At 36.8% G+C, this 67,264-nt stretch overlaps 3 long non-coding RNA genes across 5 annotated transcripts; 1 reads left to right on the top strand and 2 right to left on the bottom strand.

Annotated features, from left to right (window-relative positions):
• The first annotated feature begins 2,458 nt into the window (after positions 1-2,458).
• LOC118480384 lies at positions 2,459-3,208 on the top strand. The gene is made up of 3 exons (XR_004862349.1): positions 2,459-2,538; positions 2,706-2,770; positions 2,871-3,208. It is a non-coding gene; the product is annotated as an uncharacterized LOC118480384 (long non-coding RNA).
• A 27,936-nt stretch (positions 3,209-31,144) lies between these two features.
• Positions 31,145-33,223, bottom strand: LOC110891655. Its single transcript, XR_002565456.2, has 4 exons — positions 33,070-33,223; positions 32,783-32,830; positions 32,277-32,323; positions 31,145-31,355 (listed from the first exon to the last, which is right to left on the bottom strand). It is a non-coding gene; the product is annotated as an uncharacterized LOC110891655 (long non-coding RNA).
• A 356-nt stretch (positions 33,224-33,579) lies between these two features.
• On the bottom strand, positions 33,580-35,225 carry LOC110891654. 3 transcript variants are annotated; one of them, XR_004862351.1, is made up of 5 exons: positions 35,167-35,225; positions 34,956-35,002; positions 34,202-34,286; positions 33,782-33,968; positions 33,580-33,692 (listed from the first exon to the last, which is right to left on the bottom strand). It is a non-coding gene; the product is annotated as an uncharacterized LOC110891654 (long non-coding RNA). The 3 variants fall into 3 exon arrangements; XR_002565452.2 differs by lacking the exon at positions 34,956-35,002; XR_004862350.1 differs by lacking the exon at positions 35,167-35,225 and having other exon boundaries at positions 34,956-35,156.
• Positions 35,226-67,264: the final 32,039 nt, after the last annotated feature.

A 67,264-nucleotide genomic window follows, 5' to 3' on the forward strand; every position in this document is an offset into this window, starting at 1 on the left:
TGATGTCTCATTACTTTAAATAACATTAGATATGGGCGTTGAGTTGTCTCCAGTTTAACACACTTGACCTACAAACAAATACATAAGTATAGTTTAAAAGACAATGGTAATTAAAACTATATAAAAAAACTAAAAAACATTTGATATAACCTTAGAAAATTCAGGAGGATTAGATTGAAATTCCGACATAGAAACACCAAATGATTATGATATGGTTTGAGATTCCTTCTAGAATTGAACACCTATAATATATGAGTAAAATATGAATACATAAGATAACGAAATAGTTTAATGATAAAGTTGTAAATAAAATTTACCTCACCTTGTGCTGCTAAGAATTCTTTTACGGATTTCTTGAGAATCATATAGGCTTCATAATCAAACAGGGTCAAAGTCACAGTACCAGTACAATATTGCACGCGAATGGGTGTCTTGAATTTGTTTACGTTACAAAGAAATAAATCGAGAATGATTTAATTTTTTTTGTTTATCTAATAAAGTATAAAATGAGTAAAATCGTAACCGAGGAATTGAGAAGATATCAATGCCTTCACAGTCACGATTAGTACAAACCAAAGCCTTCTTATCTTCCACATCACCTGAACCATTCTCCTTTTCAATTGTCTCAAATGTTTTCTCGACATGGGATTTACAATGTTGTCTCAAATCTTATCATTGCAAATGGCAGAAATTGTCCCAATAACTTAGACCATCTTTTATAGTAAAACATAACAAACCAAATACTAACTAAAAGGCATCATAAATAAAAAAGTGTATATGAAAAAAAAAGTATACCACTAAAATGGTACCGAGAAAAACTAAAGAGTAAAATCAGTGATGTTAAGAAATTCATCCACAACGCTTGAAATAACATATGACCCAACTTGGTCACTTGATGCTGATGTTGAAGATAGTTTCTCAATATACTTATATATTTATTAATGTGTTTTATCTTATACAAAATAAAATTGTATACATGTTCATAATGATTGATAATGTCATTTCTTAATCTGAAACAATTTTAGTATACATTGTCTTAAATAAATTAATTTATTCAAGATCATAGTTGATGAACAATCTACTAATATCAAATGTGTAACAAACACCACGTTACCTACATTAAAAATGTAATCAGTTTAAATATTACTGAAATACAAAATGGTATTTAGAATCTATTATAATAAAAATTGTTTTTTGACATTTAAATTACTTAATAAAATATCGTATGTTTTACATTTGATTTGATTAAAAGATAACGTGTTCAAATATTTAATTGAGGAAAAAGAAGTTAAATTCGAATTTGAAATCGTAATATACCAAGTAATTATGTATTTCATCTAAAAAGATTTTCCTACCATACAAAATAGAAAATACTTACCAAATTGAAATTGAAAATTATTCAACCAAAATGAATTTCATATAATATAAGTTAGCAAAATTCAAATTTAAAAATAAAAGTTAGCAAAATAATAATTTGATTGATCTTAATTTGCTCCATAATTATATTACCATAATAATTAAATATTTTATATTCGACAATAAAAAAATAATGTTAAATTAGGAAGTTAATAAATGATAGTTACAAATTAAAGAATGATTGAAATTCTTAATAAATGATGGCTACAAATTAAAAAATGATTGAAATCTATTTAGAAATCTGTCAAAAATAAACATATTTCGAATTTCAAAATTTCAAAAATATATATAACTGAATATTCAATAAATGAGTTTCATATAATATAAAATCTATGTTTAAAATTATAAGTTAGTAAAATAATAACTTAAAAAGTCTTAAAGTTGCTAATTTAGGAAGTTACTAAATGATAATTGCAAATTAAAAAATGATTGAAATTGATTTAGAAATATGCCATAAATAAACATATTTCAAATTTTAAAATTTCAAAAATATAACTGAATATTTAATTAAAATGAGTTTCACATAGTACAACATCTATTCTTTAAAAATAAAAGTTAGTAAAATAATAACTTGATTGATCTTAATTCGCTCTATAATTATATTAACACCATAATAAAATCTTTGACGAAGTAATGAAATAATAATTACAAATTAAAGAATGATTGAAATTGATTTAGAAATATGCCATAAATAAACATATTCAGAATTTTAAAATTTCAAAAATATATATCTGAATATTCAATAAAATGAGTTTCATATATTATAAAATCTATGTTTTAAAATTATCTATACAACCTAATAAAAGCCTTAATTAGGGGACACATGTCACCCATCTAGAGCCTCTATTCCTCATTTTCCCGCCAAAAGTTGCATCCCTTTATTTTCCCTGTGGTGCATGAGTCATACGGACCCGTTTTGTAATATGGGTCATAATCACGCGTGCCTATATATTGTTATAACCCGTATAGAAACTTCACTTCACATATCGCACTAGGGTTTCAGCTTCTTCACCACGCTTCCACCTCCCTCATTCACATTCTGCCTCCATGAAGAAACCCTAGCCGTCTCTCTGTGAAGCAACCCTATGTATCTTCATCCCCAATTGCGATTGTAAGCAACATGTAAGTTTTTTTTTCTGAATCTTTAATGCTCTAAACCTAACTTTCTTTGATTGAAGCTTCTTCTAATCAAGAACCTTAAATCTCTAAATCTCTGTCGTATTCTACATGGCGATTCCAAATGTACGTTTTCACTATTCGATTTCATCTAATCTTCAACAATGATCTAGGGTTTCTGCATCTTCAATCTTACATCTCCCTCTCATTCGTCTCAAAATTGAATCCCTTCACCAAGGTACGATTCCCTTTTCTATTAGTCAATTCTTGATTCTTGATTATATTTCTTCTTATTTTCTTACAAACTTTCTAATTAAACCCTAATCATTCTCCAATAGGTTCCACTCTGATTGATGTTGCAGCTGTTTGTTGCCATTGCTGGTGATTCACAACCGTCGTTGCCGCTCTTCTGGTGTTTAATGGTGGTATTAATGTGGATTTTGTGTTATTAGTTTGTTCGATTTGATTCTGTTACCCTTGATTAATCTAGGGTTTTCGAGATTTGTGATCATTATCTTATTTTACTGTAAATTCGTTTATTATTAATTCCATACAATTTAACATATTTGTTCGTTATATATATAGTTATTAAAGAAATATAGGTATCATTGTGTTTTAGATCAATAGGTATGATTGTGTTAAAAAAATGTCGTTTTAGATTATATTGTGTATAGATTTTTTTTCCAGATTAGTTTTTTTGCTACTGTTTCAAAAAAAATTATTGTTTTCATATTTTATCTTTTATTATGCCTTAATCAATTGTTGTATCTGTTTAATGTTATTATTTTGTTATTTAGTTTGAATGAAGTAATAGGATGCACGAACAATGAAGGTCTCTGATCCAAACCACTCAACCACTCATATGTTTGATGTTGCTTCTGTACATTATATCATTTACATTTTATGAGTTTATTTGATGCAGAGCATCCAAGATATATTTTATTAATTCAAATTTATTTTCCTAATCTTTTTTATTTTGTTTCCTATTTGATAAGTCTCGTGGTTGAACTATAAATAAGGGATTTATGGTTTATTGTTAGTTAGTTTTTTTATTGAATTTGTTTGAAAGAACTTTATTTTTGAACCTTTTGGTTCGTATTTATCGTCATTGATTACTAATCGTTCTTGAGCCATTTGATCGCATGCGAAACTGCATCATTATTACTTTATTCTTCTCATTATTTTGTTATGTCAAATCTTGAAAATAATGGAATTTTGTTAAAGGCTTTCAAGAAGAGAGATAATGAGCTACAAGTTCGGGAAGCTGACCTATGAAAAAGAGAAATGTAAAATTATTTTTAATGTGTGTAGTTTTATAATTTTGATTTGTCTTCTGTATGTTCTATCCTTCTCTTTTAGTTTTGTGGTATTTTTCAAGTTTCTTTTGATTATTTTTACATAACTGTAAATGATACCATTGGGGCATTTTTGTCACACCCCCAAATAACCACCTAGGGCGTGTCCCTATTGGAGATGTAACGATCCAACAAAGAGCCACCAATCATATCAAACGCAAGTTATAAAGTATTGAAATTCCCAATTGAAATAATGTAACGTTGAAAAGTTAAACCAAAACCTAGGTGATGAGCGGAAGCATAAAAGTATAAATGTGTCTAAACCCAAGCAATATAAATGTTTATCATGACCATAACCACTCCAGCAGCATCAGACAGCAAGTTCCCAAGTTCCTTCCGTGATTACCTACAAGCATGTAAACAAGTGTGTCAGACTACGCTGGTGAGTTCAAGGTTTCGTTAACGTGTTGTGTTACCAGATATATGTTAATGCGATTCAATGTTGTGTTACGATGTTGCTCATGTTAGATACCCTAGGGAGTGTGCCCATAAGTATCCGGGGAGTGGGTACCCCTTAACGACCGATTGCTATGTTGCCTTCGTTAGATACCCTAGGGAGTGTGCCCATATGTATCCGAGGAGTGTGCCTCTAACAACCATAGCCATACCCAGATAATTAGTTCACGCCCGTCCTTACGGCCCGGTGTGAGGTTTCCCACCTAATAGCGCTATCAACTAATCACCCCCATTGCCCTCCAGGCAATAACCAAAACCGATTAAGTTATTTACCCAATGTTTCCCTTCCAAATGTTTACCAGTTGTCCCAAACCACCGGGACGCATGCTTGAGAAAATGCAATGAACTCACCTTTGGTTTGCTCGGTTAGATTAGTTTCTTGTTTAGCAGTTAATCAAACACGTCCTAACATAATTATCGATAACCATCAGTCTCAGGTGCACATAAACTACATCTTTCATGTACAATTAATCCACGTATTTTGTGTTCAAATAATGCACATTTATTACACACGTAGCAAACACATGTAATTCAAGTCATGAAAGTTAATCCGTTCACCATGTGCCATCGAATCGTTACTTAACATGTAACAGCCTGCCAAGGATTCGGTCCACACATTGTAACCGTACTAGTTTACCAATTCAAACCAATTCAGAAGCCTAACTCAATTGTTACTACCTGTTTACAATTTAAACTAGCAACAGTCCATTCATGTTACGTGCACACTTAATTTATTCGCATACCCCTCAAAGTCCATTAGTGCTACTGTGTCCATTACGTGATCTGCCCACCTCTCAGCCGAGGGTGCGGCCCAACAACCAATCAAGATCCATTGGAATGTTATGCGGCCCAGTGTAGTTGATCTAATATAAATGTAAACGTGCAGCCCAGTCACTTACAAAAATCAATCCACAACTCACACCAATCAAGGCCACCGTCTTTACTTAGCATATATTTAAGGAGTTGGCTAGCCCAACTGGTTATTTAACTAAGTCAGTCTTTCATGTAAATGTTTACCAGATCAAGCCCCTTTTGTCGGCCCATTATTGTTGTTTTACCCCCATCCCTAATATTGTTTACAATAATAAAAAAAAAACCAACAGTATGTTTGAATCCCTTTTTTTTTTTTTGATCAGTAGCATGTGCCGACTAGTTCTACCAGACAGGTTCTGAGTTCTGACACTATGACTAATTCATGTTATATCCTTATTCACATACAAACATCCATTTAACCGATAACAACAACATTAAATCAATTCCATCGATGATTCATGCATAACTAATCAATACACTTTTTAATTAACACCTACTCGAGCAGCTAATAGCAACCAAAGAACGATGATAACAAGAGAATGATTTACTCACCGCACACTTGATCCAAAACAACGATGTCTCGCGAAGGGGGGGGGGTTCTCTGCTGCGTACGTAGGTTAGAGAGAGAGAAAGGTTGAGTTTGTTGTAGTTTTAAACTAGGTTGACTTTGATTTCGATTACAATTCGTCTGGGATATGGGCCGGTTAATCAAATTATAAAGGAAGCTATTAAACAAGTATGTTGGGCCGGTTATATACTCTTAGACAATAGACAACATTTGGGCTTATTACTGGAACTAAACAAACAATGCAAGAGTTGGGCCGATGTGATTGGGCTTTGACAACTCAATGGTTTATGCTCAGGAAAGTCCCCGGGTTCATAACCGCCGCAGAGATGCGGGCCTGGAAACGGGTTATGCTTCGGAGCAAATGAATCATGTTGGGCCGGTTGTAGGACATGGGCTCAAGCCCAAGTAAACGACCTAATTAAACAGTGGTCAAGGTTAATGCGCGATCCATTACGTCATACTTTAACTATTAGTGTACTGTTTTAACGAATTAGCGGAAAACAACGAAGAGTAAGGATCAAAAGATGGAGCGTTACTTGCCTCGAAAGTTCGGGTTGTCACATCATCCCCAACTTGAAGGAAATTTCGTCCCGAAATTGGCAAGCGTCAAGTGTGAGAGAAACGAAGTAAGAAATCAGAGTTGTTGCGGGTTTTGCTCAGTTGTGGCATCATCCCCAATTGAAGAGGAATCTCGCCCCGAAATTTAGCAAACAGTCACTGAGGAAGCTAGTTTCGTTAAGCGTTTTCGTGGGGTGTCACATCATCCCCTACTTGAAAGAATTTTCGTCCCGAAAATTGATCTAAAACAATGGCTTGAAGTGAGTTCCGACGAACTCGATCTATAGATACTTTACAACGCCTGGGGGGCTAATCTTGTGATCGGTGGAGATCATGGTATGGTGGTTAGCGTGTTGTTCTATCAGTTGCCAATCAAAGAAACAGGGAATTAATGAGGTTCGTACAAGGAATCGAGCGAAACAGGGTCCATTAAACATCCGAAGGATTTGGCCAGCAAATTTGTTGTCTAGAAGTAATTTCCAGTAGTGGTGCATGGCGGCATGGCACAACAGGGAGGTTCGTCACATTGCGGTCGCGCGAGTGTATCATTTGTCCAAAACAGAGTTTGGTGGGTAAAGGTTAGTGTTGCAAAACGACATACGCGTGTAACTGTGACTGCTTCACTTCTAGCGGCGATGACAAGTGAAAGTGATAAGGTTCGCCTACAGGGATGCGTGGGTATAGTTCTCCTAATCCCGTGTTCGTTCGGAAGTTCCATCTAGCGATGCCTTCGGTACCGTCCAAGAAATGCCTCCCACTTAAATCCAATGACCACGGTTCCCACCGGAGGTTGTAGGTCGTGCAGTTCCTCTCCGTAACACCATCATGGTACATCGCTGGATCATCGGTACCCTCGGATAGAGCGATGCTTCGCGTGTTGTAGGGTTGGGTTTCAAAAGCTGTAAGGACGTTCTCCGATTTTATTTATCAGGAATTCACAACTCCCCGCTATGCTAAGGAGGTTGAAGTTGCGAAACCTTCGAAAATCCTATGATGAAGCTGTGATAGTATCTAGCGAACCTAAGGGATTGCTGTATCCCAGAAGGAAATCAAGATTAGCATAAGGTCTATTCTGAAATTCCACCTAACGATGTGGAAGTAAACCAGGTAACTCTTCAGAAGACACGTCAGGAAATTCACGAACAACTGGAAGATACTCGATCTTCCTTTCTTAAAGTGGCGAATCGGTGACAAGAGCTAGTATAGCAGAGTAGCCCTTCCGTAGACACTTCCGGGCTTTCACGATTGAGATGATGCCAACAATGGCACCACTATGATGATCTCAAACTGATAAGGACTCCCCACTGGGAGAGGGAACGCACGATTTTCTTTTGCAGAGAATTTGCTGCTTGATACATAGATAACCAAGTCCATGTCAACGACCATGTCAAAACTTACAAGAGTATTGGGAAGTAGGTCAATGTCGAACAGTTGACCCACGAGATCAAGTTTGCATCCCAACGAACATATAAGGTTTCAATTAACTTGCCGTCAGTCGATTCGTTATCAAGAACGTGCAGGCCACCATGCTGTTGTATTCCTGGCGTCGCTCACGCCAATCCTAAATGCCCCTCCACGAGCATCATTTCCAATGTTGTTGCTATTGTTACGAGGATTTCTAGTACTTCTGTCGTTCCCTTGGTTGTTGTCTTCTTGATTTAACAATGGGCTATCCATGCCGTAGGCACCTTCATTTCCCTACTATAGACTACGATTACGAGTGCCTTGATGTTGCCGTGACTGTTGCCTCCACTATTGTTGCTCGAAACAGAGCCCTACGATCTTTCACCAACATGGTCCATCATAACACATTCCGTGCCGCGTCCTAAGGCGCCGCTCGTTGCACTGGCAGTTATCCATTCCTTTCTACAGTCCATTGTCATCGTGTATGTCCCGTTTGGTTTGTAAGAGTTGACTCCCATAAGTCGCTAACTAGGGTGAATGATCCGTTTGAAGCCAATTCGCTGGTGTTCGTTGCCGGTAATCAGGGTTGTCCAAATACTGAGGTCGGTAAAATACTACGCTCACCCTTTTGTCTATCGATCTAGTAAGTCGATTGAGTAATACACGGTATGCTGCGAGAGTGTTGCCGAAGTGATCACACTTCGGAGTCTAAGACGTCAATACATAGAGTCCCAGCAAACGAAGAGAAGCGAGAAAGGTATAGACCAGCTCAAGGACGTTCGTTCAAGCACCTAACATTCTACACGTTTCGCTAGGCGTTCAGATGTGTGTTCAGATAATACTTGATAGCATCGAGATTTGTAAGGATTCAGAAAGGAGTGAAAAGATCATGTTCGAGTAGGAGACAATCACTGCTATGACTCCCATGGACTGTGGTGTTCTAACATAACGTCAATTAACAGAGCGGAACCCCTCTCACACTCGTTAAACCTCACTGGGACTCACATGCACCCCACATTATTATTATGTGTGCACCCATAATAATAAGGCAATTTGCATGCTTATCTCAGTGCCTTTTAACTCGCGCTAAAAGGTTCCCCTCATCCAAACAGCAAACGTAAGGTATCACAGGGTTAAGAATTACAATAATCAATGGATAGTGTCACACTAACAGATCACATAACAAGGGTTGGTAATATAAGGGCTCATGCTGCTGTGCCAAGTGTGAATTCACGTGTAATGTTATACATATGTGTACACTAGATATACTATGCATTAGTAGATGAGAAACGAACCTTGCAGTCTGGAGCTGAGTGTCATGGTCATCGTTTGGATCAATTCGGTTATAGTCTGGTTTTATGAAAACATTTTTAAAACCGAGTTCTCTATAACCAGTGGCTCTGATACCAAACTGTCACACCCCCAAATAACCACCTAGGGCGTGTCCCTATTGGAGATGTAACGATCCAACAAAGAGCCACCAATCATATCAAACGCAAGTTATAAAGTATTGAAATTCCCAATTGAAATAATGTAACGTTGAAAAGTTAAACCAAAACCTAGGTGATGAGCGGAAGCATAAAAGTATAAATGTGTCTAAACCCAAGCAATATAAATGTTTATCATGACCATAACCACTCCAGCAGCATCAGACAGCAAGTTCCCAAGTTCCTTCCGTGATTACCTACAAGCATGTAAACAAGTGTGTCAGACTACGCTGGTGAGTTCAAGGTTTCGTTAACGTGTTGTGTTACCAGATATATGTTAATGCGATTCAATGTTGTGTTACGATGTTGCTCATGTTAGATACCCTAGGGAGTGTGCCCATAAGTATCCGGGGAGTGGGTACCCCTTAACGACCGATTGCTATGTTGCCTTCGTTAGATACCCTAGGGAGTGTGCCCATATGTATCCGAGGAGTGTGCCTCTAACAACCATAGCCATACCCAGATAATTAGTTCACGCCCGTCCTTACGGCCCGGTGTGAGGTTTCCCACCTAATAGCGCTATCAACTAATCACCCCCATTGCCCTCCAGGCAATAACCAAAACCGATTAAGTTATTTACCCAATGTTTCCCTTCCAAATGTTTACCAGTTGTCCCAAACCACCGGGACGCATGCTTGAGAAAATGCAATGAACTCACCTTTGGTTTGCTCGGTTAGATTAGTTTCTTGTTTAGCAGTTAATCAAACACGTCCTAACATAATTATCGATAACCATCAGTCTCAGGTGCACATAAACTACATCTTTCATGTACAATTAATCCACGTATTTTGTGTTCAAATAATGCACATTTATTACACACGTAGCAAACACATGTAATTCAAGTCATGAAAGTTAATCCGTTCACCATGTGCCATCGAATCGTTACTTAACATGTAACAGCCTGCCAAGGATTCGGTCCACACATTGTAACCGTACTAGTTTACCAATTCAAACCAATTCAGAAGCCTAACTCAATTGTTACTACCTGTTTACAATTTAAACTAGCAACAGTCCATTCATGTTACGTGCACACTTAATTTATTCGCATACCCCTCAAAGTCCATTAGTGCTACTGTGTCCATTACGTGATCTGCCCACCTCTCAGCCGAGGGTGCGGCCCAACAACCAATCAAGATCCATTGGAATGTTATGCGGCCCAGTGTAGTTGATCTAATATAAATGTAAACGTGCAGCCCAGTCACTTACAAAAATCAATCCACAACTCACACCAATCAAGGCCACCGTCTTTACTTAGCATATATTTAAGGAGTTGGCTAGCCCAACTGGTTATTTAACTAAGTCAGTCTTTCATGTAAATGTTTACCAGATCAAGCCCCTTTTGTCGGCCCATTATTGTTGTTTTACCCCCATCCCCAATATTGTTTACAATAATAAAAAAAAAAACCAACAGTATGTTTGAATCCCTTTTTTTTTTTTTGATCAGTAGCATGTGCCGACTAGTTCTACCAGACAGGTTCTGAGTTCTGACACTATGACTAATTCATGTTATATCCTTATTCACATACAAACATCCATTTAACCGATAACAACAACATTAAATCAATTCCATCGATGATTCATGCATAACTAATCAATACACTTTTTAATTAACACCTACTCGAGCAGCTAATAGCAACCAAAGAACGATGATAACAAGAGAATGATTTACTCACCGCACACTTGATCCAAAACAACGATGTCTCGCGAAGGGGGGGGGGGGTTCTCTGCTGCGTACGTAGGTTAGAGAGAGAGAAAGGTTGAGTTTGTTGTAGTTTTAAACTAGGTTGACTTTGATTTCGATTACAATTCGTCTGGGATATGGGCCGGTTAATCAAATTATAAAGGAAGCTATTAAACAAGTATGTTGGGCCGGTTATATACTCTTAGACAATAGACAACATTTGGGCTTATTACTGGAACTAAACAAACAATGCAAGAGTTGGGCCGATGTGATTGGGCTTTGACAACTCAATGGTTTATGCTCAGGAAAGTCCCCGGGTTCATAACCGCCGCAGAGATGCGGGCCTGGAAACGGGTTATGCTTCGGAGCAAATGAATCATGTTGGGCCGGTTGTAGGACATGGGCTCAAGCCCAAGTAAACGACCTAATTAAACAGTGGTCAAGGTTAATGCGCGATCCATTACGTCATACTTTAACTATTAGTGTACTGTTTTAACGAATTAGCGGAAAACAACGAAGAGTAAGGATCAAAAGATGGAGCGTTACTTGCCTCGAAAGTTCGGGTTGTCACAATTTTCTTCGTTCCACACCATTGTATATGTGTGAATGTGTCTGTGTTTTAGGGTTTACTTTTTTTTCCTAATAATTCCATTTACTTGGTTGTAGAGATGTGAGCGATAACTTTAATGGTGGTAGCCTTCCAACTAATTTGTTTTATGATGAAAATCTCAGTTTAACAAATTTTGTGTTGAAGTGTTGAGCTCAAGCTTTGGATATAAGATGACAACGAATTGGATTATGATTCTGATAACAGTTTCACCGCTGCTTGTGGATTTTCAAGTTACGATCACGACCTTCCTGATTCGTACTCTAATTCGCATTCAACCACCTCATGGCCTCCTGCCATTCTACTCAGGTGCGTTCAGCCTCTCTAGCCATAGATAAGTTAGGATGAAGCTTCCTCTGGTGGTGTCGGGTATGGTGTACAATCGATGGTAGTGGGATGTTGTGTTGATATCAGTGCAAAACAAAATGAAACGTGACACGGGTTTCTATTAGAAATTTGGCGACCCCTACGAGCTGCGTGTTTCATTTCAAAGTTAGTTGGTGAACGAAAGGTACATGTTTGTGTGTTAACTTGAGTATATGTACATTTTATCTCATATAATTATTATATAATATTCAGTTGGTGCAATCTTTTTCATATTGGTTCTTAATTGCGTTTTCTGCGTTGATTTTGACCAAAATATCACGAATTATGTGTTGGTGGATGATATATATATTTTTGATTATGAATTGAATTGTTTGTTAATGTGAGATTGATTTTGTTTACATTTTCAGTATACTCCTGAGCATTTAGTAAGGAGCAAATTATTGTAGATGGAAATTGTGATTTGGCAATGAGGCAGCTTGCCAGTATTGGTTTTAAGAATTTTATAGCTATAAAGTGGACACTTCATGATCCAGGTACTTGCCCCCTCTCAAATAAACTTTGAGCTGAACCTACGTAACTTCATTGAAACAGAACGATGCCATACAATCTCCTGAATATACACATTTGCTTTAGCTGTTGTTTCTATTGCCTATTGTCTTTCTCAATATGCTGTATTTGTATGATAAAGCATCAATTCTATAGCTATAAATTGTATACAAGTTACATACAAAGATTTGGTGTTGCCAGACCATCAATTAAAAGTAATTTTTGGCGTCATGTTTATGCTTACAGGAGATGAATATTAAGACATGGGAAGCGGAAATGATGGACGTAGGATAAGAGTGAGTCCACGTGTCTCCACTGGTCGGAGAGTGGTGGTGAAGAAGCGACCACATGGGGATGCTGATGCGTTTTTTGAATAGTGTTAAGAAGCTTCAGAAAAAGGGAGAAGATTTGGAAGAAGAGAATTCAGTTCTTTTAGTATGTGTGATGCTCAAGAGAGATTCAGAAACATATGCTTACATGTTGTTTATGCTTTTATGCTTTATTTGAAGCTAACTGGTCGTTTAGTTTGCTTATGGATAGTTATGTAAAGGGATTTGTTTATGTTTAGAATAGTGGCATTATTGGATAAAAATTAAGAAGCAGATTCAGTTGCATTTGCAGTTGATTGAAAGTTCGGTTCTTTTCAAGGGTATGATCACATCTTAATTGTACTTTTCAACGGTATGATCAACATCTTAATTGTACTGAACTTATTTTTTAATGTCTGTTGCAGGCCAATTCACATTATTTCGCTATCATTTCACAGGTATTTTTTCATTCTAATATCAGTTTGTTATTTTTAGGTGATGAAAGCTTTTTATATGATAATTACAGCTCCTTTTTATCATCGCTTAAAAATGTAGTATACTTTAACAACTGGAAATAAGATTACATGTTATGGAAGTTTGGTGATATTGAAGGTGATCTTCTATCATCTAAACGACTAATAAGATCTTTCTCTGATGCTTTTCAAGATATGGCAAAAGATGAACTTTCATTGTATACTTCAGATCCCAACAATGCACAGTCATCCCATGTCTGTCCTTTCCAATATGCTCGGTAGTTAATTTGGTTTTCGGTCATAAATACCATAATTTATTAAATATTTTCTAGGAAGATCCATTAATCAAATGATTATTATTATCTTCTCTCTTTCTGTTCTGAATGATTCAGAAAAGATTCTCATTTACTTTGAAGGACTCTTTCATTAATGTATCATAGTTATCGACAACGAGCATAGCGCCCGCTATAGTGAATAGCGTAGCGATGCGATGCTATGCCGCTATCTGATTGTTAGCACATAAAAAGCGAGGAAATAGCGGGAAATTAGTTTTTTCTCTTTAGAAAATACATGTAGCGACTGAAAAAATAAGCGTATTCATAGGGTTTTTTGTTATAAGATTGAAAATAGAAGTATATATCTTCCATCTTTATCGGAGTTTTCAAAAAATATACATGTGAAATATTTATAAAAAATTAATCTATTGTATCGCTAAACTTGAACTTATTCCCAATTTGAAACTGTAAAATTGTCTACGTCGTCGTTGTTATATATTATTTAGGCCATTAGAAAAGCTATAATTAACTTTTATCGTTTTGGTTTTTAGGAGAAGGTGGTTTCTCTCGGGTAGCCTTAGTCTAGCAAGGAGTTATAAGGTAGATCTAAAGGATTTTTTATTATTTATAATAATGCAGTACATATGTTCATCAGTTTAGGGGTGTGCAAAAAACCGAATTAACCGACAAAACCGAACCGAAAGAACCGAATGAAATCAAAAGTCGGTGGGTCGGTTAATGGTTTTTTCTAAAAACCGAAAGTAGCGAGTCGGTTATGGTTATTAAGATTTCTATACCCACCATAACCGAACCGACATGGTTAAATCTTAGTTAGATTTAGGACTTTTCACCATTTTTTAATATTTGATATTTTTGGTTCAACATTTTTAGTATTTAGTGATTATTTCATATGGTTTCTGTTAAGATGTTTATATGAATTTATATGAAGATATCATATCACTTTGTTAGAAGATTCGGTAATAATCGGTATTAATATCATTGATTATATGTATTTTTAATACTATTCAATAACTAACGCATAGTAATATGTAATAACAATTTATTCCATGTTAAAAAAAAATAACTATTTTTAGGTAGGTCTAAATTATTCCATGTTCAAAAAAAATAAGCTATTTTTAGGTAGGCCTAAATTGACGGTTAACCATCCATAACCGACCCGCTATGACCTTCAAAACCGATTAACCATAACCGCCATAACCAATCGGTTTTGGTTATGGTTGTCCATTAACCAATATTGCGGTTATGGTTATGGTTTTGAACGAAAACCGACCCAAACCGACCCATGCACACCCCTAAATCAGTTTATATTTTTACTACTTAAATTAAAATGAGCTGGTTTATTGTTTGTAATGTTTAGACACCATCATCACGGCAGATGGCAAGGTTGGATTGGCCGCATAGCCGGGAACAAGGATCTTTACTTGGGGAAATTCAGTAAGTTAATTTATAAAATTATGTCAATAACCAATAGACAAATATGAATCCTTTTAAATAAACAGTCTCATGGCAGGCCCTAAAATCTATGAAAATCTTGACCTTTAAGATGAACAAAGGTAATGATTTTGTCAACAAAAGAAGCCATTTAAAAGTTTTAAGTCATTTATCTTTTGTAGTATTTTCTATCCGCTTGGCCGGCACCATGACTGCCGTTGTTGAGGACTTCCTAGGGGCGTGTGCAGGTACTTTCATCTTGGTTTAATGATTCGCTTCAGGCCAGATGTCATCAGTTTTGTTTCTCCAAGTATGTAAAATTTGAAATGTTGATGATACATGCAAATGCGAGTGGTAACCGGTAACTGTTGGACCTTATGAAATATTGTATCTGAGATGAACAAGATAGATGTTTTCTTAGAATTGTTGTAATGCAAATATTTGATGACATGCCTTATTAGTTATTGATGTTACGATTTATTAATTATTGATATTGTCCATTGATGGTTGTGTTATGTGTGAATCATATGTTGAATGTTATTGTTTTGATAGTAATTAACATGTAGGTTATTGTTTGGATGGTAACAAGTGTTACAAGTAGGCAACCTGGACATTCCAGCATCAGTGAATGTTTGTATAGCCCGTTGTTAAGATTTGCTTCTATAGCTGCAAAATAGTTGTGAATTTGAGTTTGTAGTTGCATATCTCTTTTTCAACAAATCTTTGTTATTTTGCCAAATATTTGAGGTTTTCATTTATGAATTTAACTTTATAAATCTCCAGTCATTTTACGCTCATCTTATTTCAGAGATAGGGTTGCTTCATATTTAAAACTCAAACCAACAAGACGTATTATTTTGTCTAGCCCATGAAGTTCGCGGGTATTAGCTCTATTTGTTAATAAGAGTAGGAAATTAAATAAATATGTATAGAGAATGTGATGAAATGATTAGTTATTGGTATTAAAAAATGAATGTACACAAGAAAAAAAAATTGGCATGTAAAAGATTAATGGCTGGAGATGTAGTTGCCTGGGGCTCAAGTCTCACAAGTCAAAACTCAAATATAATCTTAATGTAAATCTTATGTTTTGGTGTGGAATATTAGTTGTGTTTGACTAATAAAAAGAGTAAAATTTTGGCAGACAAATAAGAAACACTGCAACGATGGTCATTCATGGGAGTTTTTGTTTATTTTTTATCTATCATATTTATGTTAAAGACCGTCTTTTAAAGTTATAGGTAGCATGAATGTTGGAAAATAGGTGGTACTCATGGTATTTTTAAAGTACACTACAAGGGAGAAGGTGGAGAGTGATATGTAACTGTATGTCGCTAACTTTTTTTTGCATCTATATAAAAAGATTATAACCATTTGTTGGTCATATATTCATCTAGCTCAATTACGTAAATTGGGTTTTATCATATATTGATCATATATTCATCTAACTTGATTTCGTAAATTGGGGTTTATTAAACTATTTTTTTATGTGGCGTTTATAAGAGTTAAAAGTATGAAAGGTTAAAACTGTTACCAAAAGTACAAACATATCATTTCTCAACACCGCGAAATTCGCGGGTATTAGCACTAGTAAGTTAGTAAAATAATAACTTGATTGGTCATAAAGTTGCTAATTTAGGAAGTTAATAAATAATGATTGCAAATTAAAGAATGATTGAAATTGATTTAGAAATATATCATAAATAAATATATTTCACATTTAAAAATAATATTGAATATTTAATAAAAATGAGTTTTATATAATACAACATCTATGCTTTAAAAATAAAAGTTTGTAAAATAATAACTTAATTGATCTTAATTTGCTCTATAATTATATTAACACCATAATAAAATCTATGTTTTAAAAATAAAAGTTAGTAAAATAATGACTTGATTGATCTTAATTTGCTCTATAATTATATTAACACCATAACAAAATCTTTCACGAAGTTAATAAATGATAATTAAAATTTAAAAAATGATTGAAATTAATTTAGAAATCTGCCATCAATAAACACATTTCAAATTTCAAAATTAAAAAAATATATATTAATATTCAATAGGGAGAGGATCATGAGAAAACTACATCTAAATGAGAAAACTAGAAAACAAACTAAAAAAGCCTAAAAAAAGCTAAAAAACATACTAATTTTTTTTTACAATTTTTTATTAAAAAATCGTTATTTTTTATATCTAAAAAAAAATTGTTGTACTGCACATGTGCGTTATATGTGTACTACATATTTGCACTATATCTGTAATAGTGCACATGTGCAATACAACAATTTTTTTTATTTTGTTTTTGAAATTTTTTTTCCATGCATAAAAACTAGCGATTTTTTTATAAAAATTTGTATAAAAAATTGGTATATTTTTTAGGCTTTTTTAGTTTGTTTTTTGGTTTTCTCATTTAAACTAGTTTTCTCATGATCCATCCCCTATTCAAATAAATGAATCTTTTCTTTCTATACTAATAAATAAAAATTCTTTTTGGACACGTGTCATTCTCGATTCTCTGGCAATTTCTCATCCTTATTTTTCTATTTATCTTATTTATTAAATAATAATAATATTAAACATCAGTTTAACTAAATCTATTTATCTCTTTTGTTTTTATAATCTAAATTTGATTTCTTTTTAACTCTAAAGTTTCAATCTTTGGCAATTTATGTCTAAAGTTTCAATCTTTGATATTTTAACCCCTTTGATTAATTTGATTTTTCACTTCTAATTCAAAAGTTTTCATCTTTTGCAATTTAACCCCTTTATTTTTTTTACTTTCAACCCAAAACTTTTCATCTTTTGCAATTTAATCTCAACAATTTTTTTGCTTTCAACTTTGGTCCCTTATATACTTTTCATCTTTCATAAGTTCTCCATTTAACGTGTCGTTCTAAATTTCTGAGTTAACAAGCCGCAACGTGCGTGTGGGGTTTAACGTTATTTGTCTATCGCAACGTGCGAGTCAGAGATCGACTTAGTTATTTTTTTCTCGGTTTTGCACATAGACTCGTGGTCATGTGAGAAACATTTGTCTTTCATCTAACATGATATATAACTAATGAATCCTCCGTCGCATTGCTAAAATCTATGCTTTAAAATTATAAGTCAGTAAAATAATAACTTAATTGGTATTAAAGTTGCTAATTTAGAAAGTTAATAAATAATAATTGCAAATTAAAAAATGATTGAAATTGATTTAGAAATATGTCATAAATAAACATATTTCAAATTTCAAAAATATAACTGAATATTTAATAAAAATGAGTTTCATATAATACAATATCTATGCTTTAAAAATAAAAGTTAGTAAAATAATAACTTGATTGATCTTAATTTGCTCTATCATTATATTAACACCATAATAAAATATATGTTTTAAAAATAAAAGTTAGTAAATTATAACTTGATTGATCTTAATTTGCTCTATAGTTATACTAACACCGTAATAAAATCTTTCATGAAGTTAATAAATGATAATTACAAATTAAAGAATGGTTGAACTTGATTAAGATATCTCCCATAAATAAACATATTTCAAAATTCAAATTTTCGAAAATATACATAACTGAATATTCAATAACAATGAGTTTCATATAATATAACATTTATGGTTTAAAATTAAAAGTTAGTAATATAATAACTTGATTGGTCTTAATTTGCTCTATAAACAAACAAAATAAGTTTAAGTTATAGGGTTGTTAAGTTAGGAAGTTAATAAATGATAATTACAACTTAAAGAATGATGAAAATTGATTTAGAAATCGACCATAAATAAACATATTTCAAATTTAAAAAATTTCAAAAATATACATAACCGAATATGGTAATTATTTAGACAATACAATAAATATAGTAAAAAAAAAGAATTGTTAACATTCACTAAGTATAAATCATTAAACATGTAAAATAACAAAATCCGTTTTATAAAATTTCAAATATTTTTGAATACATGTATGTTGGATATACTTATAATTGGTTATACCATGATAGATTAATGCATGAATTATATAGGTGGGAGTTGGCTACAAAGTCTAGTTTTCCTACAAAGTGTAGGAAGTGTTCTAAGAGTGACATGTGGCATCTAGGGATTTTGTACTAAATGGTATAAAGGTAATTTAATAAATAATTTTATTTTTGGAAAATATATCTATTAAACAATAAAAGACTATTTTTATGGAAATTATATATCTCTTAACTATTTAAAATCGACAGTTACATCATTCATGTGGTACCCGGCGAAAATCCACAGTCATCCTGATCTGACACTTTGCCGTTTTTGGACTACTTATCAAATTTCGGGACGAAATTTCTTTCAAGTTGGGGATGATGTGACAACTCGAAATTCTAAGGTTAGCCTCGTAATTTTGATTCGCATCCTTCTTCGTTCATGCTCTTGACTGTGTTGAATTTGATTTACGTAAGCATGCTCGTGTATGTTGGGCTATTCTAAGGGTGTAGTTATTATGTTGGGCCATAGTTGGGCCGCACGTAACTCATTAGACCTAACGGTAATGTTTGGGCCGCACACGCACACTTTCTCTAGTTGCACCTCACCCTTTTGTGTTACCATTTAACCAACCCGACCCGCAATAATATTTAGCACCGGCCCACTCTTATGCTTGGTCCACAACTCATGAGCCCGCACTGTGTTTTGAGTTTGCAAGATTGTACATAAGGGAGTTAGGGGTTACGTAAATTAGAATGGGAGAATATAAGAAAACCCTAGCAACCTCTCTTCTCAACCCGACGACAGTAGGCACCCCTCGAAGTCTCTTCTCCCTTGGAACTTATCTCTTGTGCTTAGTACATCGTAGGGTAAGTATAATCTTAATGGTTACAACCTTGTTCGATTAGTATCCATTGCATGTGAAGTGTTAATGATATGTATGCATGATTGTAATGTTTGGGTTATGTTATGAAAACTTTGTGATATGGATGATAGATGCATTCTTTAAATCGATATAATATTGATAACCTGTTTGCAAATGTTTTGATAATGTTGATAATGATGGTTAAATATTACTCGAAGAACTGAGGAATTAAATATGAAGAATCGTTGTGCAAATTGTTCGAATAAAATGTTGTCGAATAAGTGATGATTAAGTGTTAGAGCTGTAACTGTTAATGGCGATTAGGGTTTTAAGGAGTACCATAACTGTCTGTTGAAGACAGCGACAAAGAACCCAGGGGCGGCGAATGATAGGTTTCGTCGACCAAGCCTCTCCCTCACAAAAGACTTAGCTCGACGAAACACCAATAGGGTGTCTCGCCAATAGGGTGTTTCGCCATAACAGGGGGTTTCATCGTATATAATTGAATATAATTGAATATTGCAAGGCCAATGTTTTCAAGCAATGTCTATGTATATCCAGATAATATCACGTGATACTATCACATTGTTCAACTTTTATCAAAATAGAAATAGAAATTGAAGGTGTAAGTTGTTTAGTGGACCTCAAATGATCGAATCTCAATGGAAATTATTAAAAATGGATCGACATCATCATAACAGTGGACAATTATTAACTCACATGGCCAACACTTTAAATGATGTTAGAAAATGGGCTGTTGTCAGTATAGATTTTTGATATTTGGGCCGTGATCTTTCATTGGACTCGTGATTAAGGGCCGCACAATGCCTTAGATTAACAGAATATATATATATATGAGCCACACACATTTATATCAGAATAATACATTGGGTCACATCCTTTATACAGTTTCGATACAGGATTTTTGTAACCAAATGACTATTGCGTGTCATGAGTGATTGTTATTACATGCAGGTTCATTTGAATGAGGTTTGAGCTGTTAATGTGTGTCATTGTGATATATGAACTTGTAATGTGAAAACACATATGGCCTGAATACTCGTTACAACTTGTGTGATAATACGTGCCATACTTGCTTACCACTTTTGGAATATATATATAAAGAATATGTGATCAATGTGCATATAAAACTGACTGCCTTTGGTAACCACGGTAGGGTTTGGTTGACCGACTTGGAACGGGTAAAGTAACTTAACAATCCGAGCAATCTAAGGTGAGTTCACTGCACTTTTCTAAGCATTCGTCCCGGTGGTTTGGGACATCTGGTAAACGTTCCTGTAGGGAATGCTGGGTAAACGGTTTAACTGGGATGTTGGTTATTAAACTCAGTATCTATCTTATAAGACCCCTTACATCTACCGTGTTGCCGGGAAGGCAACGAGGTATTTAGTTGATAGCGCTATTAGGTTTGGCACCCTCACACCGTGCCGGAATGGACGGGCGTGAACTATTTACCTTGATAACATGACCAATGCTTTGATAGAGGCATTGGGGTTGGGCAAACACATCTAGTCGCCACATACGGTAATCGAGTTAATAACAACATCAAAACTAAGCATTGACAGTTGTAAACACACATCTGGTAACTAAACGCGTTAACAAAACTTTGAACTCACCAGCGTCGTCTGACACACTTGTCTGCATGCTTGCAGGTTTATAGGGTTATATCTTGTGGAACTTGCTGTCTGGAAGGCTGGAGTGGTCATGGGTCGAGAAACAAAGAATCGTCATACAAGCTTAATGGTTTATGTACACATGGGTTACGAAATACTTAACAAATTAATAATGCTTCCGCTGCATACAATGAATGACATGTAACATTTGTAATACCTTATGTTAATGAATGAAAGTTTATTTAAATACATTTATGAGTTCAATGTGATTGGTGGCTTGGATCCTGGTACGTCACACGCCTCGCGGGGGTTTACGCAGGTGGTATTTTGGGGGTGTGACAGTTTGGTATCAGAGCCACTGGTTATAGTGAACTTGGTTTTAAAACGTTTTTATAAAACCAGACTATAACCGAACAGTTTTGACAACAAAGAATTCGACTATGACACTCAGCTCCAGATTGCAAGGTTCGTCTCTCGTATACTCATCGTACTGCGTAACTAGTAAACACTTACATATGATATTGCTTGCTATTGCACGTTTAACACAACAGTATGAACTTACGTATTACTTGCACGTGTTATATGACTAATAGGGTGGTATTTCCCTAAATATTCGCGACTTACGTTTTGTGATGCTCTTTGTTTGCTACTCGAGTTTGGGGAACCATTTGACATGAGTTAGGAGGAACTGAGATGAGCATGCAAATCACAATATTATTGTGGGTTCACACATAATAATAATGTGGGGTGCATGTGAGTCCCAGTGAGGCTTAACAAGTGAAGAAGGGGTTCCACTCTGTTATTTGATTAGCGTGAAACGTAACAAATTTATAGGAGTCGTAACAGTGATCGTCTCCTACTCGAATGTGACCTTCTCACCTCTCTCGGAATCCTTTTCGAATCTCTATGCTATCAAGTAACACCTGAACGCCCCTCTGAACGCCTAGCGAACCGTGTAGAATGTTAGGTGCTAGTACAAACGTCCCTGAGTCGGATGTGGCAACGTCAATGATTAACCTTTCTCACTTCTCATCGTATGGTGGAACTCAGAGATTTGGTGCATTAGATCCAGAAGTGCGACCACTTCTGCAACACTTCCGCAGTAAACCGTGTAGTATCTGCTCAACTCGGAAGAACGATGGACAAGAGGGTAAATGTAGTATTTTACCGACTTCAGCATTTGAACGACTCACGTGGTTGACAACGAACATCAGCGATTTGACTCCAAATGAACCCTTAACCCTAGTAAAAAACTTATGGGAGCCGACTTTTGTGAATGAATCAGGACATAAACGATGACAATCGACCATGATGTGGACTGTGTAACTTCCAGCACAACGAGTAGCACCTTGGAACTTGGCACGAAATGTGAAGAGATGGACATCGTTGGTAAAAGATCGCAGGGTTCTGTTTCAAGCAACAACATTAGAGGCAAAAGATATTGTGACACCAAGGTACTTGTAATAGTAGCCTACAGTATGGAAGTGAAGGTGCCTATGGCATGTGTTGGCCGTTGATAATTCGAGACGACAACAACCAAGGGAACGATGACCGTAAGGGGGAAACCGCGCGATTGTAACAATAACACCGGCAGTGGTGCTCGCGGAAGGACATTTAGGATTGATGTGAACGACAACCGGACGATAGCAACATAGTAAGTTTGTAGGGGTAGCCAATCGCTTCGTCTCAATTCCGTTTAACCCTGATGCTTCACGAAACCAAACCTGTTATGGGACCAGCTGATGGCAAGTCAACTGAAGCCACATATGTTCATTGGGCAGCAAGCTCAACCTTGTGAGACCAGAGTTCGACATCGACCTTCTTTTCGCTATCTTTGATGGTTTCGACGCAGCAGTTAGTGCTGGTTGGTTATCTGGATATATCGCGCAGACGTACCTTGTGAGAAGAAATTTAGCGTCACTATATACTCTAAAGTACCAGAGTGGTGTGAAGATTAGCATCATGTCAGTAATGACAGCCCCAAAAGTGTCTATGGAGGGATGATCCCGCTGTATTAGCGACTATTTCTGATGATAAGACTAAGTAAAATGGGATCGAGGATCCACCAATTCTTGTGACTCATCTCAATGCGCAAATTCGAGGAACTTTCAGGTCCACTACCACAACTGTTAGTTGGAATCTCAGTTGATCTCACGATTTGAGGGAGCTCCGAATACTCATACTCTTACCGTCTTGCACTAGGAGGGTTGCAAGAACTGTATAAGTTACTACGAGAGCTGCTGGACGAGAGTTTTGTCGAACCTAACTTTCGCTTTGGGAAGCCCCAGTTATATCCGTGAGGATAAGCCTTTTTGTGTGTATGTACTGATTATCGAGAACTCATCGAGACAACAGTTGAGGACCGTTTGCCTCGACCATGTATCGACAACCAGTCGACTAGTTACAAGAGATGAGCTTTCATTCGAGGATTAATTTACGAGCGAATTATTATCAGATGGAAGACCAAGGGGAGAAAGTTCTTAAAGAAGCTTACCAGACGCAATTCGGCCATACAACTTTGTATTCCATGACCTTTAGGGTGATTATCACACCAGCAGCTTTATGGATCATGTGAACCGACCATGCTATTGGGTGACATTTTGAATCCTTTCCAAGAGGAAGGAACATCATGGGCAACATTTATCCTATTTGAGAAGTCCGGAGGGAGGAGCCACGTCGCGCGAAGTCTTGATAAATGTAACCTCTGAATTTGAGAGGTACCTTCTGGGTAATGTAATCAACGAAGTGGGGATGCGCGTGGATCTCGCTAAGACCCGTTTGGTTGGAAACTGATCCACACTAAAAAGTCCTTCGAGGATGCAACGATTACTTGGTCCCGCTTGATATTATCGCAGATTAATCATAGGAATTTCGAAGGTCGTGTAGCTTAAATCTCTTTAGCACAGCCGGGTGCGGTGTTCGTGAAGGGCAGAACAGGAGGATGTCTTTTCAGCTTTCAAATCCTAACTCTGCAATGCACGGAGCATCGTTTTTAACCGAGGGCGCGGGTGACGCAGTGGTATGTCATTATGGTTTGAATCAGAGTCCCAGTTACACGTCGACGCAACATGAGAGAGTGATGACTTACATAATGGTGTTACGAAGAGGAACTGCACGACATACAATCTGCAATGGAAACCGTGGTCGTTGGATTTAAGTGGGAGGCATTACTTGGACGGTACCTAATGCACTACCTAGACCGATCACAAGGGCCTCCCGTGTACCTTGGTTACGAGAGAGTTAAAATCAGTTAATGGCATCGCTAGATGGAACTTTTGAATGAATACGACCGTGGAACCTAGACGTGCACGACCTTTGCGGCTCGCTATCCCCTCTAACATACCTGATCAGATTCATCTTGTTCAAACTGAAGAACTGAAGGAAGAGAGTTCACAAGATTGACCCATGCGGGGCATGGGAAAGCAACCTTTGGCAGGTCGGACGATATGTGCTACTTCATGGAACGAATATGGACCGGGCCTGAAGGCCCACATAGCAACACATGAGAACGATGTCTGACTTGTGGGAAAGTTAAGGTGGGACATTAGCAACCAGAAACGCATATATGGAAATAGGAACAGACTGCCATGGATCTTATCACTGGTCTACTTACAACTCGAAACGGAAACATTACCACCTGGATGATTGTTGATGGACTCACGTTACCAGCACACTTTCTTGCAACCAAGGAAACCGATGAGTCTTCGCAGCTGCGAACGTTCCTCTGAGAGAGGCGGCTTTTAGGCACCAGGTGCCAACTCCCGTTACTTATGATTTTGAGATATACCTAATTTATGACAGGCAATATACGATACCATGGGCTCACGTCTAGACATGAGTATTACTTATCATTATAGGACAACGATTTGAGTAAATGAACCCCCCTGACACTCGAAGACATGCTGCGAGCATGTGTGTGATTGACTTAGTGAAAACTGGAAAGACACATACCTTTGGCTGAGTTCTGCCGCAGTAGTTATTATTCTAGTATTCAGACAACTCTCTTTGGGGCATTGTCTGGATGATAATGCCAATCTTTTGTCGGATTAAGGTGGGTGACAACCTAATCACGGGTCCAGGATTTGTACTCGAAACTCTTGGGAAGATTGCTTGGATCGGAAATAGTTGGGCGACAACGTGCGATTGTCAAAAAAAAAGTTGATAGGGTTGGAAAGCACTGGGAGTTCGCTGTAAATGATCGTATCATGTTGAAAGTCTCACCCTAGGAGGGCGTAGTATGTTTGGGAAGCCTGGAAAGTATAATTTACGTTACGATGAGTCAATCGGAATTCTGGAAAGAATTGGGCACGCCGCCTACAAACTCGAGTTACCCGACGAATTGGATAATGTGTATGATATCATCCATGTCTCGAATCTAAGGCAGTCTTTGTTTGATGAAACACTTGTGATGCCCTTGTTGGGGAACCCATTGTTAACACAGTCGAATTCAAAATCATAGGAGTTCGTTGGAACTCAAGACGTGGACTGGAGTTCACGTGGGAACGCAAAGGTTTGATAAAGCTCTAGTATCCTCAATTGTTCAACGGTTTGAGCACCTCCTGATGTCACTAGCGAATTTTGGGACAAAATTCTCTTTCAAGTTGGGGATGATGTGGTACCCGGCGAAAATCCACAGTCATCCTGATCTGACACTTTGCCGTTTTTGGACTACTTATCAAATTTCGGGACGAAATTTCTTTCAAGTTGGGGATGATGTGACAACTCGAACTTCTAAGGTTAGCCTCGTAATTTTGATTCGCATCCTTCTTCGTTCATGCTCTTGACAGTGTTGAATTTGATTTACGTAAGCATGCTCGTGTATGTTGGGCTATTCTAAGGGTGTAGTTATTATGTTGGGCCATAGTTGGGCCGCACGTAACTCATTAGACCTAACGGTAATGTTTGGGCTGCACACGCACACTTTCTCTAGTTGCACCTCACCCTTTTGTGTTACCATTTAACCAACCCGACCCGCAATAATATTTAGCTCCGACCCACTCTTATGCTTGGTCCACAACTCATGAGCCCGCAATGTGTTTTGAGTTTGCAAGATTGTACATAAGGGAGTTAGGGGTTACGTAAATTAGAATAGGAGAATACAAGAAAACCCTAGCAACCTCTCTTCTCAACCCGACGGCAGTAGGCACCCCTCGAAGTCTCTTCTCCCTTGGAACTTATCTCTTGTGCTTAGTACATCGTCGGGTAAGTATAATCTTAATGGTTACAACCTTGTTCGATTAGTATCCATTGCATGTGAAGTGTTAATGATATGTATGCATGATTGTAATGTTTGGGTTATGTTATGAAACTTTGTGATATGGATGATAGATGCATTCTTTAAATCGATATAATATTGATAACCTGTTTGCAAATGTTTTGATAATGTTGATAATGATGGTTAAATATTACTCGAAGAACTGAGGAATTAAATATGAAGAATCGTTGTGCAAATTGTTCGAATAAAATGTTGTCGAATAAGTGATGATTAAGTGTTAGAGCTGTAACTGTTAATGGCGATTAGGGTTTTAAGGAGTACCATAACTGTCTGTTGAAGACAGCGACAAAGAACCCAGGGGCGGCGAATGATAGGTTTCGTCGACCAAGCCTCTCCCTCACAAAAGACTTAGCTCGACGAAACACCAATAGGGTGTCTCGCCAATAGGGTGTTTCGCCATAACAGGGGGTTTCATCGTATATAATTGAATATAATTGAATATTGCATGGCCAATGTTTTCAAGTAATGTCTATGTATATCCAGACAATATCACGTGATACTATCACATTGTTCAACTTTTATCAAAATAGAAATTGAAGGTGTAAGTTGTTTAGTGGACCTCAAATGATCGAATCTCAATGGCAATTATTAAAAATGAATCGACATCATCATAACGGTGGACAATTATTAACTCACATGGCCTACACTTTAAATGATGTTAGAAAATGGGCTGTTGTTAGTATAGATTTTTGATATTTGGGCCGTGATCTTTCATTGGACTCGTGATTAAGGGCCGCACAATGCCTTAGATTAACAGAATATGTATATATGAGCCACACACATTTATATCAGAATAATACATTGGGTCGCATCCTTTATACAGTTTCGATACAGGATTTTTGTAACCAAATGACTATTGCGTGTCATGAGTGATTGTTATTACATGCAGGTTCATTTGAATGAGGTTTGAGCTGTTAATGTGTGTCATTGTGATATATGAACTTGTAATGTGAAAACACATATGGCCTGAATACTCGTTACAACTTGTGTGATAATACGTGCCATACTTGCTTACCACTTTTGGAATATATATATAAAGAATATGTGATCAATGTGCATATAAAACTGACTGCCTTTGGTAACCACGGTAGGGTTTGGTTGACCGACTTGGAACGGGTAAAGTAACTTAACAATCCGAGCAATCTAAGGTGAGTTCACTGCACTTTTCTAAGCATGCGTCCCGGTGGTTTCGGACATCTGGTAAACGTTCCTGTAGGGAATGCTGGGTAAACGGTTTAACTGGGATGTTGGTTATTGAACTCAGTATCTATCTTATAAGACCCCTTACATCTACCGTGTTGTCGGGAAGGCAACGAGGTATTTAGTTGATAGCGCTATTAGGTTTGGCACCCTCACACTGTGCCGGAATGGACGGGCGTGAACTATTTACCTTGATAACATGACCAATGCTTTGATAGAGGCATTGGGGTTGGGCAAACACATCTAGTCGCCACATACGGTAATCGAGTTAATAACAACATCAAAACTAAGCATTGACAGTTGTAAACACACATCTGGTAACTAAACGCGTTAACAAAACTTTGAACTCACCAGCGTCGTCTGACACATTTGTCTGCATGCTTGCAGGTTTATAGGGTTATATCTTGTGGAACTTGCTGTCTGGAAGGCTGGAGTGGTCATGGGTCGAGAAACAAAGAATCGTCATACAAGCTTTATGGTTTATGTACACATGGGTTACGAAATACTTAACAAATGAATAATGCTTCCGCTGCATACAATGAATGACATGTAACATTTGTAATACCTTATGTTAATGAATGAAAGTTTATTTAAGTACATTTATGAGTTCAATGTGATTGGTGGCTTGGATCCTGGTACGTCACACGCCTCGCAGGGGTTTCCGCAGGTGGTATTTTGGGGGTGTGACAATTCATATCTACCATTGATTTTGAAATAAAACAAATTATGTATTTCTTGACGTTGTGTTTTATAATTTCTTCGCACTGTGTTATACCAGTTTTCATAATTAAACACACTCGTCACACATTACAAAACATAAAACACTTCATTATTACTAGACGTTGTGTTTTATCAGTTTTTAGTTTCTTCACATTGTGTTATATTGGTTTTCACAATTAAACACACACTCCATACATAAAACACACCAATGTCTCAAGAGAAGAAGTATGTTATATTATCACAAAAGATTTATATGATCGCTCATATACAAGAGACTCTAATCAAAGAATTGAATTGAAATATTATTTAAATAAAATCATCTATTTCCATGGATTTAAGATTATAAAAAATAGTAAATTATTAAAAGATACCATTACATTCAAATTCAAATAAAACACAAAATATCTACATTAAAATATAAGTGATATAAATTTTGGCGACAATCAAAATAATAATGAATATAACTTCTCTTGAATTCGTGGGCACTGACTTCCATTACAAACAAGTTGAACAAGGTGAAGAGTAAGAGAGAGAAAGAGAATTGATGAAAGTTTTTAATATGGAATGATAGTTATTTGCTATATTTAGAACACTAGTCTAAGTACCCGTGTAATACACGGATGGCTAAACAACAAAAAAATTATACTTTAACACGTAAATACTTTATTACACGTTCGTTCGAATATTATGATGAATAATATCTTATAAAAAATAATTAACGATTACATTTCTTAACAGATTTTAAGAAATATGAATATTTTGTTAGGATTATAGTGTGTCATGAGTTGTCGATTTTAATCACGGGTTGGATATAATGTTTTCAAACTGTTGACCAAATCTCATACTACATCTCCCTAATGTTCGTTACATATTAAGTTTTTCTTAACTAAAACTTCATGATGTTTTCATGCTTTTTGGCCAATAAGACTTGAACCGGCAGTGTGACATCTAAATATACATTAACACATGAACGTATAATCATAGATAACAAACACCAATACATCTTAAATTCGGTTAGGAAAATTTAATTTACAATAAATAAAAGTATATAAATAACATTTTTAAATTCGGTTTCTTAAAAGTTTTTGCACAAAACTAACTATTATCTATCATGTATGGTAGGGAAAAACTGAAAATTGAAAATATCTTTGGTAACCAACTATACCGGTTCAGTGGTAATTAAGTCGGGTCATAGAATTAAAGGCCCAACGGTTGACTAACATAAGTGTTTTATACAAATAACCGAAAACTAAAATGAAAATTAATCCAAAATTCAAACCAAATTGTGCACACCCTTATATAAATACACACATAGCAAATTCCCATCTTTAGAGGTTTACAAAATCCAATCAAGGATACTCATCTAGTAGCAAATAAAAATATTTTTTTTCTTGTTCTTTAAAAGTAAAAGCACAAAGTACGATGCTTACTAACCAATGACGGGCCATTTTGAGCATCAATGTAATAACCATATGAACACATTCTTCGTATCTAGAGAATTGAGAATTGACCAGGATACCTTGTAGCTCAAATTGTGTTCGCCTACATAAAACATGACACAACTTAAATACTTTTTTCTAAAGATAGTAAAAACAAAATAAAAATGCATACTTTTTAAAATTTTGATACCATCTAAAAATATAGGCACATACTAACGCAATGCAGCTGCAGTTTCAGATATCACTAAGCGAGACGTATATGACTTTTATGCCTATAATTTCAATAAAAGGGCTATAAAGAGTTTAAAAGCAAAAAAAAGAAGAAGAAAAAGGAAATACTCACTTCTTCAAGAAGATAAGTCAATCTAAGTTGTGAATAACTCCTCATTGCTTTAGGGGATGCCATATCATCACCTTATAAACCCGACTTAGCAGATGTATCACCGCTTCTAAGCTGGTCAAAATAAATATTGTAAAATTTTCAACATGTATTGTCAATAGCAATAAAATTAAAGTATCAATGTTGTGTCTTCCTACCATAGAAGGTCAGGCTTAGCATGTGAACAATCACGAGACAAAATAAATAATACATTGTGAAATAAAAAAAATACTTAAAAGTATTTTAAAAACTTTAAGTTGCCCACGCTTTTTTACTTTTGAGTACGCCACATTTAATTGCTCGTAGGGAAGTCAGTATCCTAAGAGTGGCTTCAAAATACCAGATCTCCCAAATTCCCATAACGTTAAACCATTTGTTGTTCCCATATGGTTAAACCATCTTTTTCTGAAGGTGACATAGTGTTGTCTACTGAACCTGCAACTAAACAATAGTATTGTTTGACCTCGCTGTTAAAAATTGGATTAATTAAGTTTATAAAGTAAGCTTTAAGGAATCAAATTCTATAGGTCTATTATATAAAACTCTATACGTCAATTATATAATAAAGTAGTAACCTAAAATTAAAATATAGTAATCATTATATTAATACTTCAAAATATAGTATAGATATTTTATTTGTACCGCAAAGAAGTTCAAATGGTTAGGATTTAATAGAATAAACACCTAAATAATAAAATATTAACAAACCTAAGTCATGGCAACACCCATCAAAAGCCATCATTTCTTTACCAAATGACCAATGTTGGTCTTTTTACTATATTTATAAACAAAGACTTTCTTGTAAAGGAATTTGTGGATCCTTATTATGAATTTATGAATGAATGATCTGAACATTTTCAAACTATGAAATTCATAAAAGTTAATCAAACTTAAAATTTTAATAATCTGCTAAAGTTTCATATAGTCTCTATTAAGGAAATTTACCCGATCAATGCAAGAATTGACGCATACGACCCGTAACAGGTAAATGGACAGATCTGCCCAAGACTAATCAGTCCTTATCAACAATAGCCGCCACCAAATTTGACCTGATTAAAAATAATACCCGTAAACTTCACAAGACAAACAAAATAATACGTTGTCAAATACGTGATAAAAAGATTATAAGTTTATCATTAACATATCCAAGTTGTTTATAATGGCACATACAAAACACTTTTTTTACGTGGATCAGAATAAAAAAAATTCCAACTATAAATCATATCCTTATAGCCAATGCTTCTTAAAAAAAACTCTAACAACATGATATTATAAAACCAACTATCAAACAAAGATAGATCCAATGAAAACAAACAATTACATTTTCATGACTAAGCTTTTTAACAAATCCACCCAATTTAAACATGGACTTTTTAACGAAATGTACTTAAAAATAAGCACGTAGGAAAATAGTGTTTTTTACGTTAAAGAATGGTATCACGTGTTGCGGTGGAGTCGAAACGTGAAGTAACTCGAATTTATACCGCCTGATGAAAACGTAATATAATTGACCCAACTTGTTTCTGAAATAAACGTAGACCAACCAAAAGCGTACATAGAAATAAGCACGAAAACGTATTATATTTGACCCACGTACACAAAAATAAGCATGTAAAACTCGAGGTGGTCAAAATGACATTTTACAGTTTTTTTTTAGAAAGCTGAAGGGGCGTAAGTGAAAATGCTAAAAGTTGAAGGGTTGAATACACAAAAATGTACTAAAAACCGTGTGATACACGTGTGGAACTAAATAATCAAGTAAATAAGAAATTTTGTGAAAAAAGAAACTTTATAATTTAGTGAAAAAAGAAACTTTAAAATATAATGTAGTGAAAAAAGAAACTTTAAAATAATCAACAAAAACTCAGTGGAAGTTATTAACAGCTTACCTTACCCAAACCATGAGAGATTATTTCTTTAGAAACCAAATGGTACATATAAATAATATTCTAGCTCTTGCCTAAACTCACATGTATTTTTCACAGCTGCAACATCGATAACTTCAATTCTTTGCCACCTGGTACAACCACTAAATGAATAAATAATATCATGATTTAGAATCCTATTTTCACTTGTATTAATGAATATGATAAAAGTCCATTTACCTAAATATGAAAAATTCCATCTGACTCGACCCATTTTGATATGTTACTCAAGAATAAGACTTTAACCAGTTTTTAAGGACCTGCTTATAAATAGGTAAATGGACTTTGTCATCGGCGAATGCTAATGTTCAGGTCCATTTGGGTCAAAGGCATTTCTTGAGTAACATGTCAAAATGTGCCAAAAATAAGTTTTATTCGTTGAGGTTTTTATAGAAGTATAAAACATGTATAATTATGGTAAACTGTATAGCAAATACTATTGGTTGGGATATTACACTAAAATTCAATAGCTTATGGACAGGAAGGAAGAATGAAGAAAGATCGACCTTAAAAGTAAAAAAGTCTAAAATATGCTAAATATTGTGTTTTACCTCAACTAAAAGTGTTCGTAGTTCCACCTCCTTATCAAATCCATCATTCTAAAAACATGTTTAGTAGCATAAGATTTTGAGAAAAAACAAATTCCATTCAGTATAAGATAACTGTTGGTAGAAGTATTCCAATAATCAGTATCAATTCCATTCAGAATCCGAACACACTTTTGAGCATGAGCATTAATGGTTTCATGAAGCCCTTATCCTACTTGTATGATAGATTAAAATTTCTGTATATATATATTTATACACTGAATGCAATAAATTTGATGAAATATCATTACCTGTGAATAAGGCTCTTCATTTTTATCCGAACCAGATTTAGCGAAAAACCCGAACCCGACCAACCCACTATTTCAATAGTTCGGTTCAGGTTACTTTTTTCAGGCCAAAAACCCAAACAACCCGACCCGAACCCGAAACATAAAACCCGAATAAAACTAAACATTTATTGTTTTTTTCTTGTAGAAATCTTTTGGTATGGAGTCTTTAATATATGGAACATTAGACTATTTAGAGTTTTTTTCTTATAAAAATGTTTTGGTAGGACTCTTTAATATATAGAACATCAAGTTTTGAAACTTTTAAATATCATAATAACTTTGATGATGTTTTTAAAGTAGCAATATGAATTTTGATTATATTTTGTAAAAAAACATTTAATTTCTTTTTACATCTATAACTCGAAAATCGAACAACCTGGCTTGAACGATCCAAAACCGACTAACCCGAGCTTTAAATGGGTTGGTGATCGGGTCAGTTTTTTCTAGACAAAAACCAGAACTACTTGACCTGAAAACCCGAAACCCGAAGAAAATCCGGTAAACACCCCTAACTGTGAAGTCCGCAACGCTTGTGCATATGTTGGTGATATCGTTGTAACAATATTAGAGAGCACGATTGCATCCTAAAACATCATAGAGTATGTTAATAAGTACACACAAACAAATATCTAATAAAAAGAAAAAGAAAGAAAATGACATTGGACTACAATACCTTAACATGATTGATTCTGTCAAATGATGAGTGGACCTGCATCCTATCTAGACAAATAAGGTGGTGAATGTCAAGAGCAAAAAATGTTTTCACTCACTCATGCTGGTGTAGTTCCTTAATAGTCAAAATCGCATATCCTAGCTGAATTTAGTCCTTTGGTTGCATACAAAGACCAGTAAAGATGTACCTAAAAATTAAGATAATATCATCATCACAAACTTATATATAAAATAAATAAAATATAAACCAAGGTCTAACCATCTATACAACAAAAGTTGTTTGCCTATTAGTGGCGGATCAGCCACACATAAGTAGTAAAGTATAGAACATCAAAAAACCAGAATCTTTTAAACAATTGAAAAAAGGTTGATGAATTTGATACTGAAAATCCAACAGAATGCAAATAATTGCTATATGTACCTTTCTTTGTGTCAGCAAACCAGAAAAAAACACACTTGCTTCAGAAGCATCAATTAGTTCTTGTTTCCTTCCATCAACATTCACTCTTAACAACAAAAAATTAAAGTACAAATGAGAACAGATGGACATGATAGCAAGGTTCGATTTGCTGATGTAAGGAATTTTGATGAATAGCCTCAATCTCACATATAAGTCATTATCAAGATCAATTTCAAGAAAGCATATAGATTGGTGGCCAAGAATGCATTTATTAATCTGATCATTATGATGCATTCATGATCCATTTGCTGGTCATGACTTGCACCAAAAGTCATAGATAATGAGCAGGTAACACGACAAATGTAACACCATAACTTTCAATTTTGTAAACTTATACACACATAAACATGAGAACCAAGCCGGGAGCATATGATATGACCATTTCCCCTGTTTGTAATGAACCTTTAGAAAATGAAAACTTAAAAAAGATTATTTATCTATATTTGTCTAACTTAGAATGTAGCAATCCTCACATTTAATAATTACACACAGTAATAATTCTATACATAATTAGACTAAAATCAATGATATTATCAATAAAAAGAAGTATTTGTATTTCTGGACCAAAATAGAATGAAAATAAACTATTGGCATTTCATCGAACACCTTATAGACATGCCCAAACCAACCAGAACACACGCAACATTCAATTCATTAAGAAAAACCTTCAATACATGAACAAAAACGTTGAATCAGAACATGAAAAGTGCTATACCTTAAGCTTTAATCCATCTGATTACCCAGAGACCATAATCCCAACCACTCCACAATCAAACCAATAAGTTCAGTATAAGCCATAATAAAATATATAAACAGTAATAAATTATATGAACCAAAACCAAAGAATAATATCATAAGAAAATAGAGAGATTACTACCTTAATGAGTTCAAATCCAAAACCTTATTGATAACAATAACTTGTGTACCTGCTTCACTGCTTGTAGAAGTCATGTGAGAGACCAGAGAGTATTCCGGCACCGTTCTTTTGACATCCGAAAACTATCAACATAACAATTGCCTTAGGTTCCAGATTTATACAAAAAAAAACATACATAGATTATATTATAGATAAAAAAACTTACCGAATCATTGCTTTAGAGATCTAGGGTTCCAATCGTTGCCGAGATCATTGAAGGAAGAACACAGATGATCGAACGGTTGTTTACGTATCGGTTTCTAGGGTTTCAAAAGTTATCATATACAAAGATCTGGATAGATAACATATGAAACAAAAGCTATTATACATTACAATCGGTTTAGGGGTACGAGTAAACATCAAATTCTATACCAAAAAACATAAAGAGAATAACCATAAACAACAAATCTAGAATGACAATCGGAGCTAGGGTTTCTTGAACAGAAAAATAGTTTTTGAAAAAATAATTCAGATTCAGAACAAAAAAAGAATGATTAAACTAAGAAATTAACATCTACACTTACAGATTTGGATATGGATCAATGAAGAAAATGAGAAATCGTTTGAAGAAGATGAAGAAGTCGAATTAGAAAAGAATGGAAGAGAGAAGGCGGTGGAAATTATTGATGAAATGAATAGCATTGAATGAATATAGAAGGAAATATATAGATACTAAGAATGCCGCCCAAATTGTAATTCTCTGGCCAAAGAGAATAGCCACATCAAAGTCAAAAAGTCAATCTTTATTTTGCTTTAGTATAATAGATAGATGCTAAATGTCTTTTTACCCTCCATCAATTAAATAAGTCATTATTTAAAACATAAATAATACTAAAATGCCACCAAGATGATCTCAACCATTAAAACACTTATCCAATGGTCTAAAACACTTCCTACACTTTGTAGGAAAAACATACTTTGTACTGGAACCTCACCCTGAATTATATATATTTGCTTATTAGTGATGAAAAGGCATACTTCATAAAGTTTTAATACAACTTGATTTATGTGTGACATATAATAATGTTATGTATTATATAATTTGACTTTATGATATATCGGATATTTTATATGTTGTCATTTATTTAGTATACGTGATATTCAACTTATCATCTAAATCGTGAAGTTATGTTTTGTTATCATGAAAACGAATCAAATATACTTAAATGTGACACTCAAAATGTTATACTACCTATATCTCATTACCAATATATAAAAGGTCAGAAGATTTCTAGACTGATAATACTACATGACTCGGTCATGCAAAGATTTCTCAATTTATATTATATGAAAAGAAGATTGTTTATAATGAAAAACTAGATAAATGAATTTCATTTGTCACACCTAATAAGAAGATTGAAAATAAAAATTAATTTAAAATCTAAAACCTAAAACCTAAAACATCTGATTAGTTAGAAAATCTATTTATTTAGATATAGTTAACATATATTTAGGGAATTTGGATCGACTCACCATAAGACATATTATCTCCACACAGGTCGGCTGCAAAATCCCTTGGTATTGTCTGTGAAAGAACATACTAAAAAGTCAGATTATATATATTATAAGAATAATCAAGCTTAATAAAAGTAAATATGAAAAAAAGAATAATGTAACATACCAAGTAGAATGTCTGGATTATCGCAAAATTTAAAGAAACATGGATTCATTTTCTTTGGATTCATATTTGTAGAAAATATGTCTTTACAATTAAAAATGCATTATATAACAACAACAACAACAACAACAACAACAACAACAACAACAACAACAAAACAACAACAACAACAACAACAACAACAACAACAACAACAACAACAACAACAACAACAACAACAATAATAATAATAATAATAATAATAATAATAATAATAATAATAATAATAATCAATTATTAATATTACTAAATACAAATCATCAAAAATATAATTGAAGTGTCAATAATTTCATTTACTGTAGAATCTATAATTGAAACTATTTTCATTACTTTAAAAAAGATAATAATTGAAGTGTCAATATTTTTCATCTTTAACAACCATTGATGAAATTTTAAAAGATCTAAAACCTAAATGTAGGATCGTTTGCACGACCAAACGAGTCGTCCATAAGAGATCTCGTCCAATACGAGAGGTGGAAACAAACGTATCGGAGTTTTTTCAGCTGATTTGCACACAGAATCACTTTAATTGTATCTTGTATTGAAATCAGCTCGTTTTACAATGATGGAGACACTTCGGCAGAGCTTCGCTACCGGAAACCAAACGTTACAAATGAAATGATCAAGCACACTATATATAGGCATGTCCATTTCGCATGAAATGGCTCATGCGAGTTGGCCAGTTCCATTTCGTACGAAATGGACATGTTCCATTTCGTGCGAAATGGCCAATCAACCTCAAAAACTCTATTTTCTCGTATAACGTGCCCTGATCTATCTATCTATCTAAATACAAGACTTGATACGAGAGGAAGTCAACAGACATATGCACCAACAGACTCCCCCTTGGATGTTGACGAAGTCTTCGGTCTCTATCTTCTGTCTTGATCAGTCTTCTTGCTCTTTCCAAAGTATCTGACAATGTAAGCATCCTCAACCTCTATCTTCTTCTCTTTCTCTCTCTCTTTCACTTCCAGAATTTCAACCTGACTCTATCTTCTCTTGATCAGATCTCTTGATTCCTTAAGTTCATCAGCATTAGCAGCTTGCGTGAACATCAGGATTCAAACCTGGCTTTCTACCATTCAAATTCCCCCTTGAATGTAGATCCATAATATGTATCTTGACTCTTATGTCTTCAGACTCCCCCTTTCAGTAAACTGGGATCGCAGTCTGAAATTCTCAATCTACAGGCTTTGGATCGAAAACCTGGCTCTTAAAACTTTCACAGGTTCTAAGATCGTAACCTGGCTCTCTGTAACAATCAAAATCAGGAACCTGGCTCTAACCTGCACACACTCTACCTCAAAATAAATTTCACAAATTTAAAATTTGTCAAATTTAGAATCCACTTGTAGGAACTGATCAAATTAGATTTCACATTTATGATCTCTGCTGACCACTTGTAAGAATATTATTTTCAAACCAATATATCTTTCAAAATACACTCTCCCAAACCATTGTCCATCATGTTTAGCACTTGGAATTTTGAAAATCAGCTTTTCAACATCAGTTATCGAAAATAAGATGAAATAAAATCTTTTTGATTTTTTTTTAAAATTTTATAAGCTAAAACACAATCTTTTTGGATTTTTGTTTTTAATGAAAGACAGTAAGAAATATTTACAGACAATATTTTTGTGAGTTTGTGTAAGAGGACCATATCAGTTTTTGAGACAAATCACTAACACCGTTAAGCTTTAAACATTTTAAGTTCTAAACAAGTCACTTAGATTGTCAGTATACTGATCCACTTAAATTTTCACACAAAGTTCAACTGTTTCGAGATACGAGTTTAGTGTTTTAATGAACTTAAACTTATTTGTGTGTCCCACCTTAGAATATACTCCCGTATCCAGACTTCTATATTCAGTCTTACAGGGGAATATACACTAATGATATTTATAAATGGGTAATGCGAGACCATGAGAGTTCAGGTTAGAACTTCCGTTCAGACAAAGAGATGATGGCTCGACTTTAGGTGTGTCCCGTTTGGGGATCTTTTCTTCAACAACACATGATTAGCATTTTTAAATGTTTCATCATTTTTTATGCTGAGGGTGAGCTTTAAGATTAAAGCAGTGCTGAACATTATACGAGGACTAGGCTATTGCTTCCGCAAAATCAGAAGTCCTGGTATAATACCCCAGATATCATCACGCACAAAGACCTAGTATGTCAGAAATAGAAAGCCCTTCAAACAAGATTTCGGGGGTTACCCATATATCCGAGAGATGTTCCCCACGAGATAAGTAAATCTTTCTATTTAGGTTTATATCTCGAAAACAATCTACTGAATGTATAATCCTCAGTGAGATCGTTTATCACATTTGACTTTCCAATTCTTTAGCATGCTGTGATTGTCCACTGATGTACTATCATTTCCTCTTTTTTCACAATAAAACTCTTTTTAATTTTCAATGTTTTTGGATTTTAGATTTTATCATGTTTATGGCTTTTCAATATTTTCACATGTTTTTGGATTTTCTGAAATTTCTTACTCCCCCTAAAATTCAAAACCATTTAAAGAAAATTTGACAAACTGATTTGAATTGCTACAATTCGCCATCCATTTGGCATAAACAATCAGAACTCCCCCTGACAACAAACTATTTTCCCATTATGATTTCAAAACACTTAAGTTTGTTTTAATCAAAATGGTTTTTCCAGAAAATTAGTTTTGTTGATATTCACAAACCACTTGTAGGTTAGGGGTTAATTCATCACATTGTTTTCTCAACCACTTGTATGAATGATAAATCAAGTTCAACTTAATGACCTTGATTAACCACTTGTAGGTGAAAACTCCTCTTCCAACCACTTGTAGGTTCATTTATCAATCATACCATTTAAAAATTGAAATATGACAATATTTGAGATGATAATACCACTTGTAGGCCGAAATTTCACAGATGTGAATTTCTCAGGAAAGATGCCGATTCCTGCTCCACGATTACCAACTTGGGAGCTCCGTCAAGTCCGGATTTTAGTCATGATAGGTTCTATCCCATGACGAAACGAACATGTGTGAACCATCTTCATCTGGTTTGCTCTTTTTCTTCTCATAAAATTCTTTTACCCCTTTGACCTTCCTGTCAATCATTTTTCCAAAAATATTTTGAACCTTGGGGTTAAAGGCTTTTTCAACATCAAATTCTTTCTTTTCAGAAAAAAGTTGATTTGAAATCTCAACTTTTCCAACTTTTGATTTTAAATTTTCAATCCGCAATGGTGGAAAATTTGCATCATCCAATGGCGGAACTGAATTTTCACCTTTTAGCTCAACTTGTGACTCCTCTGACTTTGACGAGTCAGATTTATCGCCAGAAAATAGCTCCTCTGATTTTGTCCAATCAGAATCATTGCTAGAACTCTCATCTGATTTCTTAACAATCCACTTTTGGTTGTTAAGATTCACCTTTCTTTTGTAAAATCTTTTTGAACACTCACCAATCTCAAATTTTGAATTTTTGAAAACTTTAAATTGATTCGTTGGTGATTCATTCTCAACCATCTTTTCTTTCAGTTTAAGAGAAACTCCCTGTTATGTGTTGGATGCCTTTGGACAATTCAAGGCAATGTGACCAACTTTGTTACATTGATAACAGGTTCTCCTCTCCTTCTTCTGAGCAGCTTCATTCTTCATTCCTTCTTGTTTCTTAGCAAGGAACTCTTTGTTTGTCAGCTTCCAGAATGAGCTCTTTTCTTCTTCCTCCGAACTTGATCTTGAAACAAACACAGTTTTTGGTTTATAAGTTTTCTCATTTTTATGATTTTCTGGTGAAATAAAACCCAATCCCTTCTTTTTGAAATTACCGTTATGGTTTGGTTTCTTTCGATAACCTGAACCAGAACTGTAACCCTTTTTCTTGTTTAACCTTTGTTGAACTCTTGAGGTGTAAGGTTTAGGTTTTTCAGCAAGACTTACACCTTTTATTTCAGAAATATTAATTTCTGTTAGTTTGAAAAACTTGTTAATCATTTCAGTTTTAAAACCTCTTATTGGAAATTCTTCATCAGAATATAATTTGTCAGAGTCATTCAAAGTATATGCTACTTTGAATGTTTCATCATTCAAATTATTTTGTGATAACAGAAAATCTTTATTGTAAACCCGTTTGCCCTTTTTGACTTTCAGACTTGAAGTGTCGGACTCAGACTTTGGCTCCTCCGTTTCATCTTTATCCAACACCTGATCGACCACTTTCTTTATTAACTCGGACTCATGATCAGTGTCGGACGATGTGAAAGTGACATCAATGTTGTCTGGCAAGTTATCTGAAGACTCAGATTCCCACTGTAAGTTGGTTGCCTTTTTGACTCTTTCTGAATTTGGATTTCGTGGAGAATATCCATTTTCAAGCGGAGGTGGACACTTGTTATAACTAACACTTTGTTTCTTACCAGAATCCTTCACTTTAGATGTCTCTTCTTCAAACGCCTCCATGCCTTTGACTGTTGGGTATATCCTGTCAATCACATAAGAAGCACATGAGTAACTTCTCAATAATATGTCAACCCTTTCAGTTTCTATTCTCCGGGTTTCCAATTTTCGTTCAAGTTCAGCACATTTCTCAATGTAATGATTAATGCCTTGCTGCTTTGACATGAACGCTCCCTGAAGTGTCTTCATAGCTGTTGCTTGTTCACTGCTTGATTCGTTGTATTGATTCATAGCTAAGTTCAGAACGTCATAAGATTCTTTCAGTCTGTTCATGTTATGAACCAATGTGTTGTTTTACTTTTTCACAGTCTCACAATTTTCACATTTCTCGGACACCTTTTCTGCATCAGCTTCCTTTTTAATCTCGAAAGCTGGAATTTCTTTGATCTGCTTCTTAATCACTCGGACACCTTCATCACTGTCATCTTTCTGAGCTCGTAATTTTAAGTACTCTTTCATTCTGCTTGCATAATAATCATCAACAGTATCTTCAATGATTTGAGCAACAAATGCCTTAGGCTTTAAGAAATTTTCATCTGGACAGTATTTGTCCCAGCTAAAACCTTCTGGCAATCTCTCATCATCCTGATCTATTATACCATAACAAGCTTTCTTTGAATCTTCAATCTCCTTCCTTGCATGTGAAGTTTGTGGTGATTGTTGTTGATACGGCTGTTGAGCAACTATCGCTTTCCGATAATAATCATTGTTGCCAAACGGATTTTGAGCTCCACTTGCTTCGCGGTTTGTGCATTCTCGCTTGAAATGCCTTTTTTCCCTGCAACGAAAACAAGTCACTTTAGTTTTATCAAATCCTAAAGTAGAAACATTAGCATCACGGAAATCATCTCTTCCCGTAATCTGTTTAAACTTCTCAGCTCTCCTTAACACACTAGCCAAACACCACTTTATATCCATAAGTTCCATCTCCTCAGCATCAATCTGATCGTAATCCTCTTTTGTCAACATTGGATTTCCGATCCTTCCTGCAATTAAACTTTCATAAGATTCTAACACAGTCACCAACAAAGACATATGACCTTTTGCAACCTCTTCCGAGAAATTCTGACCATTCTCAAGATTTAGTGCAATGTTGCATTGTAGTACTTTGCCATTCTTGGTTGCTGAAAAATTTGGATCGAATGATGGATATGAAGAGAATCTAGTTTTGTTGATTGATCCTTGAGATGATTCTCCAGAAGAACTTTTTGCATTGAAAGCAGTTTCAATCTTTGGTGCAATGTTGGTCTTATCACTAATACCTCCTTTGTAATACAAACCAATGTCTTGTTCACCATCAAAGTCCTTCATTCTCGCTATCTTTCGTTGTTCCATCTCTTGAGCTTCGAGTTGTTCAATAAATGTGCTCAGCGTTAGATTGTCAAATTCAGGTTTATTTTTCAACATCATAAGATACGTGCCCCAAACATCTTGTGGCAACGCATCGGCCAATTTTTCAATCAATTCATCATTATCTTTCTTGATGTTCAATCTCTTCATGTTCATCACCAAATTGCAATATCTTTCTATAATCTGCTTGGTGTTTTCAGTTTTTAATCCACGAAATAGATCAAATTCTTTCTTCAAAAGCGACATTTTGTTCTTGATCATCTCTTTACTTCCAACAAACTTCGATTTTAGTTCTTTCCATATTGAAAATGCACTTCTGTTGTGTTGTAGTAAAATCAAAATTTCTTCCTTAATAGCTTACTACAATAAACTAACCATCATCTTTTCACTTTTGTATTTCTTTTTCTCATCAGCACTTAGATCTTTAATAGCAACCTTCTCTCCGTCGTCCTTAACTGGTCTAATATATCGATATTCAATACATTCCCAAGCATCTAAGTAATTTGCTTGAACCCAATTCTCAAAACGTTCCTCCCATCCACTATACTCCTCAATACTCATTAGCTTAGGCGGTTTCTGCATGGTACCCGTTTCATTTTCTAACATCGTATTCTGAGTAATAGTAATCGGACTAGCAAACGCGTTGTAGAATTCGTTCTCCATGATTCGGTATCAAAAGTTTACAAACTAAACACTTTCAAACGAACTGGATTGGTGCGATCTGGTTCAAACGAAATGGTTTAATGCGAACTGGCCCAATTCTCAATTCGTGCGAGCTGATTTGGTGCGAATTGGCCTGGATGTTCAATTCGTACGAACTGGTGACTATCTCAAACGAATTGGATGATCTGGCGTGAAATGAACAATTACAAGCGAAATGGAGGATCAATACGTGCGAGATGAGATTAACTATGTTCAATTCGTGTGAAATGAGCCAAATATCTTCAATTCGTGCGAAATGGAGATCAAATTCAAACGAATTGGAAAGCAATTCGTACGAATTGAATGATGATGTCACACAATCGGCTGGATTTTTGACAAATAGATAAAGTTTTACTTCGATTTTAAGTCTGATTCTTTCAAGGATTTGTTAAAACAGTGTTTCGCGTATTATGTGTGAAAATCAAGCCATTTTAACCGTAAAATCTTAGTTAATTTTGAAAAATGTGAAGAAGAATGAGTAGAAGTGAAAAATTTCGATGAAAAACAGCTGAAATCGGTAAGAACTCTTCCTCCTGAGCTCTTACCACTTGTAGGATCGTTTGCACGACCAAACGAGTCGTTTAGAAGAGATCCCATCCAATATGAGAGGCGGAAACAAACGTATCGGAGTTTTTTCAGCTAATTTGTACGCAGAATCACTTTAATTGTCTCTTGTATTGAAATCAGATCGTTTTACAATGCTGGAGACACTTCGGCAGAGCTTCGCTACCGGAAACCAAACATTACAAATGAAATGATCAAGCACACTATATATAGGCATGTCCATTTCGCATGAAATGGCTCATGCGAGTTGGCCAGTTCCATTTCGTACGAAATGGACATGTTCAATTTCGTGCGAAATGGCCAATCAACCTCAAAAACTCTATTTTCTCGTATAACGTGCCCTGATATATCTATCTAAATACAAGATTTGATACAAGACGAAGTCAACAGACATATGCACCAACACTAAATATTGTAATTATTCAAAAAATTCTTGAATGCAAACAATCATGAATGAAAAATATGAACAATTTATAAAAAAAAGCCAGAAACAATAAATCTGGACAAAAAAAATCTTGATAACATATACACAAAGTATAAATATTTTCATGTAAAAATTCGAAAAATCCATACAAAAAAACCTTTTATATGTTAACATGAGAAGATCATCAAACATGTATTAACAACTTAAACCACATAAAATCCATAGTTTTTTTTTATTTTAGAAAAATAATAAAGCTAAAACCTTAAAAACATGTTTAAACTTATTAAAATAAGAAAAAAACAGGAACAACATTCAACTAACCTGTCAAGTGGTTTGAAAATTCCCTATTCGATTGATAGTTCAGATTTAGGGTTTCAGCATAAAAAATCGAAACAAAAACATTAGTAACTTCGATTAATGTTGAACAACCAAACATAACACACAAAACATACATATGATTTTGTTCGCATAATGAAGAAGATGATGCCAAATACGTCGGTGTTGATTTAAATAACAAAAAAATATAAAATCAAACATCAACAACTTTGATTAATAAAAAAATAAATACATAAACAACACAAATATATCACATACCTTAATTTTTTTGATGAGATCTAAAAGATAGTAAAAGAAGAATAATGTTAACATGATTCAAAAATGTTTTTAAAAACTAATAATCTACATGATCAAAACGATGACATACACAAAGAAATCAATGGATCAACAACTACCTTGGATCTTGAAGTATTGTTAATCTTGTTCATGAAGAAGAAGAAGAAGTTAGGTTAGAGAGATAGAGAGAAAGAAGAGATGTTGCGTAGATATAACATGGGATTATGATATCAATAATTGATATGTTTTAATTTATAGTATATCCGATTAAGTGAATTCGGGTGAAGCAAATCATAAATCCGACCCGAATACAATTCGGATCCCGTCTCCACATGGACTAGAATTTATTCCCTCCCAAATCCATCTCATTTATTATATTATAAAGATATAGATATAGTATTTTGTTTTTTTAAATTAAAGGGTTAAAGAAAAGAAAACTTAAAATGTGTGGATGAAAATAACAAAATAAAAAAAGAAGTATGTATAGTGACGATAATACCCCTGACTTAACTGAGTATTGTGGATGAAGTTAGGTCAGATGATCAAAATGACAAGAAACTGGAAAACTCAGGGATCCAGATGAGAAAAAAAACTATTTGGACTAAAATAGCAATTTGGGACAAACCTTAAGGACTAAAATGGCAATTTACTCTAAACTAGTAATTAGAACCGCAGCGTTGCGACGCAGGTACATTGCGAATACATATTTTATTAACGCAACTAGGGATTGTTCAATATACGGTTCCGAACCGCCAGAACCGAGGAACCAAACCGGAACCGTCAGATCTGAACTGTATTGTTGTATTTCAGGTCCGGTTATAACCGTTATGTCCGTTTAAAGAACCTCTAGAACCGGATTGGGTTTGAACTTTAAATGATATATTCAAAAACACTATTAATTTATTAAAACTGTAAATATTATATTTAGAAAAATGTTTCTTGGATTAAAGGATATAAAAATTGTTTGAAACATTTTATTGTTGCACCTTTTACATTGATTGTTTGAATTTTGGATGTTGCAACTCTTAGTTATATGTTTTAAACGGTTTGATTGTTTTAATTGTTTTTATTTTGTTATTAGTTTTAGGATTTAATTAACCACCAGTTTCGGCGAGAACCGTTTAACCCGGTTCCGAACGAACCGAAATCGTTAAAATACGGTTCGGTTCCGGTTCTTATATTTAGCATTAAAAGGTTCCAGTTCGGTTCGGTCTGGTTCTGAACCGTTGCACACCCCTGAACGCATATATATGTTGCCCGACTCATACATATGAAACATACAAAAAAGCATAAAGCGTGTATAAAGGGAAAACTAACATGTGTAATCAAAATACACAACCATATAAAGGGTTGAAATTTTACCTGTAGCGTGTTGTGGTAGGGTTGAAATGTAGAGTAACTCTAATTTATACCATCAAATTCGTGAACTATAATATTTAACTTCTTAAATATAACTCCTTGTTCCTCGTCCAATGTGTAAAACTTCAGATTGTACCTCATTGGTAATGTTAATTAATCGTGACTTGGACATCTTTATATCCAACAACTATTGTCACAACTCCCGACCTTACCCTGGATGGGAGCCGTGAGCAGATACAAATGGTACCGGTGTTTATTAAAATTATCGCAACAAAATTTTCATCAGGACTGGGTGTCAAGAAAAATATCAGAGTTTTCAAAACACTGTAGTTTTCATTTCATAAACTATGGGATGAAGCCCATATTTACATAAAGGATTTTCACAGGGGTAAACCCTAATTTACAAAACACGTTTTATTCAGGTTTACATAGCCACTTATTTAAGCTTTGAGTGCCTCATAGTACTTTTCCTTCTCTTCACAGTAAATCACCTGAAACGCGTTTTAAAAACATTTTATCAGCGAAAAATACTGGTGAGTTCATTCAGATTTATAAAAAAGATACAATGTTATAATTACAACACTAAGGGTTTTTACATTTGTTTATATCTTTCAATTACTCAATCAGTATTTGTCACCTATCTAACTAGGTGCCTGTGGTCATATTACTATTGGCTAACTCTTTGTCCAATAGCGATGTTGGACTAGTAGTGTATACAAAACCCCACATACCGGCAGTAATTTCAGAATACATAAACTTAATCACTGTAAATATAACTGAAAAACATTTAGGGTTTTGAAAGCATTTAATAAAAAGAGAATGACTCAATTTGCAGATTTAGGGTTTTCAGTAATAGCCTTCTGGTCTAAGTCCTGGGTTCCTAATTAAACACACAATGCAACACGTATTAGTGTATTAACCCAATTCAAACTTTAACGATAATCACGAGATCAAAACCTTAACGTAGATGACAAAGTATAGCCTTATTCAGGCAGCACTTTAACATTCGTTGATTTGGTTTTAGATCGATCGGACAAGAGTAGAGTTTAGGCACGTACACCTTTTCGTTGACACTGACTCTATCCCCTAATAAAGTCTAGGACTAGCCAGTAACTCAAGCGTTCAAGCACAACCCACAACATTGTGATTTTAAATATTTGGCTCATGACACTGAGCTTTCATAAAGTAAAAAACATAATAATTTTTAGGTCTAGCAATGTTTTATTTTTATTTTGTTTATCTCCTTATGTATAGTTAATAGGTCACATCTTTGCCCAATTATTGTATCTAGAACATGCCTTAATCTATGTATTACATATGTTATATTGCCTAATGCTAATTGTAGCATATTTTTCACCAACTACACAAACACATAAGCACGTGACAATATGACCATGTTTTGGAATAAGATTGGATTTGTGTAACACCTCAGAAATTTGTGTCGAATTATATGATAACACGTGTCCGATAAACTCTCATTTTATGCTACTTTGTTGGACGAGAGGGACTAAATGGGTAAAATTTTTGGAAGAATGTTGTGGAGGGACCAATTATGTCAATAGGCCAATTTATTGGCCTCTGAGTGACGCTTACGGATCGTAAGGCATTAGTGCTTACGGACTGTAAGGCATGATTTTTAATGACACTGGCAAGCGGTTACGGACCGAAAGACTTTGAGTCTTACGGTCCGTATGTGATTCAAAACCATGGGCGCCTAAAGGGCTTACGGACTGTAAGCCTAGGACCCATATGGTCCATAAGCCAGTGAACAGGGAGCTTTTGTGTGGGAGCCAAGGCATTCTATCCTTGTGCCACCTAGCTCGTGAACCTGAGCTCTTGTGCAGCTCTTGACACCTCAGTACCCACCTGCTATTGTCGCAGCCCCCAACCCTTAACCCGGGAGCGGGCGCCACAAGATCCAGATTAGTGGTATCGGTGTTTATTAATTTGGCAGCGGAATACATCAGGACTGTATTTAGGAAATATTTTTATCAGAGTTTAAACACCAAACTGTTATAATAATTCATTGGGTTAAAACCCAAGTTCATTTGACAATACATTTGTAGGGATAAACCCTAATTATTGAAAATAAAAAAAACTCCTTTTTATTTAGGTAACTTTATAGCCACTTTTCCAAGCCTTCAGTGCTCTCCAGTTGGCTTCTATTGGCTTTCACATTTTGTTACCTGAAACGCGTTTTAAAAAGATTTTATCAGCAAGAAATACTGGCTAGTGCAGCCCAGTTTAATCAAAACAGTTTTACAACTTCACAGTATTGAGAGCGATTACAATGTTTATATCTACACAGTTACTCATTCAGTACTGTCAACACCTGACTTGTGGGTCATATTACTCATTGGCTAACTCTTTCTCCAATGGTAACGTCTTTCACATTTTGTATACAAAACCCTAACATACCGGCAGTAATTGTAGAATACATAGACTCAATCACTGTTAATTATAATCTTAAAACATTTGAGGTTTTGGTAAAACAATTTGACTCACAAGAATATATTTAAAAAGGGTGACAAAAAGAGAATGTACTCACATTGTTGACTTAGGTGATACTACTATAGCTTCCTGGTGATTCTCCTGTTATTATCTATTAAAATTAAACAATGCACACGTGTTAGTAAAATAACCCAAAACACATTAACCGTACAACTCGAGACAGAACTCCAATGACTAAGTCAGGTAGAGCCTTGACATGCATTACGGAGTCCTAAATCAATCGAGTGTAACACGAGACAGAACTCCAACGACTGAGTCAGGCAGAGCCTTGACATGCATTACGGAGCCCTAGATCGATTGTGTAGGGTAACAACAGGGTTATAATACTTACAACGAGGCAGAGCTTCGCTTTATAGGGGTATTATGCCCGGGTATAATTTCTACTATTAGAAAGTTGAGAGAATTCAGAAATTTTGAACGTTTAAACAAATGAGCCGTCGACCTCTATTTATAGGCCTGATCAAAGGCGGCTCGCGACTCGCGAAGACCAACACTAACTCTCTCGCAGCCCACGAGAGAGCATGTATCGAGTATAGCCTTGCTCAGTCAGCGTGTAGGGTCGCCGAGTCATCAGACACGTGGCGGTATGCCTTGACTGGCACTCCAAGCTAGTCGCGTCACGCAAAGGTAAAGGCTAAGGGAGTCGCGCCCCGCGAGCGGCTCCCAGATTTTGTTTTCCTTAGTTTTTATAAGTATAAGGGTATTTCAGGCTCGTTTCTCGTATACGGGGTATATTAGGAACATTTTAGGGGTGTCCAATTATTTTTTAGGAGGGTTGTTATAGCTATGATCTTAGAATGCCTCCTAACACATGGCATGATCATAGGTTCAATCCCTAGTATAAATAGCAATGAAGTTCAACTTCTTCACTTGCTCATTTCCTCATAATCTTCTCTATACTCTCATCTAGAGTTGCTTCTTCCACGAGGCCTCCCAACTGAGTTATCTTTTCATATTGGATCACTAGTAAGTGTTCCATCTCTGCTATTTCATATATAGGCTAATAATTTAGCCGAAAGTCGAGCAAATTGACTTTTGCTTTAACTTTCGGTTAAGACCATTATGGTCCAGCCATTGTTCGAATCGAACATGGCTACATGATCGTAATAAGGTAGGTGATAATCCCTCAAAAGGACACCTCCTGAAGATCACGTTAAGTTGGTCAAATGACGGGTCAAAGTTATGTTTAATAAAAAGTCAAAAACGCAGTTTTCAGAAAACTTATAAATTGAACTTATAAACATTTAAACCCATGTTTTTGACACCAAATCAGTTGGTAAATAATATTAGAACATGCCTAAACATGTTCAGCCCGTCATTTCCAGTTTATAGCTCGGTTCGCAACCGAAAGTCTAGCAGTTTGACTTCTGCTTTGACTTTCGACTCTGACCCGATTTAGCCAACTTAGCTACTGAATTGAAATTGCATTATGATCATATTTATGTGTAGGATATGTCTATGTGGTTATACTACTTGATCATAATCATTTTTCATGTTTTTATACAAGTTCATACATTATGCCATAAAATGCTAATATTGCCCTTTTCTGCATGAATTGGTTTTTAAAACACATTGAACACATAATGTGATAAACCTACTGACTTGGTAACATAATTATAATGTTTTGGCGTAATGAACTTGTTTATGACTCATCCGATCACACGATACCGCTTATGCGCGAACGGTTAGCTTATGTAACTTAGTTTACGTAAGTTAACCGAATTGGGTTAAACTCTTCAAAATTCTTTTATATTCCAGAATGTAATTATGTTTACCCATATTATATAAGTCTTAGTACTTGAGAGGGTTTAAACTACATTCTATCCGGTAACCGCTTAGTCTAGCGTACCGTACCAACATTCTAATTGGTTATTATACCATTCATTCCAGACTAGGGTGTCCAGTAGATTGCAACCTTGCTAAGTTGTTTTGTTATATCGTCCGTGCTTATATATTGGTCTTGGATTGTAAGACTTTAAGCCAGGTAAATACTCTTAACCTATTTTCCCTATACGGGCTTGGGATACGGTAAATTATTACTGCTTGTTCGGGTGTGGGATCAATGTCGCCATTGTGACTAAAATCCGCATAACCCGTTTTAATTTGTTTTGCTTGATAACTTAAACATTGGGGGTTAATGCGACCGTGTCCTGGATATCCTCGGTTTATTTAATTACAAATGACCACGACTTAAGCACGAGGTGTAGGCATACACCCGACAGATGCTAATGCTATCCCGGGAGTCAAACGACCCAAAGTTGCTGCGCTTTGGGCCAAAACTGTAAATTTGAAACCCAAAGCTCCCCGCTTTGGCCAAAGCGGGGCGTTTTGGGTTTTTTTCTATTTTTTTTAAAATTCATATTAATTAAAAAACGCACCTACATTTGTCATAACATGACGTATTTTTCCATTATAATTCATTTTACGAAGTTTATGGTCTATACGACTTGTTCCGGATAAGTTCGGTCATATGTGTGGCCGTATTCCATGATTTCGTGTAATTCTGTTTTGATTTCACTTGTAGTCCAACGTGCTGTGTTGTATGTATACACGTCCTACCAGATCAGTATTCGATGTGTTTGTCATCAAATGTCGTATTATGACGTTTATTGTCACTATTGTTCCGTACTATCGCGTAATTTGGCCGTACAGGCCGTGTCGGTGACATTCGGTATCATGACTGTCACGACCCCCGACCCCACCGTGGACGGGAGCGGGAGCCGTGAAGCAGCCAAGTGGTACCGGTGGTTTAATTTGAAAAGTATTGTAGCGGAAAATTTCATCAGGACCGTGAGTTAGGAAAAATATTAGAGTTTTGAAACACTGGATTTTATTTATTAAACAGATGGGAAAACCCATGTTTTGTAAAGGTAGCTTTAATATGGGATAAGCTCGAATACATAAAACAGCTTTTCTTAATTTAATTTAATTGATAAAACGAGCCACTTCTGTAAGCCTTCTTGGTGTCGTATCCTACTCTTATTCCAATCTATTGTAATCACCTGAAACACGTTTTAAAAAGGTTTTGTCAGCAGGAAATACTGGTGAGTACATTCAATTTTTACAAAAGACACATTGTTATAATTTACAGTATTAAGAGTGATTACAATGTTTATATATCAACCAATTACCCCAAATCGGTATTTGTCACTCGACCGAATATGTGACTATGGTCATATCACCCATTGGCTAACCCGTTGTCCAATGGTGAAGATTATCAAGTAGTGTATACAAAACCCCACCCCACATACCGACAGTAATTGAAGATTACAAAGACTTAATCATTGTAATTATAACTTTAAAAAACAAGTAGGGTTTTGCAAGGCAATTTGGTAAAAAGAGAATGACTCACATTATAAGCATGCAGTCTTGATTTAACAAGCTTCTTGATTCTACGCCTTTTGATAACTAAGCATTTACTTTATAGTTCTGAATCTTCTGATGATTAAATATCTTGTTTGATAGTAAGTTTATGGATAAGAGTTTGCTGATAGTTAAACATATAGTTTAACAGAGTGGAATACGTATTAGTGTAAAACCATATCAAACCTAACGATGGTCACGAGATTAGAACCTTAACGAAATTCACAAAGTATAATCTTATTTAGACAGCACTTTGGCATTCGTTAGTTGGTTCCCGAATCGATCGGAAAGAATATCGTATCGGTGATTATTGGTTAGAACACCAACATATAGAGAGAAGAATATAACAAATGAGCAAAGAATAATGAAATCCTAGGCTCCTATTTATAGGTAAGGAGTATGAAATTTCTAGGAAGTTTCCTTTGTACTTTCTAGGAAATTACATATATCTTTTCTAGGAAGTTACCTATACATTTGCTAGGAAGCTTCCTACCCACATATATATCCTCTTACACCTTCCTTGCACCTTCCTCATATATATCTATTTTCATATATATCTATTTAGGTGTTTAATTTACTTAGTTAATTAATCTTACTTAGCTGATTAATTAATCTTACTTAGCTTAATTAATCTTACTTAGCTGATTAATTAATCTTACGTAGCTTAATTAATCTTACTTAGCTTAATAAATCATACTTAGCTGTTAAGTTTATTTATCTATTAAGTTTCTTAATTGCTAAGTTTTACTTAACTATTAAGTTTACTTAATTGCTAAGCATTCTAGTTAAACAGCTCCCTGAGCATGAGTTCTAATTCTAGATACAATGGAACTCGTATTAGTGTATTAACCCAATTCAACTTTAACGATAATCACGAAATCAAAACCCTCACGATGAATGACAAAGTATAGCCGTATACGGGCAGCACTTAAACATTCATTGGATTGATTTTAATTGATCAGATAAAGTATCGTACCAGTGATTAGAGTTATTACCCTAATAACGGGCAGAGTTTCGGATTTTAGAGTATAATACCGAGCTACTATTTTGTTATAACAGAGGCTAAGAGAAAGAAAAGAATTGAATGAATTGAAATGTGCAGAGCTCCTTCTATTTATAGCTGAAACAGAAGTCTCTCGTGCCCCGCGAGAGTTTCTTCTTCTTCCTTCGCGGCCCGCGAGGAACCGTAGGGCGGTTTAGGGTATGCTGAGTCATGGTGTGGTCTTGAGACGTGTGATGACACGTGTCCCTCAACGGGTCCGGATAGAAACAAGTCTCTCGCGCTCCGTGAGAGATTTTTCTTCGTTGGTCGCGGCCCGCGATAGAACAAAAATTCATTTTTATTTGATTTTTCAAACAGAATTTCATCGTACGTGTTTGGGATTACGATTACGGATTATTGTGGGACTTATTTGAGGGTTGTTACATTCTCCCCACCTTGTTTTAAATCTCGTCCTCGAGATTTGGGCTACGATATCTTTTTGAGGTTATGTCACGTCTTTAAATGACACTGTAATTGAATCAAAATATGTCCAAATTGGATATGAGAACAGTTTACAACAAATAGAACTCAATGGTTCAACTGAATAATTTCCAGAAATAGGTATCAAAGAAAGGGTCGAAGTGCAATGATATAATCATCAGAATGACTAAGTTTACATGTGTTAGATTAAAAGAAAGATTTATAACCAATATCGAGTTACTTTTATAAACAATAGAATTCACTTGTCAAGGAAAATTTACCTTGGTTTTCAATTATGGGAGATTTATAAATAAGAAGCTCAACTGAATAGGAGTACGAAGATGATGTGTCAACTATCGAATCATAATATGAGGAAGAATCAGTGTGTTGACATTATTGAATTACAAAGATACCCCGAAATACAACAAAGTTTACTGTATGATCGACTTAACACAAAGTTGTATTAAGACCATTTTCAAGGATGAGTCAAGTGAAAGGTATATATAGATTAGCTCAAGTTACAAGTTTATATCGATGCCACGAGGTGTCGTAGTGATTGAAATAATAGTAGTGGTGATCGAATGAGTTCACCGTGTTTTGAAATCAAATGAAAGTTCAATGAAGCAAATCTGAATGTTTGTTTTAAACAAATTGATTGAAAATGAAACAATTGAATAATGTTTTTTGATCGAAGATGATAAAGCAATAAAGATCACGAAATGCTCGATCGATGCTGTAAGTACCGTTAAGAGATACACTGAAATATGACATGAATTTGTGTACCATTATCTTAACACACGATTGCGTTAAGATTGCTTTATGATAAACCAACAAAGCGGATTTAATATAAATAAATAAATAATTAATTAAATCCGTAAACGAGATTAGCGCAGGCTTCAAATTTGTGGAAACGTCATCACAAGGTGATCGTGATCAAAGAAACGATTCGATGAAGTTGAAGACCAAACAAGCATGTTATGGTTCAAAACAAATGAAGTGCTTGTTGGGATTACTTTGAAAATGATGGCCTCAATCCATCATATGGGACCTTGAATTGAATACGTATTGCGAGCAAGTTCAAACAATTAAACTTGATTTAAACACAATCTGACATTGAATAAATAAATGTATCGACAAAGAAATTTCGCAACAGTTACAAAAACAATACCATGTACGTATCTTGAAAAGAAAAGAAGTTTTCAAGAAATTCATTGACTTGATAGCAAGGGGTCAATACTTACAAGAATTTAGATATAACGATCATTCAAAGTGGAACCACATGCATAACAAACGATGCATGTGTAAATTTTTTCAAGAAATGAAGTAAATGAGAAATTGTTATAATGAAAGAAATTATCGTGACACAATGACCATTAATAGGAGTAGAGCTGTGAAAATCTACTCACCAGATGCAAAAGTCGGAATTTCAATAAAAGAATTTTAAGGACTTTCCCTGGAATTTCGTGTGATGGTCAATTGTTAAATGACACTACCATGAAATGTCGAACGTGGCGTATTCGTCATAAATGAGATGAGGGAAATGCGGAGACATGCGTCTTCTCCTTGTGTCGTTGCAGGATCGTGTGACAAATCATCGCATCCTGATCGATAGTTCTCCTGCTAGTGAAAACTAGCACCGTTGTTGAATTGCTCCATCATGCCTCCTCAATGATCTTGCCTCGAAATTCGTATGTGATGTATTTCAACCTCCGTTGATGTACAGCTTAAGTTTCGTGAAATCTTGCACGTCTATTGTAACACCTCGAATTTTTGTGTCCAATGATGTGTTAACACGTGTCATTTGTTTACACGTGGCATTGATAATAAATAAAGGACTAATTTTGACAAACCTTGAAAGTATATAAATTCGAGGGTTATAAATGTCAACAAGGGTAAATATACTGTATAGTAACCCTAAATAATGCTTGTACCTCCAAACGAATAAATCATAGATCGTACGGAGGCGAAACGCGGAAGAAAGTGAGAGATTACGAGCTACAGGGGTTAACTGTGTCAACATGTTTAATTATACCTCTGAGTGACCCTTTAACGTTCCCAAGGCTTTGTAACGGTATTATACACTCACTAAAATATAATATATAAATTTCGCGAAGTTCCGTTATGAAACGAGAAAGTTACGATCGAATTCGTAGAAGAAGGGTTAAAAGCGTCTATAATGAAAGTTAAGGCTTTCTGAATAAATTAATAAACTAACCGGGGACTTAACAACGCGGGTAAATAACACGAGGTCCTTAGTTGTAATTAACCGAGGGCCAAACCGCAAAGTTACCCCTTCAAACCCGAAAGGTCAGGTAAATCATTACGAAAGATTTCGTTATTAATTACCAGGATTTCGTAATCATTTCAAAAGATTTAAAATTTCTGGAAACCAAGCCTCTCGCGACCCGCGTGATGGTTAAGGTTAAGTTGAGGCGGGCCGCGAGCCTCCTGTTTTACGCGTCTGATATATGAATCTTAGGCGACCCGCATTATAAACGCATGGAACTTCCATGCGGGTCGCGTAAAGCGCCCAGATGCAGAAAGTTGTAACTTCTTGCCTTTTGGAGCCTTTGAACGATCAAACACCAATGAATGATGTCACACCCCCAAAATCCCACCTGCGGAGTACTACCGCTTGGAGGCGTGACTGACCAGGATCCAGCCACCAATCATACTGAACAAGCATATAAGCAGTTATAAAAGTTTAACCAATACGATTGGTGTTTCAAAACAAACAAGTTAAGTTGCAAGCGGAAGCATAAGTTTAAAGTTATAAAATAAGTTCCAAAAGTTTCAAGTTTAACATAGTCTTGTAGCAATCCCTGTCCCACAACGATCCTCCTCCATGCAAGCTCCAGCTGAGTACCTATGGTCCTGCAAAGCATGTAGTAACGAGTCAACAACTAGTTGAGTGAGTTCACGGGTGGGCGTTTGTTTTAGTTATTCCGAAAACAGTTTCCTTTAACTGGCATCCTGCCGTGGGGGTTACCCCATAGTTTAAAAACGTGACATGTTCGTTCCCAATTACTCCGGCATACCAGCCGTGGGGGCTACCCCATGTTAGTTATCAGGCATTTCGGCCGTGGGGGCTACCCCATGCGTACACTAGACTCGTTACCATATCGACTGCTGACTGTAGTCATGTTTACGTGCCCTGAAAACATCAATGTCTATCATCATTGACGTGCCCCAGATCCATTAGTTCACGCCCGTCCTCTGCGGCACGGTGTGAGGCTTGTCAGACCTAAATAGCGCTATCTAACTAATGACCCGCTCGCCATTGGCCCGGCGATTAGTCGATACAAAAAGGAGGGACTTCGTGATAGAGTTTTAGTCTAGTACGTTTATCCGTCCATCCGGACGAGGAATCACATTCCTGAAGCACTGACGTCCTACCCAAGGAGGACGAGGAATCCACATTCCTTAACCCCGTTCCCAACCCAGGGAATCCCATGCTTTGTAGAGGGTGTGAACTCACCTTGGTTTGCTCGGCAGTTAATCACAGAAAGTCAATCAAGTCGCAAGTAGTCAATAACGTCCTAACACGGATATCACGTATAATCAGATTCGAACCAAGTAGTGCACAAATGTGCAACTCGTATGGCAAACACGGGTAATAATCATGGCAACACGTTTAACATACACAGTTCACAGTTATCATTCAAACACAGCCCAAAGTCTAAGTGTAAGGCCCAAACAGTTGGGCTCGTGATAACAGACCCAAATAACATATCAACAGTAGCACAGAAGTCCATAAATTCGGCCCACTAACTTAGGCCCAAAGTGTGGTCTCGAGTCGCAACCGGACTCGCAAGCATGGTCTCGAGTCATGCTGTGTGTTGATCTCAGGTGGTTGCGAGTCGCAACCGGTGTCGCAACCGTGGTTTCGGCTTGTCATGCTGAGGTCTCGAGTCGCAACGGGACTCGTAACCTGTGGTCTCGGCTTGTCCTGTTATGGTTGCGAGTCGCAACCGCGTGGTCTCGAGTCATCACGCTGTGGTTGCGAGTCGCAACCGGGTGATTGCGAGTCGGTAGCAGTCGTTTTCATGTTCACGTGTTGATGCAGATATGGTCAGCCAAATTGTACAATATAATCAGGCCCAAATCAGGAAATAACCAATAGCATTCCACTAACAGTTTTCCTAATCAGGCTATTAGTCAAAGATGGATCAAAATCACAAGGGTTTTCAATCTTCAACTATCATTCAAAGTGTTCTTCAAATATTCAAACACATTCATCACATATTCAACCTTATTCTAACACATTTTGCATCAATCATAAGCATAATCATGGTTAACAATCTCATTTATCTAACATAACACTATAGGCTCGGTTCTATACTAGGCCGAATATATGACATATGTAACTCGGTTTCATGTTCATCAACATAAATAGTTCAACCTTATTCAAACACAAAACACCAAAATCCATCATGCTATATATATATGTCCGAAGTCAAGACCCTTTAGCCGATTATCAACATTATACACATTAGAACATCATACACATCAAGAATCATCATGTAAATCCTAACACTAAGCATCATCTCATGCATTCATCCATTCAAGCACAAACACAACAAATATGAGTCAAAACATCATGGATACTAACCGGTTTGGTGAGGTGTGTGTGAAGCTTCTAGCCGATTCGAGTGTGAGCCGATCCAAACTTCAAAGGTCCGAAAATGATGAAGTGTTTGTGTTCTAGAGTTTAAGTGAGAGAGAAGTAGGAGAGTGTGTGTGTTGTGATGTTCAACAAAGTGGTAACAAATAACTAAGGGTGGTTTATATAGGCTAGTTCAAGTGTGTGCACCCTTAGTGGGTTTCGAGTGGGTTTACGGCCCAATGGCCCAACCGGCCAAAGGTTCTCGGCCCAAGTTCACTCGAGACCTCATGGTCTCGAGTCGGGTTCCTTATTCTCGGTCGGGTTCTTTGCTTTCGGGTTGGGTTCTCGGTTCACGTAAAACATGTACACACATAAATATATACAAATGCACACATACAAAGCACATAAAAGTTCATGCTATCATTAAGTTCAATTGGTTAACTAATCACGTAACGTACAAGCAAGTCACATCACGACACAACGAAAGGTTCTAGATTTCGAGTTGTCACATCATCCCCAAGTTGAAAGAAATTTCGTCCCGAAATTTGATGGCACTCACTGAGGAAGCTAGTCAAGTTGCGTGGTTTTCCCGGTTATCCTGGAGTGTCACATCCACCCCCCGTTGATCTGGAATTTCGTCCCGAAATTCCGTAGCTTCAGCCTCAGTAGCGTTTGTACTGTTCTCAAACAGTTGGGGATACTTTTGTTTCATCCGATCTTCGCGCTCCCAGGTATACTCTGGGCCGCGACGTGAGTTCCAACGAACTCGAACGAGAGGTATTCTAGTGCTCTTGAGGACCTTAACATCCCGGTCCGTGATCTCGACTGGTTCTTCGACGAATTTCAACTGTTCGTCGATCGTGAGTTCCTTCAGAGGAACCACGTGCGTCTCATCTGACAGACACTTCTTCAGATTTGACACATGGAAAACGTTGTGAACTGCACCGAGTTCTGCTGGTAATTTCAGTCTGTAGGCCACTTTGCCTATTTTCTCAAGGATTTCGAAAGGTCCAACGTATCGTGGGTTGAGTTTGCCGCGTTTACCAAAACGAACAACACCCTTCCAGGGTGAAACTTTGAGTAATACCCGCTCCCCAACCTGGAGCTCAAGTGGTTTCCTGCCCTTATCGGCGTATGCCTTCTGACGGTCACGAGCGGCCGCCATGCGTTGTCGTATTTGAGCAATCCGCTCAGTAGTGTCTACCACATGTTCTGGACCAGTGATTTGACTATCCCCCACCTCTGCCCAACAGAGGGGTGACCGGCATTTACGTCCGTACAATGCCTCAAACGGAGCAGCTTTAATGCTGGTGTGGTAGCTGTTATTATACGAGAATTCCACGAGTGGCAGATGTCTTTCCCAGCTGTTGCCAAAGTCGATTACACAAGCGCGAAGCATGTCTTCTAAGGTCTGAATAGTGCGTTCGGACTGCCCGTCCGTCTGTGGGTGGTACGCTGTGCTCATATCTAGACGTGAGCCAAAAGACTTGTGCATTGCCTGCCACAGTTCCGAAGTAAAACGTGCATCTCGATCAGAGATGATAGAGGTGGGCACCCCGTGCCTCGAAACAACTTCCTTGAGGTATATCTCCGCCAGAGTGGAGAATTTATCTGTTTCTTTGATTGCCAAGAAGTGTGCGGATTTCGTGAGTCGATCCACGATCACCCAGATAGTATCGTTTCCGCGCTGTGATCTAGGTAGGCCAGTAACGAAATCCATGGAAATTTGCTCCCATTTCCATTGTGGTATCTCTGGTTGCTGAAGTAGGCCTGAGGGTTTCTGATATTCCGTCTTGACTCGCGCACAAGTCAAACACTTGCTGACATACGTTGCTATGTGGGCCTTCATGCTAGGCCACCAATACGTGGTTTTAATATCGTGGTACATCTTGTCCGAACCAGGGTGTACCGAGTAGCGAGATTTGTGCGCTTCATCCATCACAAGCTCTCGTAAGTCGCCATAGTGCGGGACCCAAATGCGTCCTGTTACATAATAAGCACCGTCTTCCTTCTGTTCTAAGCGTTGCCTTGACCCGCGTAGGGCTTCGGCTCTAATGTTCTCTGGTTTCAGTGCTTCTATCTGAGCAGCTCGTATTTGCGAAGGTAGACTAGAATGGATCGTGAGTTGTAGAGCTCTTACGCGCTTAGGCGTAGTGTCCTTCCGACTGAGGGCGTCTGCCACCACATTGGCCTTGCCCGGGTGGTACCTGATAGAGCACTCGTAATCATTCAGCAGCTCGACCCATCGTCGCTGTCGCATATTCAGTTCCTTCTGCTTGAATATGTGTTCTAAACTTCTGTGGTCGGTGTAGATGGCGCACTTGGTTCCGTATAGGTAATGTCGCCATAACTTAAGTGCGAAAACAACAGCTCCCAGCTCTAAATCATGTGTCGTGTAGTTCTTCTCGTGAACTTTGAGTTGTCGTGAGGCGTAGGCTATGACTTTATCTCGTTGCATCAATACACAACCAAGACCTTGAATTGATGCATCACAGTAAACCACAAAATCATCTGTGCCCTCTGGCAGTGAAAGGATAGGTGCACTGCAAAGTCTATCCTTTAGATGCTGAAAAGCCAACTCTTGTGCATTTCCCCAATGATAGACAACGCCTTTCTGTGTTAACAAGGTGAGAGGCTGCGCGATCTTAGAAAAATCCTTGATGAATCTCCTGTAGTAACCTGCCAATCCCAAGAATTGGCGAATTTCCTTTGGTGTGCGAGGCGCAGGCCAGTTCTTAATAGATTCCACTTTGGATGGATCAACGTGAATCCCATCCCTGTTCACCACATGCCCTAGGAAATGGACCTCTCGAAGCCAGAAGTCGCATTTCGAGAACTTTGCGTAAAGCTGTTCCTTCCGAAGGAGTTCCAGAATAAGTCGTAGATGTTGTTCGTGTTCCTCTTTGTTCTTAGAATAGATCAGGATGTCGTCGATGAAGACTATAACAAACTTATCCAGGTACGGTTTGCAAACTCGGTTCATCAAATCCATAAAAACTGCCGGTGCGTTCGTCAGCCCAAACGGCATGACCAGAAACTCATAGTGCCCATATCGAGTCCTAAAGGCTGTCTTAGAGACATCCTCTTCTCGAACTCTCAACTGGTGATATCCTGATCTCAGATCGATCTTTGAATAGTAGCTCGACCCCTGCAACTGGTCGAACAAGTCGTCAATGCGCGGTAGAGGATAACGGTTCTTCACAGTCACTTTGTTGAGTTCACGATAGTCGATACACATTCTGAAGGTACCATCCTTCTTCTTCACAAATAACACTGGAGCTCCCCAAGGCGATGAGCTAGGACGAATAAAACCTTTATCCAAAAGTTCTTGTAGTTGCGTGGAGAGTTCTTCCAACTCTGATGGCGCTAAACGATAAGGTGCACGGGCTACAGGCGCGGCTCCAGGAGCTAGTTCAATCTGAAACTCGACTTGGCGATGGGGCGGAAGACCAGGTAATTCCTCAGGGAATACCTCAGGATAGTCGCGTACAACCGGAAAATCTTCTAACTTCTTCTCCTTTTCTGTGGTATCAGTAACTAGAGCCAAAATCGCAGTGTGGCCCTTCCGTAAGCATTTCTGGGCCTTAAGAAGAGAGATGATGTTCTCAACAGCACTTCTCTTGTCGCCAAGAATCATGAGAGGTTCACTACCTAAACCAGGAATACGAACGATCTTCTCGTTGCAAAGAATCTCTGCTCGGTGTTGGGATAACCAATCCATCCCAATGACAACGTCGAAACTACCCAAGACAATAGGAATAAGATCGATAGAGAAGGTCTGGTTAGCGAGAACAAGCTGGCAATCCTTGACTACGTGCGAGGCTTCCAAACTCTTACCATTAGCTAACTCTACAGTGTGCTTGTCGCTCAGGGGTGTAGGAATACGCTTAAGCATCTTACTAACTTCTAGTGACACATAGCTAGTATCGGCACCCGAATCAAATAAGACTGTAACATAAAAGTCGTCGAGAAGGAACTTACCCGTCACCACGTTGGGATCATTCCTTGCTTCACCTTGACCAATCACGAACACACGTCCCCTAGCACCATTGTTGTTGTTGTTCCCATTGTTACCATTCCCCTGATGGTTGTTGTTGTTCTGGTTCAGTTGGGGACAATCCTTCTTGAAGTGACCTTCAGCTCCACACTGAAAGCATCCTTTGTTGTTACCCTGCTGCTGTCGCTGGTTCTGCTGAGGTTGCTGACGATTCTGATTGACGGGGTATGCGCTTCTGCAATCCTTTGCAACATGGCCAGGCTTGTTGCATCGATGACAGTTGCCCCTGGTGCATGGCCCACTGTGATGTAGGTTGCAACGATTGCACTTGGGGTGATTTCCTTTGTACCCACCATGACTTTGACCACCAGACGACTGCTGACTGGGGCTCTTGTGATCGTCCGTCTTTCTCTGCTGAGACTGAGATTGCACAGAAGTTGAACCCCTGCTTGAAGTTCCATCCCATTTCCGTTTATCCCCACTAGAAGCACCAGAAGTAGTTGCAGCACCTATTCGCTTCGGTAACTTGTTCTGCTCCACCGCTTGGTCAGTGAGACGGTGAGCCAACTGTACAACCTGCTGGATAGTAGTCAAGTTCGCTGAAGTCACATGACTTTGGATTTCTGGCACCAAGCCCTTGAGGTAGAGTTCAATTCGCTTATACGGGGGATCCACCATAGTAGGACATAACAAGGCTAGCTCATGCGATCTCTTAGTGTATGCTTCAATCTCTGACCCCGACATTTTGAGATTGTAGAACTCATCTTCCAGTTTGTGAATGTCGTCACGACTGCAGTATTCCTCCCTGATCATTTCCTTGAAAGTTTCCCATGGGGTGGCGTTGGCAGCAACCAACCCTAACATCTGCACTTGAGCTTTCCACCACGTGAGGGCCAAACCCTCGAGAGTACCAGTAGCATACTTCACCCTGCGCGCTTCAGGGCATTCGCACATTTCGAACACAGACTCCAGTTTCTCAAACCAGTGTAGGAGACCTACTGCTCCTTCAGTGCCGGTAAAAGTCGTGGGTCGACAGTCCATAAAGGTCTTAAAAGTGCACACCGGTGCCTGGGCATATTGACCTAAGGTAGGTGAAAGAAAAGACAGAGTTTAACACACAAAGGTTGGTTCACGAGAGTAGGATCCAAATGATCCTAGAACAATTTCGGACTGCAGGATATACCTCCTGCGTTTGCAGCTGCGAGCGCTGCGGCAACTCGTTCGTTGATCAAAGCCGTCAACTGGGCTTGTGTCATGTTAAAGCGTCCAGACATGGTTCTTCATAATAAGAGTAATACGTGTGAGAGAGGTTCGCGAAAGTACGATAGTAGGGCAGAGTAAGCACGCACGTGTTCAAACAACAGTAGTTATACTAATCAAGCATACCATGAGCAAATGTACCACGTAACCAACAAGTAGGCAATATACACATATCATATTACCTAGAACGTCGAGCCTTGCATGAGGAGCGAAGTGTCGTTGTGGACCGTTGAGCACTAAACCGGTTATAGTCTGGTTTTAACAAAAACGTTTCTCCTTTATTAAAACCAAGTTCACTATAACCAATGGCTCTGATACCAATCTGTCACACCCCCAAAATCCCACCTGCGGAGTACTACCGCTTGGAGGCGTGACTGACCAGGATCCAGCCACCAATCATACTGAACAAGCATATAAGCAGTTATAAAAGTTTAACCAATACGATTGGTGTTTCAAAACAAACAAGTTAAGTTGCAAGCGGAAGCATAAGTTTAAAGTTATAACATAAGTTCCAAAAGTTTCAAGTTTAACATAGTCTTGTAGCAATCCCTGTCCCACAACGATCCTCCTCCATGCAAGCTCCAGCTGAGTACCTATGGTCCTGCAAAGCATGTAGTAACGAGTCAACAACTAGTTGAGTGAGTTCACGGGTGGGCGTTTGTTTTAGTTATTCCGAAAACAGTTTCCTTTAACTGGCATCCTGCCGTGGGGGTTACCCCATAGTTTAAAAACGTGACATGTTCGTTCCCAATTACTCCGGCATACCAGCCGTGGGGGCTACCCCATGTTAGTTATCAGGCATTTCGGCCGTGGGGGCTACCCCATGCGTACACTAGACTCGTTACCATATCGACTGCTGACTGTAGTCATGTTTACGTGCCCTGAAAACATCAATGTCTATCATCATTGACGTGCCCCAGATCCATTAGTTCACGCCCGTCCTCTGCGGCACGGTGTGAGGCTTGTCAGACCTAAATAGCGCTATCTAACTAATGACCCGCTCGCCATTGGCCCGGCGATTAGTCGATACAAAAAGGAGGGACTTCGTGATAGAGTTTTAGTCTAGTACGTTTATCCGTCCATCCGGACGAGGAATCACATTCCTGAACCACTGACGTCCTACCCAAGGAGGACGAGGAATCCACATTCCTTAACCCCGTTCCCAACCCAGGGAATCCCATGCTTTGTAGAGGGTGTGAACTCACCTTGGTTTGCTCGGCAGTTAATCACAGAAAGTCAATCAAGTCGCAAGTAGTCAATAACGTCCTAACACGGATATCACGTATAATCAGATTCGAACCAAGTAGTGCACAAATGTGCAACTCGTATGGCAAACACGGGTAATAATCATGGCAACACGTTTAACATACACAGTTCACAGTTATCATTCAAACACAGCCCAAAGTCTAAGTGTAAGGCCCAAACAGTTGGGCTCGTGATAACAGACCCAAATAACATATCAACAGTAGCACAGAAGTCCATAAATTCGGCCCACTAACTTAGGCCCAAAGTGTGGTCTCGAGTCGCAACCGGACTCGCAAGCATGGTCTCGAGTCATGCTGTGTGTTGATCTCAGGTGGTTGCGAGTCGCAACCGGTGTCGCAACCGTGGTTTCGGCTTGTCATGCTGAGGTCTCGAGTCGCAACGGGACTCGTAACCTGTGGTCTCGGCTTGTCCTGTTATGGTTGCGAGTCGCAACCGCGTGGTCTCGAGTCATCACGCTGTGGTTGCGAGTCGCAACCGGGTGATTGCGAGTCGGTAGCAGTCGTTTTCATGTTCACGTGTTGATGCAGATATGGTCAGCCAAATTGTACAATATAATCAGGCCCAAATCAGGAAATAACCAATAGCATTCCACTAACAGTTTTCCTAATCAGGCTATTAGTCAAAGATGGATCAAAATCACAAGGGTTTTCAATCTTCAACTATCATTCAAAGTGTTCTTCAAATATTCAAACACATTCATCACATATTCAACCTTATTCTAACACATTTTGCATCAATCATAAGCATAATCATGGTTAACAATCTCATTTATCTAACATAACACTATAGGCTCGGTTCTATACTAGGCCGAATATATGACATATGTAACTCGGTTTCATGTTCATCAACATAAATAGTTCAACCTTATTCAAACACAAAACACCAAAATCCATCATGCTATATATATATGTCCGAAGTCAAGACCCTTTAGCCGATTATCAACATTATACACATTAGAACATCATACACATCAAGAATCATCATGTAAATCCTAACACTAAGCATCATCTCATGCATTCATCCATTCAAGCACAAACACAACAAATATGAGTCAAAACATCATGGATACTAACCGGTTTGGTGAGGTGTGTGTGAAGCTTCTAGCCGATTCGAGTGTGAGCCGATCCAAACTTCAAAGGTCCGAAAATGATGAAGTGTTTGTGTTCTAGAGTTTAAGTGAGAGAGAAGTAGGAGAGTGTGTGTGTTGTGATGTTCAACAAAGTGGTAACAAATAACTAAGGGTGGTTTATATAGGCTAGTTCAAGTGTGTGCACCCTTAGTGGGTTTCGAGTGGGTTTACGGCCCAATGGCCCAACCGGCCAAAGGTTCTCGGCCCAAGTTCACTCGAGACCTCATGGTCTCGAGTCGGGTTCCTTATTCTCGGTCGGGTTCTTTGCTTTCGGGTTGGGTTCTCGGTTCACGTAAAACATGTACACACATAAATATATACAAATGCACACATACAAAGCACATAAAAGTTCATGCTATCATTAAGTTCAATTGGTTAACTAATCACGTAACGTACAAGCAAGTCACATCACGACACAACGAAAGGTTCTAGATTTCGAGTTGTCACAAATGAGGCATGGGCACCCTACACTTGACCCATATCACTTAGGGACACCTGCCCATGATCCATGATCAAATGTAGACTGAGTTGTGATGATCTTAGGTGCTTTCTTTGGCTATAAATAGCCACATTATGTGCATAACATTCACACAACACAAAACACATTCATCTGATCATTCCAAGAGCTCTCTAGCATCCATCTCTGCTCTATAAGCAAGAAAGAACTTCTGTAAGTCGTTCATAACCATTTTGGTCATACATTTCCATAGATATAGCTTATAAACACAACCGTCGTAACTAACGGTTGTCATTACAATAACTTGCAAATGGTTCAGTCTTATGACGGATCAAAAATAGTTTTGAGTAGGTAATTATGTGGGTAATAAACCTCTAAAAGGGTTCCCCCTGATCACCACTCTAACTATGTCAAATATCGAGTCAAACGTGCGGTTAAAAAGTCAATAGAAAGCTATTTTAGCGATTTATGCATAATCTGTAATGTACATACTAAGGAACCTGTTTTGATAATCATAAAACATGATAATAAGTATATGAACTTGTTTGCGCTCGTTTGAATCGACCATTTGCTATATTGAACCGGTTCGGAGCCGTATGTCGCAAAAGTTTGACTTTTGCTTTGACTTCAGTTCTGACCCCTTTTAGTGAGGTATAGATATGCCTTAGGACTCTCTTAGGACCAGGTTACATGATGGTATAAACCTCTGTGATCGGTTCATGAGTTATCCGAGTCTTTTGCACATTTCCGTTAATCGCCTAAAAGTTGACCGTAACGCCATTTTGAAAATAAAACGAGTATTTCGGACACGTGAACGGACCAGAACCTTGCTTATTAAATTATAAGCATGTCCTTAAAGTTTCACGTCAATCCGAGGTCTAGAATGAGAGTTATGCTAAATGGCGCATTTAAAGTAAACTTTAGTAATTAACGGCGCAATTAGCA

The sequence above is a fragment of the Helianthus annuus genome, chromosome 7 (genome assembly GCF_002127325.2).
Source record: "Helianthus annuus cultivar XRQ/B chromosome 7, HanXRQr2.0-SUNRISE, whole genome shotgun sequence".
Classification (NCBI taxonomy): domain Eukaryota; kingdom Viridiplantae; phylum Streptophyta; class Magnoliopsida; order Asterales; family Asteraceae; genus Helianthus; species Helianthus annuus.